Source organism: Hibiscus syriacus, unplaced genomic scaffold, assembly GCF_006381635.1.
Source record: "Hibiscus syriacus cultivar Baekdansim isolate YM2019G1 unplaced genomic scaffold, ASM638163v2 tig00000218_pilon, whole genome shotgun sequence".
NCBI classification, from domain to species: Eukaryota; Viridiplantae; Streptophyta; class Magnoliopsida; order Malvales; family Malvaceae; genus Hibiscus; species Hibiscus syriacus.
The window spans coordinates 1802319-1873073 of record NW_024061774.1 but is presented as its reverse complement, the minus strand read 5'-3'; the positions used below and the strand labels follow the sequence as shown (position 1 = coordinate 1873073).

Genomic DNA, 70755 nt, shown 5'->3' with positions numbered 1-70755 from the left:
AGGATGTGGTTGGAGTGGGTAATTGTCAATTAACAATTTTACCCCTTTATCACTCCTATTAAAGGGATATGCCTCTCCCTAATTTTACATATATATTAATGAGTTTTATGTTTCCTTATTGGAAAATTTATGTTAGAAGAGAGGAACACAAGTAGTTTCCACTTCTTCACTTCGGGTGTATGAGGTTTGAAAGACTGTGTTAACCTTGGGGTAACGTTTATTTCCAGAATTACACAAACCCGGGTAAAATTGCTTCTAAGGTAGTGACTTCCATATCACGACACAGTAAATCGTTTTGTTTATCTTTACTATTTTATTATTTTATTAGTCAATACTAATAATTTGTTTTGCAGTAATATTATTTTCTAACAATAATAACTCAAAGAATCCTTCAAAGAGAGTTGATATGCCATCATTCTAGTAATATGAGTGTCTATATTTTCGCTGAAAGAATGTTGAGATACCTCTACCCCGAAAACGTCGAGATTTATTCGTATATTTTTGTGGCATTACACCGAGAACGCGAAGTTGCCTCACACTCTAGCTATAACAACTCAAACAATTCTCAAAATTAATAGTGTTGAGATGCCTCTATTGCAGTAATGATGGTCTCTCCATTACTATTATGAGTATCACGATACCTTTATCTTAGAAAGAGGAAATTGAAATTCTCTCATTGCTTCAAACAAGGCAAAGATGCCTCTATCCGTCAATTGGACTCCTCGAGGGCATCAACTTACCTCCTCTACTAGTCGATAGCATTAAGAAATATCCACTCTTCTCTAATCGAAAAAACTTTTCTATTATCTTTTTAACATCGGCCAAAAGAGTTGAGATGCTTTCTTTCTAGAAATATGAGTCCGTCCATTACTGCTCATAGGATGTTGAGATTCATTCACCCCTAAAGCATCGAGATGACTTCATATATTTCCATGATATTACACTGAGAATAATGTGGAGTTATCTTACATCCTTCAAAGAGTGTTTAGATGCATACACTCCAATAATAGAGGTCTCTATATTGGAATTATGAGTGTCGAGATGCCTTTGTCCTAGCAAGGGTAAATTGGAATTATCTTATTACTTCTACTAAAGAGAAGATGCCTTTGCCCACCAATCAAACTCCTTTGAAGGAGTCGAGTTACCTCCTCTCTGGTAGATGGCGTGAAGATGCTTATACTTAACCCGAACTAAAAAAAATAGATTATGATCTCTCTATTGACAAAAATAGAGTCGAGATGTCCCCACCATGACTATAGAAATTTATCGTTGGCCTTTACAAAGTACTAAGGTATTTTCATTTCATAGCTGTTGGAAATGTCTCTAGTGGTTGCAACTTAACCGAGTTTTTAGGAGTTTTTTATGCATTTTACTTAATCAAGTTTAGTTGTTGTTTTTTAGCTAAGTAGTTGTCATGTTTTATGTTAGTGGCAGTAGATGGAAACATGAGTAGAAGTTTCAGCTTATTAGTTATTTGTTATGTATTTATGCAGGTTTTTACTTGAATGAAATTATGATCTTTCATCTCTTTATATTTTTTTTACTACAATTTAGTATCAGAGCGAATCTTCTTGAGGGATATGTGTGAGAATTGAGAGACTACCATCAAACCAGACTTCATAAAATACAATCTGAAATTTCTTTTTCAACTGTAGCACCTCCAGTGTTTGAAGGTGAACTATCAAGTTTGATATGCAATCTGAAATGGTTTTGTTTATCTTTACTATTTTATTATTATTTATTAGTCAATACTAATAATTTGTTTTGCAGTAATATTATTTTCTAACAATAACAACTCAAAGAATCCTTCAAAGAGTGTTGATACGCCATCATTCTAGTAATATGAGTGTCTATATTTTTGCTCAAAGAATGTTGAGACACCTCTACCCCGAAAACGTCGAGATTTATTCGCATATTTTTGTGGCATTACACCGAGAACGCAAAGTTTCCTCACACTCTAGCTAAAACAACTCAAACAATTCTCAAAATTAATAGTGTTGAGATGCCTCTATTGCAACAATGATGGTCTCTCCATTACTATTATGAGTATCACGATACCTTTATCTTAGAAAGAGGAAATTGAAATTCTCTCATTGCTTCAAACAAGGCGAAGATGCCTCTATCCATCAATTGGACTCCTCGAGGGCATCAACTTACCTCATCTACTAGTCGATAGCATTAAGAAATATCCACTCTTCTCTAATCGAAAAAACTTTTATATTATCTTTTTAACATCGGCCAAAAGAGTTGAAATGCGTTCTTTCTAGAAATATGAGTCCATCCATTACTGCTCATAGGATGTTGAGATACCTTCACCCCTAAAGCATCAAGATGACTTTATATATTTCCATGATATTACACCGAGAATAATGTGGAGTTATCTTACATCCTTCAAAGAGTGTTTAGGTGCCTACACTCCAATAATAGAGGTCTCTATATTGGAATTATGAGTGTCGATATGCCTTTGTCCTAGCAAGGGTAAATTGGAATTATCTTATTACTTCTACTAAAGAGAAGATGCCTTTGCCCGCCAATCAAACTCCTTTGAATGAGTCGAGTTACCTCTTCTCTGGTAGATGGCGTGAAGATGCTTATACTTAACCCGAACTAAAAAGAATAGATTATGATCTCTCTATTGAAAAAAATAGAGTCGAGATGTCCCCACCATGATTATAGAAATTTATCCTTGGCCTTTACAAAGTATTAAGATATTTTCATTTCATAGCTGTTGGAAATGTCTCTAGTGATTATAACTTAACCTAGTTTTTAGGAGTTTGTTATGCATTTTACTTAATCAAGTTTAGTTGTTGTTTTTTAGCTAAGTAGTTGCCATATTTTATGTTAGTGGCAGTACATAGAAACATGGGTAGAAGTTTCAGCTTATTAGTTATTTGTGATGTATTTAAGCATGTTTTTACTTGAATGAAATTATGGTCTTTCATCTCTTTCTATTTTTTTACTACAATTTGGTATCAGAGCGAATCTTCTTGAGGTACTTGTGTGAGAATTAAGAGACTACCATCAAACCAAACTTCACAAAATGTAATCTGAAATTTCTTTTTCAGTTGTAGCACCTCCAGTGTTTGAAAGTGAAAACTATCAAGTTTGATATGCAATCTGAAATCGTTTTGTTTATCTTTACTATTTTATTATTATTTATTAGTCAATACTAATAATTTGTTTTGCAGTAATATTATTTTCTAACAATAACAACTCAAAGAATCCTTCAAAAAGTGTTGATATGGCATTATTCTAGTAATATGAGTGTCTATATTTTCGCTCAAAGAATGTTGAGATACCTCTACCCCGAAAATGTCGAGATTTATTCACTTATTTTTATGGCATTACACCGAGAACGTGAAGTTGCCTCACACTCTAACTATAACAACTCAAACAATTCTCAAAATTAATAGTGTTGAGATGTCTCTATTGTAACAATGATGGTCTCTCCATTACTATTATGAGTATCACGATACCTTTATCTTAGAAAGAGGAAATTGAAATTCTCTCATTGCTTCAAACAAGGCAAAGATGCCTCTATCCGTCAATTGGACTCCTCGAGGGCATTAACTTACCTCCTCTACTAGTTGATAGCATTAAGAAATATCCACTCTTCTCTAATCAAAAATAATTTTCTATTATCTTTTTAACATCAGCCAAAAGAGTTGAGATGCGTTCTTTCTAGAAATATGAGTCCGTCCATTGTTGCTCATAGGATGTTGAGATTCCTTCACCCCTAAAGCATATAGATGACTTCATATATTTCCATGATATTACACTGAGAATAATGTAGAGTTATCTTACATCCTTCAAAGAGTGTTTAGATGCCTACACTATAATAATAGAGGTCTCTATATTAGAATTATGAGTGTCGAGATGCCTTTGTCCTAGCAAGGGTAAATTAGAATTATCTTATTACTTTTACTAAAGAGAATATGCCTTTGCCCACCAATCAAACTCCTTTGAAGAAGTCGAGTTACCTCCTCTCTGGTAGATGGCGTGAAGATGCTTATACTTAACCTGAACTAAAAAGAATATATTGTGATCTCTCTATTGACAAAAATAGAGTCGAGATATCCCCACCATGACTATAGAAATTTATCATTGGCCTTTACAAAGTATTAAGATATTTTCATTTCATAACTGTTGGAAATGTCTCTAGTGGTTGCAACTTAACCTAGTTTTTAGGAGTTTGTTATGCATTTTACTTAATCAAGTTTAGTTATTATTTTTTAGCTAAGTAGTTGCCATGTTTTATGTTAGTGGCAGTACATGGAAACATGGGTAGAAGTTTCAACTTATTAGTTATTTGTGATGTATTTAAGTAGGTTTTTACTTGAATGAAATTATGGTCTTTCACCTCTTTCTATTTTTTTACTACAATTTGGTATCAGATCGAATCTTCTTAAGGGACCTGTGTGAGAATTAAGAGACCACCATCAAACCAAACTTCATAAAATATAATCTAAAATTTCTTTTTCAGATGTAGCACCTCTAGTGTTTGAAGATGAAAACTATCAAGTTTGGGCAATTAGAATAGAGTCCTATTTGGAAGCAAACGACCTTTGGGAAGCTGTTGAGGAGGATTATGAAATTACTCCTCTTTCAGCAAATCCAACGGTTGCTCAAATAAAGAACCACAAGGAGAAGAGACAAAGAAAATCAAAGGCTAAGTCCTGCTTGTTCAACGCTATTTCTGCAACAGTTTTTACCAGAATTATGACCTTGAAATCAGCCAAGGAAATCTGGGATTTTCTCAAGAAGGAGTATGAAGGCAATGAGAAGATCAAAGGGATGTGTGTGCTGAATCTGATAAGGGAATATGAATTGCAAAGAATTAAGAAATCAGAGACTATCAAAGAATACTCCGATAGACTTCTGAGCATTGTAAATCAGGTAAGATTGTTTGGTAAAGAGTTTTCTGATTCTAGGATTGTTCAAAAGATTTTGGTTACTATTCCAGAAAGATTTAAATCCACGATTTCTTCGTTGGAAAACTCTAAGGATGTGTCAAGCATTACGTTGGCAGAATTATTAAATGCTTTACAAGCTCAAGAGCAAAGAAGGCTGATGAGACTTGAAGGGACCATTGAAGGAGCTCTTGCTGCAAAGTTACACATTAACCACAATAATAAGGGGAACAAGAGAAATGGAAAGAAGAGTGCATGTAACATCCTCAATACCGGGTTAGTGACCAAATTATAAAGTTTCAGAAATTGGTGATTAAAGTAGGATAATTGAATAGTTCAATGACTTATTGGAAATATGATGAAGGTTATTCAGTAATTATTAAAGGAAATAAAGGGTAAATTGGTCATTTGACCATAAAGATTTTTTATCTTTCTTTTAGGGTTATAAAACACGTGGGAAAGGAGAGAATTATCCAGAGTCTTCTTCTCCAGCTTCTTCTTCTCCCCGTAAGCCTCATTTAAAGGTGAGTTTAATTTCAACTGTTTAATTTTTGGATTTATAAGTTGATTTTGATTCTTGGAGTATTATATAAGCTTAAGGAAAGCTTATATAAGCTTTAAACATCAAGAATAGAGAATTAGAAAGGAAATGATATGAAGGGTGTAGAAATAAAATTTTGTTATAGAAAGGTTTTTGTAGTTCTAAAGATGGATTTGACTTGTCAATGGTATAATTAAAAAGCTAGAAGCAATAGAATTGAATTTGGAACATGTTGAAAATTTAGTGTAATTCTTGAATTACATATGGAGAATAGGATTTTGATGTTAAAGAGGTGATTAATGAATAGGAATGAGTTTGAATATGAGTATGTAAGTTAATAATAAGAAAGGGGATGATATATGAAGTATTAAGCTGAAAAGAGTGGATTTTCGGGCATAAAAGAGGATTCTGGGCAGAGTGCATCGATGCACATTCATAGTGCATCGATGCATCAAGGTTAAAACCCAGAAATTACTTGAAGGTGTATCGATGCATTGGTAATGCATCGATGCACTCTTTTAAAATAGAAACATCGAATGCAAGTAGTGCATCCATGCATAAGGCATGCATCGATGCATCCTAGTAATAATACAACATCAAATGCATTTTATGCACCGATGCATCAGTAATGCATCGATGCATACCTTCATTAAAAGATGAAATTGGCTTTTCTCTGAGCCTAAGGAGCGATAGTTTCGAATATATCAATCAGTATACTGATAAGTATTAATGTATTATTATGTAGATATAGAATGAAAGCTTGTTCCGGAACAAACTAAGGATTAGGATTGATTCAAAACAACGAGGCCCAGGTGAGTGCATCTTATTGTATAAGATTATATGGAAATTGGACTTGTGATAAGTCTATTCTTATAGTAATAGCTCATTAAGTCTTGATTATAAGTATGTTAATGATATGAAGTGTATGTATGTTTGATTATATGAATTTATATGTTTTGTTTGGTATGTGCTATGTGATTTATGAAAAAAATACGGTTAAGTGTTAATGAGAGAATATAAAATAAGTTATGAAATTATATGAATATAGAAGATAAGTCAAGAGATGTAGGGAAATGGAAATAGATGTTTATAAAGAGTCATAGGAGAACAAATATAAGTAATATGATAATGAAATATAAGACTATGTGAATACATGGTTATGAGATAAAGATGTAAGAATAGGAAAATATGATGAGAGTGAGTTCATGAGAAGTGATATGAACTAGGTAAACATGAGTTGGACAAGTACATAGTGATATGATCCATCATGGGAATTAGTATAATAGAGCTTTTGATTTAATGAGAGTTAAGGGAACTAAATAAGATTGAATTATAGAATGAAATGGGAATAATATATCAATTAAGAAACTTGAATATAAAGGGACGATACGAATATGCAAGATAAGTTATATGCTAAATATCTATGGAGCTATATGAAAAGATTATAATGAAATTATGAAATTGAATTAAGTAAATAGATTAAATTATTACCTAAATAAAAATACTATTAAATGATATATATATTTAGAAATACGATATAAACTATGTAAAAGTGTTCTAGGTGTTTCTATATGTTATATGAAGTATATGATCATATGTGAACAAGATATGATAAGTATGTTTACATGAATAAATGTGATTGGGTGAGAAATGATAGAAAGTATATGAAAACATGTATAGGTGAATTAGCTTTGTAATTAGGTAATATATGAAATCATAACTATGAATTATGTGATGTGAAAGTAATCTATGTGATTATATGTTATATGAATACAATAACATGATATATGTGACATATGAATTATATGAAAATGATCTACGTGTAAGTGAACTATGTGACTATTTGATAATATGAAAAGAAGCTATGTGATACGTGATATGTGAAACTGAATTACATGTTTATGTGAATATTTGAAATGAAATAAATGATAATGCCCATGTTATGTGTCATGAGAGCTAGGGGTATAGTTGGCATGCCAAGAGTCGAGGGTTCTACGCGGTCCTTCGGGATATATATATATTCTGTGGAACATGTGTGAAGTCTTGTAAGACACATACTTGATCCCTAGTATATGTATATTAATCTTAAGGAATAATATGTGGTCCTTATGGACATTATTATATGGCACTACGGTGCAATTCTACGCGGTCCTTCGGGATATATATATATTCTGTGGAATATGTGTGAAGTCTTGTAAGACACATACTTGATCCCTAGTATATGTATATGATTCTTAAGGAATAATATGTGGTCCTTATGGACATTATTATATGGCACTACGGTGCAATTCTACGTGGCACTTCGGTGCAATTATACGAGCTGTGGTGACAGCATTAGTGCACAACCTCAATGTACTCACATACCCCTATTCTCAATAATATACATGGGCAATTGAAATACAAACTTTAAAGTGAAAGTGGTACAAGAAGGTAAGTTTCGTATATGCATGATATGATTATATATATTATCATGTAATAGATACATGCATATTGAAATGTCATGATCAAATATTTAGAATACATATTCATCGAATGAAATGGGTATTGATTGGAAAAATGTATGATATTATATGATAGATATGTTAATGATAATGATAGTATTTGTACAGGTATGTGTTTTGTTATATGAAATGTTCTATGGTTTTATTATATGTTTATATGCCTCACTAAGTCAACGACTTAGCGTGTGATTGTTTCACACGTAGGTTTCGAGAAGAGTAAAGAGCAATATGGAGCAAGACCGGTCAGTTCTCCTTACCAAATGTCAGATCAGAAAAGAGGTGAATAATAAGTATTTTAATAAATAAAGTTTTAGTTGGCATGTAATCAAAAGAATATATATTGTATAAGTTTTGAATATTTTTGTAAACGTTTTGAATAAGTTCAATGTTATAAAAGTTTTTAAATTACTCACTATTTTATATGAATAAATGTTTGAAAAGACAATGTGACACTTCAGACTCGTATCCGGGTCGGATACGGGTTGGGGGTGTTACATTTAATGGTATCAGAGCTAAGGTTTAGCCGATTCTAGGCTTAAACCGAAGTCAAAGGAGGTTTAAAAATGTGTACATGCCAACACAGAGTGAAAATTTCTGATCTGATAGGGTAAGGAGTATGTTGCCTTGCCAATAGAACAAGATTTGTATAATATAGTAGAAATTGATTATAAAAATTGTCGAAGTGAATCGATAGCTGACAAATCTGATGGTGATAGCAATTCACTTGCCCTGGCCAGGCAGGATGAAGAGCAGAAACCTCATAAAGTGTCTTATAAGATTAAAGGTTAATTTCAGAAAGTTGAAATCATATTAGAATAGTGATAGAAGATCTTTATTGTTTTGAATCGGAAAAGTTATATGAATTAGTTTTGTTAGTATGTGGATAAGATAGAATATGGTGAACAAGTGTCACCATAAGAGTGTTAAAAGATCAAATGATGCAGTGAGAATTGCAAAAGAGTTCCAGGATAAGTGCATCAGTGACAAGTGTATAAGGTATATGAAGCTAGAGTTTATGAGTTTGATACAGGGGGAAATCGTAATGTGTATGGACAAGAGTACAGTTTGATGAGTAGAGTGAAAGGTAGTGAAGCTAATTTAAATGGAAATGATGCATGCAAGTGATGTGTAGAGGGCTGGTGCCTGGATTAAAAGGAGTGTTGTAGGTGTTGAAATGGGTCCCTTTTCAAAAAGTGGTTATTGTGTTAAGGTTTTGGAGAAAACTCAGAATGATTAAGGGAACTGGTATTTCATAAATTAACACTACCAAAGAGAGATAGAGATTATGATTTTCAACGACAAACTTGATTGGAATTGGTGGTATTTCAAGATAAAAGATCAATTGGAGGAAAGTCAGACTCATTTAAGTAGTAGAGTCTGGTTCTGGATAATTGAATGAAAAGTTAAAGATATATATATATGAAAGTGGAGGAATGAATTCAGAGTTTTGCTAGAAATTATATAAAGTGAAGAATAAGAAGTATTTTAAATGGATCCTGTGATGTAGATATTGTTTTGCATTCTAGAAGGAAAAAGTTAGCGTTGGCTAACAAGAATATGTGATGGGAATGTACGGGAAGTATAAGAATGTAAGATATTGTCGGGATATGATAATCAAATATGGAATGGATCTGGATACAATTGTATATTTGAGTAAAGCTGAGAATTGATAAGAAGAGTTTGAGAATGTGTATATCGATAATTAGTTTGTAAGACAAAGAAAGTCATAATGTTGAGTTTGAGCAACGGAAATTTCGGGATGTATATGATTGGATGATTAGGACTTGTGCCCTAGATTGAACAGATGTTATTGAATAGTTGTCATAGTAAATGTGATAGAGTTATAAGATTGAAAGGAAAGATAAAGTGGAGTTAATCAAATATGATATGAATCAGGATGTGGTTATGTATCTTGATCATACAGATATGATGTAGGCAAAGAGATAAGCATTGGTATGTTTTAAAAAGTGGCTTTAAAGAAGAAAATACAAATACAAGAGATGATAAAGAATGAAGTTATGTATAAGAAATGGGTTATCAGAGTAATGAGGATGCAATGAAGATTGGTACATAAAGATGAGTATAAGTGATAAGATAAGAGTATGTGAATATGAAAAGAAAGATATGATTTGTGTATAAGGAATAAATAAAGGAGAAATGGAATAAAGAAAAGAAATGGATTGAGGTTATGAGTTACTGTGTTTATGATAAGTAACAGAAAATAAATGTATAAAGGAAAAAGACAATTGAAGAAATATAGGAAGGAAAAAGTAAGTAAATGAGGTAACATGAGAACAATAGAAGATATGTTCTTATTGATTTGTTCAGTGAAAATTCGAGGACGAATTTTCTTTAAAGGAGGGGAGATTTGTAACATCCTCAATACCGGGTTAGTGACCAAATTATAAAGTTTCAGAAATTGGTGATTAAAGTAGGATAATTGAATAGTTCAATGACTTATTGGAAATATGATGAAGGTTATTCAGTAATTATTAAAGGAAATAAAGGGTAAATTGGTCATTTGACCAGAAAGATTTTTTATCTTTCTTTTATGGTTATAAAACACGTGGGAAAGGAGATAATTATCCAGAGTCTTCTTCTCCAGCTTCTTCTTCTCCCCGTAAGCCTCATTTAAAGGTGAGTTTAATTTCAACTGTTTAATTCTTGGATTTATAAGTTGATTTTGATTCTTGGAGTATTATATAAGCTTAAGGAAAGCTTATATAAGCTTTAAACATCAAGAATAGAGAATTAGAAAGGAAATGATATGAAGGGTGTAGAAATAAAAATTTGTTATAGAAAGGTTTTTGTAGTTCTAAAGATGGATTTGACTTGTCAAGGGTATAATTAAAAAGCTAGAAGCAATAGAATTGAATTTGGAACATGTTGAAAATTTAGTGTAATTCTTGAATTACATATGGAGAATAGGATTTTGATGTTAAAGAGGTGATTAATGAATAGGAATGAGTTTGAATATGAGTATGTAAGTTAATAATAAGAAAAGGGATGATATATGAAGTATTAAGCTGAAAAGAGTGGATTTTCGGGCATAAAAGAGGATTCTGGGCAGAGTGCATCGATGCACATTCATAGTGCATCGATGCATCAAGGTTAAAACCCAGAAATTACTTGAAGGTGTATCGATGCATTGGTAATGCATCGATGCACTCTTTTAAAATAGAAACATCGAATGCAATTAGTGCATCGATGCATAAGGCATGCATCGATGCATCCTAGTAATAATACAACATCGAATGCATTTTATGCACCGATGCATCAGTAGTGCATCGATGCATACCTTCATTAAAAGATGAAATTGGCTTTTCTCTGAGCCTAAGGAGTGATAGTTTCGAATATATCAATCAGTATACTGATAAGTATTAATGTATTATTATGTAGATATAGAATGAAAGCTTGTTCCGGAACAAACTAAGGATTAGGATTGATTCAAAACAACGAGGCCCAGGTGAGTGCATCTTATTGTATAAGATTATATGGAAATTGGACTTGTGATAAGTCTATTCTTATAGTAATAGCTCATTAAGTCTTGATTATAAGTATGTTAACGATATGAAGTGTATGTATGTTTGATTATATGAATTTATATGTTTTGTTTGGTATGTGCTATGTGATTTATGAAAAAAATACGGTTAAGTGTTAATGAGAGAATATAAAATAAGTTATGAAATTATATGAATATAGAAGATAAGTCAAGAGATGTAGGGAAATGGAAATAGATGTTTATAAAGAGTCATAGGAGAACAAATATAAGTAATATGATAATGAAATATAAGACTATGTGAATACATGGTTATGAGATAAAAGATGTAAGAATAAGAAAATATGATGAGAGTGAGTTCATGAGAAGTGATATGAACTAGGTAAACATGAGTTGGACAAGTACATAGTGATATGATCCATCATGGGAATTAGTATATAGAGCTTTTGATTTAATGAGAGTTAAGGGAACTAAATAAGATTGAATTATAGAGAAATGGGAATAATATATCAATTAAGAAACTTGAATATAAAGGGACGATACGAATATGCAAGATAAGTTATATGCTAAATATCTATGGAGCTATATGAAAATATTATAATGAAATTATGAAATTGAATTAAGTAAATAGATTAAATTATTACCTAAATAAAAATACTATTAAATGATATATATATTTAGAAATACGATATAAGCTATGTAAAAGTGTTCTAGGTGTTTCTATATGTTATATGAAGTATATGATCATATGTGAACAAGATATGATAAGTATGTTTACATGAATAAATGTGATTGGGTGAGAAATGATAGAAAGTATATGAAAACATGTATAGGTGAATTAGCTTTGTAATTAGGTAATATATGAAATCATAACTATGAATTATGTGATGTGAAAGTAATCTATGTGATTATATGTTATATGAATACAAGAACTTGAGATATGTGACATGTGAATTATATGGAAATGATCTACGTGTAAGTGAACTATGTGACTATGTGATAATATGAAAAGAAGCTATGTGATACGTGATATGTGAAAGTGAATTACATGTTTATGTGAATATTTGAAATGAAATAAATGATAATGCCCATGTTATGTGTCATGAGAGCTAGGGGTATAGTTGGCATGCCAAGAGTCGAGGGTTCTACGCGGTCCTTCGGGATATATATATATTCTATGGAACATGTGTGAAGTCTTGTAAGACACATACTTGATCCCTAGTATATGTATATTATTCTTAAGGAATAATATGTGGTCCTTATGGACATTATTATATGGCACTACGGTACAATTCTACGCGGTCCTTCGGGATATATATATATATTCTGTGGAACATGTGTGAAGTCTTGTAAGACACATACTTGATCCCTAGTATATGTATATGATTCTTAAGGAATAATATGTGGTCCTTATGGACATTATTATATGGCACTACGGTGCAATTCTACGTGGCACTTCGGTGCAATTATACGAGCTGTGGTGACAGCATTAGTGCACAACCTCAATGTACTCACATACCTCTATTCTCAATAATATACATGGGCAATTGAAATACAAACTTTAAAGTGAAAGTGGTACAAGAAGGTAAGTTTCGTATGTGCATGATATGATTATATATATTATCATGTAATAGATACATGCATATTGAAATGTCATGATCAAATATTTAGAATACATATTCATCGAATGAAATGGGTATTGATTGGAAAAATGTATGATATTATATGATAGATATGTTAATGATAATGATAGTATTTGTACAGGTATGTGTTTTGTTATATGAAATGTTCTATGGTTTTATTATATGTTTATATGCCTCACTAAGTCAACGACTTAGCGTGTGATTGTTTCACACGTAGGTTTCGAGAAGAGTAAAGAGCAATATGGAGCAAGACCGGCCAGTTCTCCTTACCAAATGTCAGATCAGAAAAGAGGTGAATAATAAGTATTTTAATAAATAAAGTTTTAGTTGGCATGTAATCAAAAGAATATATATTGTATAAGCTCTGAATAGTTTTGTAAACGTTTTGAATAAGTTTAATGTTATAAAAGTTTTTAAATTACTCACTATTTTATATGAATAAATGTTTAAAAAGACAATGTGACACTTTGGACTCGTATCCGGGTCGGATACGGGTTGGGGGTGTTACAGTGCAGACGATCAAGGTTACAGCAAGGGAGAAGGAAGTGATAAGCCAGACTATCCATCATGTCAACACTGTAGAAAGAAGGGTCACCCACCTCACAAATGTTAGAGGAGGCCAGATGTTAGATGCAACAAGTGCAAACTCTTGGGACATATTGCAAAGATATGCAAGTCCAAAGAGCAACACCAGCAAAGTGAGACTCATGTTGTCGAGTAAAAGGAGTATCAATTATTTGTTGCTTCTTGTTTTGCAACTAGCATTGCAAATGAGAGTTGGTTGATTGATAGCGGATACACCAATCATATGACACGTGATATTGAGCTTTTCAAAGAGCTTAATAAGGCGGTTGTGTCACAAGTCAGGATTGGAAATGGAGATTTCATTGTCGTCAAAGGTAAATGTACTATTGCCATTGAAAGTAGTCTTGGTACTAAGTTAATTCAAGATGTTCTTTATGTTCTTGAAATTAATCAGAACCTGTTAAGTGTGGGTTAGCTTATTGAAAAAGGCTACAAAGTTGTGTTTGAAGACAGAATGTGTTCGATAAAAGATTCAAGTGGGTCTGACATGTTCAAGGTCAATATAAAGGGAAAAACTTCTCTTTAAATATGATGGAGACAGAGCGGGATGCTATGATGAGTTTGTTTACTACAACTGAGCTTTGGCACAAGATGATGAGACATTTCAACCATGCCGCTCTATTGTATATGAGGAGAAAGAATCTTACAAGAGGAATTCATTCTCTGGATTATCACTTAATAAGTTGTAAAACATGCATATTTGGAAAGCGAACTAGGCTCCCGTTTTCTAATGCAACAAACAGGGTTAGAACAAAGCTACAACTAATACATGCGGATATTGGAGGGGCTCTACCTGAATTATCTTTAAAGGGAAGTAAATGTTATTTTCTCTTTATTGATGATTTTAGTAGAATGTGTTGGATTTATTTCTTGAAATTTAAGTCAGAAGTGGTAGGAGTTTTTTGGAAATTTAAAGCTTGGGTTGCGAATCAAAGTGGCTGCAAAATTCAGGTCATAAGATCTGATAATGACAAAGAATATACCTTAGAACAATTTAATATGTTTTGCGAAGATGCTAGAATTGAGCATCAACTCAGTGCTCCGTATACTCCGCAACAAAATGGAGTGAGTGAGAGGAAAAACAAAATTGTAATGGAGATGCTACGGTGTATGCTACATGAGAAAGGGTTGTCGAAGAAGTTTTGGGCAAAAGCTACGAATACAGTTGTGTTCCTGTTGAATAGGCTTCTTACGAAGGCAGTGCAAGGGAAAACTCCATTTGAAGATGGTATGGTTATAAACCTTTTATCCAGAATCTTAAAGTTTTTGGTTGTGTTTGTTTCACTTATGTACCTAGTGTGAAACGAGATAAATTGGATAAAAAGGAAAACTCTGGAATTTTTATTGGTTATAGCACAACTTCAAAGGCTTATAGAGTCTTCTAGCCCGAAACTGGTAATATTTGTAACATCCTCCATGTCGGGTGAGTGATTAAATTGCAAAGTTTCAACATTTGGTGATTAAAGTAGAATAATTATATAGTTTAAAAAGTATGGTTAGTAAATATGAGATGGAGGTGAGGACCAAATGGTCATTTGTAAGGAAATTTTAATTAAAAAAATAAAATGTTATGGGGTTATATGAGAACCCACGTGTGACATTAGGTTTCCAGAACCCTCCCATTTCTTCTTCATTCTTCCTTATTTTCTTCTCTTCCTTCTCTCAACGTGGAGCTTGCAAGTAAAGGTAAGAATCTGAACCTTGGTAGTTTCTTTGATTTTTAAGATTGGAAATGAAAGTTTGGATGTTATATAAGCTAAAGGAAAGCTTATAGGACATTAAAACAACAAGATAAGTGTTTTAGAGATAGATTTGGAAAATGAATTTTTAAATGAAATTTTGATAGGAATGAGTTTTTGAAGTTTGAATAAGATTTTTGACTTGTCAAGAAGCTAACTAAGAAGTATGAGGTGTTAGAATTCAAATTAGAACATATTGGAATTTGGGTTGGATTCTTAATTCTACATGGAGAATTAGATTTATAGGTTTTAGAGGTATTTAATGGATAATAATTAGTTAAAGTAAGTGTATGAAAGCTAAGAGTAGTAAAGAGAGTGAATATGTATGTTGGAGCTGAAATGGGATGATTTCCGAGCTCAAAATAGGATTTCTGAGTTAGGGGAATCGGTACCCATTCAAGGGGAACCGATACCCCCTCAACGGATATGAATTTCCAGAATACTAGAGGGGAATCGATACCCCCAGGGGGGAACCGATACCCCCTCATCGTATATGAAATTCCAGAATGCTTGTGGGAATCGATACCCCAGGGGGAACCGATTCCCCCATGAGAAAAAAAAAGAAGAAAGAAAAGAAAGAAAGACTAAGCTATAAATTTCTTCAATTAGTAAGCTATTAAAGCTTAATTTCAAGACATAGACATCTGATGATCATCTTAAAAAAATTATGTTTATGTAGATACCGAGCCTACTCGAGTTCGGGAACAATCTACAAGTAGGATCGATCGAGGAAAAAAGCAAAGAGGTATAGGTGAGTGCATATGCATAGCATGATTATAGAAATATCCTGCATTCTAGACTTGTGATAAGTCTAGATTTATATCTGGATACATGAGCATATTCTGTATTATGATACATGACATGAATTCATATTATATGTATTACATGACATGAATATGCAGAAAAAGTTATATGAACTATGTGATAAAGGTATGTAAATGATATGCCTATGTGATAAAGGTATGAAAATACTATGTCTACGCGATATGAACTACGGGAAATGTATAAGCCCATGTTATGTAGATGAGAACTATATGTATAGTTGGCATGCCAAGGGTAGAGGGTCTACGCGGTTCTTTAGGACATATGTATATCCTTTGGAACCTGTGTGAAGTCTTGAAAGACACATACTTGATCCATAGTATATGTATATGATTCTTAAGGAATTCTATGTGGTCCTTATGGACATTATTATATGGCACTACGGTGCAATTCTACGCGGTTCTTTAGGACATATGTATATCCTTTGGAACCTGTGTGAAGTCTTGAAAGACACATATTTGATCCATAGTATATGTATATGATTCTTAAGGAATTCTATGTGGTCCTTATGGACATTATTATATGGCACTACGATGCAATTCTACGCGGTTCTTTAGGACATATGTATATCCTTTGGAACCTGTGTGAAGTCTTGAAAGACACATACTTGATCCATAGTATATGTATATGATTCTTAAGGAATTCTATGTGGTCCTTATGGACATTATTATATGGCACTACGGTGCAATTCTACGGGGCACTTCGGTGCATTTATACGAGTTGTGGTGACAGCATAGTGCACAACCTCACATTACTCCGATACCTTAGGTTCTCAATACGATACCATGGGCCATAAACTTATTAAATACAGATTCAGAATGTACAGTCATACGCTTACAGGTATGGATATTGATGAAGTATACTACATTGATTAAGTACATGTTTGCATCTCATCTCATATGATCCTGATATTTTCATTACATTACATTGCCTTGTTATTATTATTGCCTCCCTAAGTCGATGACTTAGCGTGTGAGTGTTTCACACGTAGGATCCGAGGAATTAGACGAGACAGGTGAAGCAGCTTGACAGTATTACCCCTGCAACCATCAGATCAGAAGCAACTTAATCAGTAGGTCATTTTGTTATGTAAATAGCAGTTGGCATGGAATTAAAGGGTTAAGTTGTGTATGCTCTGAATATTTTGGTAAACTTATATTACAGTATGTATATTATTGTATTTTCTTAATATAAGATCATATATTTTACTATTATTTATTAAGAGTTGTGTTTTAAAGTCAATATAATATCTCTGACTCATATCTGGGTCGAGTATGGGTTAGGGGGGTGTTACATTTAATGGTATCAGAGCCATGGTTTAGCCGATTCTAGGCATAAACCAGAGTCTATAGAGTCTTTAAATGGAATACATGCCAACAAATAGCGAGAACTTCTGATCTGGTATAGTATGAGTATGCTGTTTTGCTAATAGAATAATGTGGTTATTCTTATTAGATGTCCGGACATAATAGCTCCCGAAGTGAAGCGGGAGAAGATAGGCATGCTGAAAGCAGTAATTCACCTGCCCTGGCCAGGCAAGGTGAAGAACAGGCATCTCAAGGAGTGCCTGTGCAAGATCAAGATACGTTCTTTAGAACGTTAGACGCTATTCTGACGCGTCTTCAACCTCCTGCTCCACTAACTCCAAGAATGAATGTAGCAAAAGAGTTAAGAAGTTTAGGAGCTCCCGAATTTAAGGGAGAAGCTGAGGAAGGTCCGGTGTCAGCGGATCTTTGGTTGAATGATTTGAAAATCATGTTAGATGGTCTCCACTGTTCCGAAGTGGAGAAATTAGATGGAGCTGTGTCTTTATTAAGGGGTCAGGCGAGGATATGGTGGACGAATGTCACCATGAGGATGTCAACTGACCAGTTGACTTGGTCTTTGTTTTTAGAAGAATTTAAAAGCAAGTATATTGGAGATCAGTTTATCCGACAAATGAAGCAAGAGTTTATGAGTTTGAAGCAGATGAGCCGCTCTGTATATGAGTACGAATGTGAGTTTAATAAGCTGAGCAGGTTTGCAGCTGAGCTTGTGCCTACTGAGAAAGATGCTTGTGAATGGTTCGTGGAGGGCTTGCGCCCTAGACTTAAAGAAATGTTGATAGTATTAAACTTGTCCTCGTTCCAGGAGGTGATCAATCGTGCAAAAGCTCTTGAAAGGGCTCAGAATGAACGATTTGGGGACTCAAGAGTTCAGACATCAAAGAGGACGACTACTTCTTCTGGCTCAGTACCAACAAAAAGGGGAAGAGACTCAGGATTTCGATCACAAACTAGATCAGAATCAGTTGCATCGTCTGCTAGGGGAGCAAGTCAGGCAAGACCTAGACAGACGCAGTCAGTGGAATCTGGTGCTGGGAGATCTACTCCGGGTCAAGGGAGACAGTGTCAGCATTGTGGGAAAAACCATTATGGAGCTTGTCGTATGGCAGCTGGGACTTGTTTTCGATGTGGAGATGCCGGACATTTTGTCCGGGATTGTCCAGTGATTGTTGGTGAGCCGGCACCATCTGGAAGAGCTGGTTCTTCCTCACAAAGAGGACGAGGAAGAGGCAGAGGAAGGAACCCGTCTAAATTCTCTGCTCAACCTGAAGTTCGATCCACTGCTCGAGTATACAACCTAAAGACAAGTGAAGACCGTGATGACCCTGATATTATAGCAGGTACTTTTCAGTTGTATGATAAATTAGTATTGGTACTGATTGATCCGGGTTCTAATTATTCTTATATTACAAGTAAGTTAGTAAAAGAGTTGGGGATTCCCTTAGAAGCTACGAGTAATGAGATTATACTAACAACTCCGTTAGGCCATAGTGCCCGGGTGAATAAAGTTTGTAAGGGGTGTCCCATAAAGATTCAGGGAATTGAATTCCCTGCTAATCTGATGGAATTACCCTTTGACGAGTTTGAAGTGATTCTGGGAATGGATTGGTTGTTCCGGTATTATGGAGATGTTAGTTGCAGATTGAAAAAGGTAACTCTGAAAAGTCCAGAAGGAACAGAGATAAGTGTGAGCAGTGAAAAGTTTAATCCGTTAGCGAATGTAATATCAGTGATGTCTGCCAAGAAATTATTGCTACAAGGATGTCAGGGTTTTCTTGCAAATGTGATTGATTCAAGAGCTCAAGAGAAAAAGTTAGAGGAAATTCCAATAGTTCGAGAGTTCCCTGATGTTTTTCCTGCTGAATTGCCAGGATTACCTCCGGATAGAGAGGTAGAATTCTAAATTGAAATAATGCCGGGAATAGCTCCGATTGCAATGGCACCTTATCGAATGGCTCCGAAAGAATTGCAAGAGTTAAAGAATCAATTACAAGAGTTGCTAGAGAAGGGATTTATCCGACCAAGTGTATCGCCTTGGGGAGCTCCGGTGTTATTTGTTAAAAAGAAGGATGGATCAATACGTCTTTGCATTGACTATCGACAGCTCAATAAGATGACCATCAAGAACAAGTATTCCCTTCCGCGCATTGATGACTTGTTTGATCAACTAAAAGGAGCTTCGGTATTTTCAAAGATTGATCTACGTTCGGGTTATCATCAATTGAAGATCCAGGAGAAAGATATTCCGAAGACAGCTTTCAGAACGAGATATGGTCATTATGAATTCATAGTAATGCCATTCGGAGTAACGAATGCACCTGCTGCTTTCATGGATCTTATGAACAGGATTTTTCAGCCCTATCTGGACCAGTTTGTTGTTGTCTTTATTGATGACATACTGGTGTACTCGAAATCCCATGAAGAGCATAGCACACATCTGAGGATCGTATTGCAAATTTTAAGAGATAAAAAGTTGTATGCCAAATTGTCCAAATGTGAGTTCTGGTTAAAGGAAGTAATTTTCCTAGGGCATGTGATCTCGGCAGTTGGGATTAGAGTAGACCCTCAGAAAGTTAAAGCTATAATGGATTGGGAAGTTCCTAAGAATGTGTTTGAAGTTCGGAGTTTTCTTGGACTTGCCGGTTACTATCGAAGATTCGTTAAGAATTTTCTATGATTGTGCTGCCTCTAACAAAGCTAATGAGAAAGAATGTACCATTGTTTGGATCTCTGAATGTCAAGAAAGCTTCGAAGCTTTAAAGAGATTCTGACGGAAACTCCGATATTGGTTCAACCGGAATCTGGCAAGAATTTTGTAGTATACAGTGACGCATCCCATAACGGGTTGGGGTGTGTATTAATGCAAGAAGGAAAAGTGGTAGCGTACGCATCGAGACAGTTGAAACCACATGAAAGGAATTACCCCACTCATGATTTAGAAATGGCTGCTGTAGTATTCGCTCTCAGGATTTGGCGTCATTATCTTTATGGGGAGCGTTGTTACTTATATACGGATCATAAGAGCCTGAAGTACCTGATGACTCAAAAAGAATTGAATTTGAGGCAACGTAGATGGGTAGAGTTCTTAAAGGATTATGATGTGATAATTGACTATCATCCCGGAAAGGCTAATGTGGTAGCAGATGCTGAGTAGAAAGACGTTTGCAGCTTTACGAGCTATGGATGCAAGATTATCTTTAACGGGAGACGGTGGTCTTTGTGCGGAATTAACCCTTAAACCAGCATGGTTGGAACGAATAGGAGAATTGCAAGGTAAAGAAATGTGTTTGAAAAGAATTGAACAAGTAAAGAACAAAGAGATTAAAGACTTTGAGATTAAGTCAGATGGAAATCTATATTGTAAAGAAAGAATTGTAATACCGACAATGACGACTTGAAGAAAGAAATTTAACAGAGGCTCATTGCAGTCCGTTAACGATGCACCGGGTGGAACCAAGATGTATATGGATTTGAAGAATCGATTTTGGTGGTCAGGGATGAAGCGAAGCATCACCGAATTTGTGTCTAAGTGTTTTATATGTCAACAAGTCAAAGCCGAGCATCAAGTTCCATCAGGATTATTGCAACCGCTTTTCATTCCTCAATGGAAATGGGAAAATGTTACGATGGATTTTGTTTCGGGGTTACCCTTGACTCCGAACAAAAGAGAATCAATCTGGGTAATTGTTGATCGATTAACTAAGTCAGCGCATTTCCTCCCTGTTAGAACGGATTTCTCTATGGAAAAGTATGCAGAGCTGTATATTAGAGAAGTTATTAGATTGCATGGAGTACATGTTTCCATAGTCTCTGATCGAGACCCTCGATTCACTTCTAGATTCTAGAAAACTTTGCATGGAGCGTTGGGGACTCGTTTAAACTTTAGTACGGCTTTTCATCCTCAGACTGATGGGCAACCAGAGAGAACTATTCAGATATTGGAAGATATGCTGAGAGCATGCGTAATGGAATTTAAGGGTCATGGGAAAAGTATTTACCGCTGGCAGAGTTCGCTTACAACAATAGTTATCAGTCTAGTATAAAGATGGCCCCATATGAAGCATTATATGGAAGAAAATGTCGTACTCCATTAAATTGGTATGAACTCAAAGACCGAAGTGTTCTTGGTCCGGATTTAATTCAAGATGTAGAACAGAAAGTTCGAGAAATTCAGCATAACCTCAAAGTGGCCTCTGATCGGCAAAAGTCCTATTCTGATCTTAAAAGGAAAGAAATTGAATTTCAAGTTGGAGATAAAGTGTTTTTAAAAGTGTCCACATGGAAGAAGGTGTTGAGATTTGGTCGAAAAGGAAAATTGAGTCCTCGGTTTATTGGACCTTATGAGATTGTAAAGAGAGTAGGACCGGTAGCATATCAGCTAGCTTTACCACCTGAGATGGAAAAGATACATGATGTCTTTCACGTTTCAATGCTTCGAAGATATCGATCGGATCCCTCCCATATCATAAATCCAGAAGAGATTGAGGTTCGTCCTGACTTGACTTATGAGGAAGAACCGATTCAAATTTTAGCACATGAAGTTAAGCAATTGAGGAACAAGATTATTCCTTTGGTCAAAGTGTTGTGGAGAAATCACAAAGCAGAAGAAGCAACATGGGAGCGTGAAGAGGATATGCGACATCAATACCCTCATTTGTTCGTGCAATGAAAATTCGAGGACAAATTTTCTTAAGGGGAGAGATTTGTAACATCCTCCATGTCGGGTGAGTGATTAAATTGCAAAGTTTCAACATTTGGTGATTAAAGTAGAATAATTATATAGTTTAAAAAGTATGGTTAGTAAATATGAGATGGAGGTGAGGACCAAATGGTCATTTGTAAGGAAATTTTAATTAAAATAAAATGTTATGGGGTTATATGAGAACCCACGTGTGACATTAGGTTTCCAGAACCCTCCCATTTCTTCTTCCTTCTTCCTTATTTTCTTCTCTTCCTTCTCTCAATGTGGAGCTTGCAAGTAAAGGTAAGAATCTGAACCTTGGTAGTTTCTTTGATTTTTAAGATTGGAAATGAAAGTTTGGATGTTATATAAGCTAAAGGAAAGCTTATAGGACATTAAAACAACAAGATAAGTGTTTTAGAGATAGATTTGGAAAATGAATTTTTAGATGAAATTTTGATAGGAATGAGTTTTTGAAGTTTGAATAAGATTTTTGACTTGTCAAGAAGCTAACTAAGAAGTATGAGGTGTTAGAATTCAAATTAGAACATATTGGAATTTGGGTTGGATTCTTAAATTCTACATGGAGAATTAGATTTATAGGTTTTAGAGGTATTTAATGGATAATAATTAGTTAAAGTAAGTGTATGAAAGCTAAGAGTAGTAAAGAGAGTGAAATATGTATGTTGGAGCTGAAATGGGATGATTTCCGAGCTCAAAATAGGATTTCTGAGTTAGGGGAATCGGTACCCATTCAAGGGGAACCGATACCCCCTCAACGGATATGAATTTCCAGAATACTAGAGGGGAATCGATACCCCCAGGGGGGAACCGATACCCCCTCATCGTATATGAAATTCCAGAATGCTTGTGGGGAATCGATACCCCAGGGGGGGAACCGATTCCCCCATGAGAAAAAAAAAAGAAGAAAGAAAAGAAAGAAAGACTAAGCTATAAATTTCTTCAATTAGTAAGCTATTAAAGCTTAATTTCAAGACATAGACATCTGATGATCATCTTAAAAAAATTATGTTTATGTAGATACCGAGCCTACTCGAGTTCGGGAACAATCTACAAGTAGGATCGATCGAGGAAAAAGCAAAGAAGTATAGGTGAGTGCATATGCATAGCATGATTATAGAAATATCCTGCATTCTAGACTTGTGATAAGTCTAGATTTATATCTGGATACATGAGCATATTCTGTATTATGATACATGACATGAATTCATATTATATGTATTACATGACATGAATATGCAGAAAAAGTTATATGAACTATGTGATAAAGGTATGTAAATGATATGCCTATGTGATAAAGGTATGAAAATACTATGTCTACGCGATATGAACTACGGGAAATGTATAAGCCCATGTTATGTAGATGAGAACTATATGTATAGTTGGCATGCCAAGGGTAGAGGGTCTACGCGGTTCTTTAGGACATATGTATATCCTTTGGAACCTGTGTGAAGTCTTGAAAGACACATACTTGATCCATAGTATATGTATATGATTCTTAAGGAATTCTATGTGGTCCTTATGGACATTATATGGCACTACGGTGCAATTCTACGCGGTTCTTTAGGACATATGTATATCCTTTGGAACCTGTGTGAAGTCTTGAAAGACACATATTTGATCCATAGTATATGTATATGATTCTTAAGGAATTCTATGTGGTCCTTATGGACATTATTATATGGCACTACGATGCAATTCTACGCGGTTCTTTAGGACATATGTATATCCTTTGGAACCTGTGTGAAGTCTTGAAAGACACATACTTGATCCATAGTATATGTATATGATTCTTAAGGAATTCTATGTGGTCCTTATGGACATTATTATATGGCACTACGGTGCAATTCTACGGGGCACTTCGGTGCATTTATACGAGCTGTGGTGACAGCATAGTGCACAACCTCACATTACTCCGATACCTTAGGTTCTCAATACGATACCATGGGCCAATAAACTTATTAAATACAGATTCATGAATGTTACAGTCATACGCTTACATGTATGGATATTGATGAAGTATACTACATTGATTAAGTACATGTTTGCATCTCATCTCATATGATCCTAATATTTTCATTACATTACATTGCCTTGTTATTATTATTGCCTCCCTAAGTCGATGACTTAGCGTGTGAGTGTTTCACACGTAGGATCCGAGGAATTAGACGAGACAGGTGAAGCAGCTTGACAGTATTACTCCTGCAACCATCAGATCAGAAGCAACTTAATCAGTAGGTCATTTTGTTATGTAAATAGCAGTTGGCATGGAATTAAAGGGTTAAGTTGTGTATGCTCTGAATATTTTGGTAAACTTATATTACAATATGTATATTATTGTATTTTCTTAATATAAGATCAAATATTTTACTATTATTTATTAAGAGTTGTGTTTTAAAGTCAATGTAATATCTCTGACTCATATCTGGGTCGGGTATGGGTTAGGGGGTGTTACAATATTTTAATAAGTCGAGATGTTCATTTTGTTGAAGATCAATAATGGAATTAGGAAGATGAAGAAGTGAATCTAGTTCCTAATACTGAATCATTTGAGGATAAGAATATTGTTGATCCTCCAGTTAGGGGAACTAGATTGCTTTCTGACATCTATGAAAGGTGTAATGTTGGTGTTTTAGAACCATCAGATTTTTATATAGCTAAGGATGATCCAAGATGGATATCAGCAATGCAAGAGGAACTCCGTATGATTGAAGGGAATCAAACATTGGAGTTGGTTCCTAGACCTTGTCACAACAAGGTCATTAGAGTAAAGATGGTGTTTAGAACCAAGTTAAATGCACATGGTTCTATTAACAAGCACAAAGCCAGACTTGTGGTGAAAGGATTTACTCAAGTGTTTGGAGTAGAGTTTTCAAAGACTTTTGCTTCTGTTGCTCGACTTGATACAGTCAGATTGCTTTTTACATTGGCCGCACAAAAGGGATGGAAGATATTTCAATTAGATGTGAAATATGCCTTTCTTCATGGCTATTTGTAGGAGGAAATTTATATTGAACAACCTGAAGGTTTTGTGGTGGATGGAGAGGAAAATAAGGTGCACTTGCTTAAAAAGGTCTTGTACGGCTTAAAGCAAGCTCCACGGGCATGGTATGCTAGAATCGATTTGAAATGACAGACTTGGGGACCATGGCATACTTTCTTGGGATGGAGGTAAGACAAGATCATCAAGGAGTCTTTATTTGTCAAAGAAAGTATGCTAAAGAGATCTTGAAGAAGTTTCACATGGAGAATTGCAAGTCAGTAAGTACTTCAATGAATCAAAAAAAGTATTTGAATGACAGACTGGGGACCATGGCATACTTTCTTGGGATGAGGTAAGACAAGATCATCAAGGAGTCTTTATTTGTCAAAGAAAGTATGCTAAAGAGATCTTGAAGAAGTTTCACATGGAGAATTGCAAGTCAGTAAGTACTTCAATGAATCAAAAAGAGAGACTTTGCAAAGAAGATGGTGCAAAAAAGGTTGAAGAGGCTGTCTATCGGAGTCTTATAGGTTGTCTAATGTATCTCACAACAACAAGACCTGACATTTTGTAAGCTGTAAGTGTCCTCGCCAGATTCTCCCAAGCTACTAATGAAGAACATTTTATTATTGCTAAACGACTGCTGAGATATGTCAAAGGAACTATTGACTATGGTGCCCTGTTAAAACATGGTAAAGAATTCAATTTTCATGGATTCTCTGATAGTGATTGGGGAGGATCCTTAGATGACATGAAAAGCACTTCAGGATATTGTTTCATGATTGGTTCAGGAATGTTCTCTTGGAGTTCAAAGAAACAAGATATAGTGGCCCAATCCACGGCTGAAGCGGAGTTTATAGCTGCTACATCAGCTGTAAATCAAGCCTTATGGTTGAGGAAGATTTTGAATGATTTATGCTTAGAGCAAAGGAGGAGCACAAAAGTTTTTGTGGATAACCAAGCTGCCATTGCAATCTCCAATAATCCAGTCTTTCATGGAAAGACCAAACACTTCAACATTAAACTTTATTTTCTTAGAGAAGTCCAGAAGAATGGTGAAGTTTCTTTGCTCTACTACAGCACAAATGACCAGCTGACTGATATATTTACTAAGGCTCTTCCAAGGAGAAGGTTTGAATCATTGAGAAAAGTTTTAGGAGTTTACAGCTACTGATTCAAGGAGGAGTGTTGGAAATGTCTCTAGTGGCTGCAACTTATCCTAGTTTTTAGGTGTTTGTTATGCATTTTACTTAATCAAGTTTAGTTGATTTTTTTTAGCTAAGTAGTTGTCATGTTTTATGTTAATGACAGTACATGGAAACATGGGTAGAAGTTTAAGCTTATTAGTTATTTGTGATGTATTTAAGCATGTTTTTACTTGAATGAAATTATGATCTTTCATCTCTTTCTATTTTTTACTACAATAGCCATCATGTTAAAAGCATCGAAAATTCTTCATTAGATGTACAGACATTGAAACAACTCTACTACACTAGCAAATTACATGCATAATGTTAAAAAAAACTATGATGGCGACATTCCTAACAATTGAGATATTTGGACTTATATAAAATTATAAATACATGTCATGCTCCATAACCAACTCCCCAGCAGAGAAGTACCTCTAGTACTCCTTCGATTAGAAATAACGGCCACACAACGTATGTTCAACTCTTTCAGGATGAGAAAATATAAAACTTATTCAGCCAATAAAACATTCAAGAAAAAAAATCTACCAAGCATATTACTGAAGGCTAAACAGGAAAATCATTAACTCATAATAAAAGGGAATGATTCCTCACAAAAAGACTAATACCTATTACAAAACCAAATTAAATCAGAGAATTATCACTAAAAGCCTTCAAATCAGTAACTATATCATTTGAGGAAGCCTTTACAGCAATAGTATAATTATCTTGCAGAACAACCTCTGCTTCAAGGCTTGAAAAAGAGCCCGCCATCTTGTTCAAAACATAAAGTTTTAGATGTTGGAAATCTTCCCAACCTTTCTTGAAAGGGTTATAATGATTGAAAGACAACTCCCATTGAGAAACGCCCCAATAGCATTGTAGGTCTCACTTTGGTATATCTGAGGGACCAAACACAACTTGAAGTGTTCAAACCAAGCGACGCTCACGCTCGTCCCCAAAATCTTCAAAACCTTAAAGTTTCTCAAAGCCTTCATAAGCTAGCTTCTCATACCACCCTTTGCAAAGAGCGGATGATCAATCTTTGCATCTGAAGTTTCCTTCTGATGCCCTTTCTTTGCATTGCGTAAGTCATCTCATTCCCCTTAATGACACTTTTCTTCGTATCAAGAAAAATTTTTGAAAGAAAATAAGAAAATTCTGCATAGATTTCACTTAAAATGTTACGACATATCAAAAGTCAATATTGATGAAAATAAAATTAGGGAGTTTTGTCCAAATTTTCCCTTGAATAAAGAGAGGGTGTAATAATATATTTTCAATGATTGTAATTCGTGCATCTTGATTATGTGAATCGTAGAATGACACATATGTAAATCTTATGTCTTTAAAAATCATTCATCATGACAATTCCTAACACATATTCGTTCAACTAAAGTTATTGTGACTAATTCTCTAATCAAATAAATTTATTTGAATTACTATATATAAATTTTAATTATTTTTTTACTTTTAAGCACCTTATGTAATAAATATAAAATTTTTACACACTTGTATGATTTTTAATAATTATATATAGATGATAATCAAACAATTCACATATAATGATAAATGATATAGACGCACAAAAATATTATATTTATCATAAAATAATTTTTTTCAAAAATTTACTCTGGTTTATACATAAAAAATTCATTTTAGAAATCTTATATTAAAAAAATCTAGCAATCTAAAATTTATACATAAAAATAACTTTAAATAAAAGATGTTATCAATAGTTTTCAACAAGATTTTATAAAAAAAAAATTAAAACGAAATAATTTCAAGAGATGTTCTAAAAATAATTCAAAAAAAATATATGGTATCATAATTTTAAGAAATTTGTAATTGGGTAAAATATATCATTCTTCAGTGAACTTTATTCTCTCTCATATTTTATTCATTTTACTTTTTTAATTTACTCACTGAACTTTCGAATTATTCCTATTTTGAAAACTTTGAATTATTTTATTATCATTTTCGTATAAAGTGGAATTTTTGTTATTTAATATAAAAATAATTTCAAAGGTCGACGGTGATAGACAAAGAGTGATGATTATTTTAAGTCTTTTGAAATTTAATAATAAAAATATTATTTTATTATTTATTTCAAATTATTTTTATATTTAATTATAATAATAAATACCATGTCATACAAAAATAGTAATATAATAATTCAGAATGACCAAAACATGAACATATCAAAATTTCAGTTAGAAAATTAAAAAAAATTAAAAATATAATAAATAAAATATGAGAAAATAAAATTCAGTGAGGAATAATGTGATTTACTTTTATAATTTTTTTAAAACGAATACGTCAAAAATAATGAGTTTGCTTTGCTACTCGTGTAAGTATAGATAAATGATTCATAACAACGAAAAGATTGAAAGTAAAAAAAATATCATTATATTAAATGAAAACCAAAATTAAGATGTCATAATCATATTGTCGAGCATGTCAAATTTCACTATGTACAAAAAAAATTTAGGAAAAAAAAACTAAAGTCTTTAAACACTCCTACACCTCAATTGATGGTATAATTTTTTAAATAAGATTGTTTGTTCTTATATTAAGAGATATCATTGGTTACACATATTTCTAAATAATTAAATAATAAAAACATTTGATATTTTAAATGATTACATATAAATACATCATAGAAATATAATTGTTCGAGTCAATTTTTTTTTATAGAAAAAACCACATTTTTTTAACAACTGAAATCACGTAATAGTTTCAAATCAACTGTTTTAATCATTATCATGTTTTAGGAGATAATGAATTTTAGGGTACATTTTTTCACGAAAAACAGATTCCATAAAATGAATTCTGTAAAATAAATTATATTTCATGGAAAACATTTTCTGGAAATCATTTTACAATATTTGAAAGATGTTGTGTAATTATTTTCGACTAATTGATAAAATTTTTTAAAAATTCTTTATTATAAACATCAAATACGTTGAATAATATTATTTATTAACAAAATAATAATAATATTTTTAAAATATTAGAATAATTTATTTAATATTATTTATGTCATATTATTATTAAAATATTATATATATAATTTTATAAATAAAAATATTACGATTATTATATTTTATTAAAATAAAAGTATTATAATTTATATTAATTATTTTATTAAAATGATAATAAAATATTATTAATTATATTAATTATTTACTAAAATATTAAAATTATAATATTAAAACAAGAATATTATATTATATTTAAAGAGTATATATTAAATATTCAACAATTTTATTTTTATGAAATTAATAAATAATATTAATCTTATTAATAATTTATTATTTATTATTAAATTAAAATTATAATATTATAATAATATAATTATAAAAATAAAATATAATACTATATTATTAAAAATATCAACAAATATTTAATAATTAATATTTTTATTAAAATTATATTAAAATAATATATTAATATTACATATATAAAATAATAATGTTTTGAGTGTTTATGCTTTGAAGTGAAAAGTTCGTAAAATAACTTACGGAAAATCTGATGGTAAGTCATTTTCCAGAAAATGCAAAGGAAATTGAGTTGATCAGGAAAATGAATTATATTGATCATCTGTTTTTCGCCAACCAAACACTAGAAAATGAGTAAAATATTTTCCGAAAAACCAATTATAGGGAAACAAACAAACCCTTTTTTTGCTCAAGAAGATGGATAAAACTAGGGATGAACATGAGTCGCGTCGAGTCAGGTTTTTGGTTAAATCGACTTGACCCAGAAAATATATACCTCTACGTGGAACCTAAGTTGACTCAGGTTCAGGGTGACTTACTCGAATCCAACATGCCTTTTTGAGATAAAATTTTATTTTGACTCCACTTGATCATAAACAAATATATTTATAAAAAGATATTAATTTTTCGATAAAAATAGAGATCTAATGGGAAAAAATAACATAGAGAGAGACATTAGAACAATTATCTTTAAATATATAAAGTAGAATTACATTATTTTTTGAGCCGGGTCAAATTGAGTATTTTTCATCTAAGATCCTGGCACAGCCCCATCTAAACCTATTTTTTAAAAACAAAATTCAATCTAATAAAATTAAAATGGGTTAGAATCCATCAAATTCAAATCTTGTGCCCAGATATAAAATGTTTTTTGGCCCAATACTCCATACAAGTTAATTATTTTGGGTTTTAGGCCATCCCAATTTTTATTTTGGGAAATATGACAAAAGTTACGGTGGGCATGGAACTTGTTGGATATTGTTTTTTAATGGTCCCTGATGAGTAGGCCCCATGTAGGCTATTATTTTAATTTCTTTAATGTGACTCGTCACCTCAATGTGACGAGCCTATTAAATAATTAATTTTAAAAAAAAAATTAAAAAAATTAGAGGAACTCGTCTACGAGTTCTTTCAAATTAAAAAAAAAACTAGTTGTTGGTCAACGGGAAGATTGCCAACAGTCACTTGAAACTCGTCACCTCGATATGATGAGTTTGGCCGGATAAAATTAAAAAAAAAATTAAAATTAAAGAAAAAATAAATTTATTTATATTTTAAAAATATAAAGTAAATAAATAATCAAAAAATTAAATTGTTTACAGAAAAATTACAAAGAAAATTTATCTATATTTTCTATGTTCTTGACAATGCCGAGGAGTTGTCGAATGATAATGGTGTGAGGCTTGTCGAGTACATCGGGATCGTAGGCCTTGATTGTCATCTCCTTCATCTTGCTGAGGAGGTGTACTTCAAACACTTTGAGATCCACATTCAAAATACATTAATGGGTTTATAGTATTTCACGTCATCATTGTCGTAACTAATTCCACTTGGTTGTTACTTTGTTGACCATTTAGGATATAATCCCACTCACCCGCAACCGCATGTATTTTCGAAGATGCTTGAGTATATTGTGGTGCATCCCATGAACATTCAAACGTCGGTTAAATTTCAGTTGAAGTATAAAATAGAGGATAAAAATCGAAACTAGCCTGAGATGCATAACAGTAATCATCAGTTGCAGATGCTGAAACGGAAGAAGAAGACGATGATGTTTTCTTCTTGGACTTGGACTTGGCGCATGGGCCTGATGATGTTCCCATTCTCCCCTCTCTTGTGATGTCGTAAGACATGGTTTCCCATTTGCTTCGTAATTTCAGAGATAGAGAGAATGGTTGAAATCTAGGTCCAACATTGTAATGTCATAACACAAGGGGACCGATAGTTGACGCTGATTCCATAGCTCAATGTAGTAAACGTGCTTCACCGGCCAATGTTCGATATGTTTCCCAAGCGTATCAATGATATAGAGCGCGTCCATATCAACAATTTGCGTAGTGTTGAAAACATTTTGATATTTCGATATAACAAATTAAGATAAATGAATTTTAAGATTTTCCAATAAGGTTTTCTAAGTATATTCGATATAATTATTCGAATATCAAAATATTACTCCAAATCTTTTAAAAGTCATTTTTAATCCTTACTCATGTGTAAAATTAAGTTTTAGTCTTAAAATAATTTCAAAACAATTTTACAAAATATTTCGAACCATTTCAAAGCCAAAAATTCCAGATTGCTCAGAGGGAACTGATTCCCCCAAGGGGGTACCGATTCCCCCGGAATGGTTTGGCTCCGAGAATTCCAGTATGCTCGGAGGGAACCGATTCCCCCCAGGGGGTATCGATTCCCCCCTGTTTAACGGTCGAAATATTTGAATTTTACACTTAGGGAACCGATTCCCCATAAGGGGGTACCGATTCCCCCCACGCTCCAAGCTGTTGTGTTAATGGTTTTCACAATTAAACGGCTCCATTGACTCCACTAATCATCCCCAACGTTCAGAATCAATTGAGGGAGTATTTAAATAAGTTCTGAAGCCTTTGATCAACAAGAAATCATAGAGAAACAAGAAAGAAAGCATCAAACACCAAGTTTGTGCAAATCAAGCCAATTTTCCTTTCAATATTCATTTTGCTTTCAAGAACACCATTTGTGCTCATTTGTAATTATTTTTTAGTGTTTTTTTCTTGTTCTAGAATTGTGCAAACATCTTACCTTGTGAGGTTTTCCTTGTAAGTTTGCAAATTTGTGTATTTCTCTTTGAAAAAGAGTGTGCTCAAGAATTTGGGGTATAATTCTTGAGGGAGTTGTAAGGTTACTCTTTGTCCTCAAAAGAAAGAACAAATTAGTGAATTTGTTGGAAAATCCTTAGTGTGGATAGCTAAGGTAGTGGATGTAGACTTTGGTTGAGAAAGTTGAACCACTCTAAATCGTTGTGCAAATATTTTCAATTTTCTGCAAAAGCTTCCACCAAAATTTTAATTGCCAATTCACCCCCCTCTTGGCCATTTCCATCAATCGATTAACTCAACACGTAGGAATCAGATAATGCGACGCAAACTGTCGCATTACTCTATCAATGACGTGCCACTCAATAATTGCAAAATGTAATAACGGTGTCACGACACAACATAACTCAAACCCCTAAAAAATCGCATTGGCAATAACTGGTTGATCTTGTCGTCAACACATGGAAGCCAAGAAAACTGTAAATATTAAATATCAAAGTTATTATATATAAAGTTAAAAAATTTCAAAAAAAATATTAAAAACAAATATATACCGCATATCGACTGGCGATGTCAATCCTCATTCTTATATCTCGTGTAGTGGCACCCGACAACTTCGTCTCGATTATTTTATGACATCATCTAAAATATTTAAAAATTTTAAAAAATATTATAAAGATTAAAAAATAATTAAATTAATCAAACTAAAAAAAAGTTAAAAAATTACCTTGCATCTATAGGAAACTCAACCGGGCTGTGGTAATTGGCGTTAAAAATGGGAACCGGTACTAAGTCTAGGACTGTAGCATTATTAGATGGCCTACTAAATTGACTTTTCGACCCCGTTGAACAATTGCAGCCTTGCAAAACTCCTGGTACAAAAAAACCTAAAATCGCCAAGCCTCAATTGGTATTACGACACTCAACGAAGTCATTTAATATTCGCAGATATTGAGTTTGTGCCAAATTACCAGATTTATCTAGTAATAATACCCCTCCGATCAATCGGAGAAGATAAGCTTGGACGTAAAAATAACCTCGTCCTCGGTAAAGTCATCCATCACTTGGAATTCGGACTCCAACAACGTCATCCATACCCGATAGCTCTTGATGACCTCGGATGGTGGCATCTTTCTGAAAATATGATATACTAATATCGCAGGGTCCTAATTGTTTTTCCTCACCACAGGGGCTCCATTCACAGGAACACCAAGTTGGTAAGTGATGTCTTCCACAGTAATCATCGCTTCACTACTCGAGAAATGGAATGTGTGCGTCTTGGGCCACCAACGTTTGACCAAAACCTCAATCAACGTCGGATACAACTTACATATATGGCTGGGAGTAGAACGAATTACTGTAAATATATCAACATCCTCTGATGCAGCTCTCATTATGTCATTCCGCGCTTACAAATACTCCGTTCTTCTTTTGGCCGAAGTTCGATAAACAAAATATGGACGTTATCCAGGCACAACATTTCTTCTCGGGTAGCCATTTTTCTGGATTTTCACAGAAGTTAGGATTTCTTTGCAATTTTTTAAGATTTTAGGTTTAGTGAAAACTAAAACCCTAAACCCCTATTTATAACCTTAACCTCAACGACTATAAACGACTAGTTGATTTAAATATCCAGATGAACTTGTCAGGTGACGAGTTCATCTATTTTTTTAATTTAAAAATTAATTTTTTAGGTAACGAATCGCATTAAAGACATTAAAATAATGACCCACCATAGTTTTTGCTGTATTTCCCAAAATAAAAATTGGGCTGGCCTAAAACCCAATATAATTAACCCGCAAGGGATATTGGGTAAAAAAAACCTTAAAACTAGTCTTGGGCCCGTTGTGCTCCGGCATATAATGCAATACATTATAAGACCCTAAACACAAAAACCCTACATAGACCAAACCCTCCTCCAACAAGATGAGACCCTTGGACGAGAAGGAAACCACCGTGGTGTTCGAAAAGCTGTTCAAATTCACCGGCAACAACCTGAAGAACATAGTCGAGAACCCATCTCCTGAGGGTCCCGACAAAGACCCCGGCCGCTACTGCTTCAGGCTCCACAAGAACAAAGTCTACTACGTCAGCGACTCGCTGGTCAAACGAGCCACCAACGTTGCCAGGCCCAAGCTAGCTTCCATCGGAACCTGCATAGGCCGATTCACACACGCAGGCAACTTCCATTTGACCATCGAATGCCTAAACCTGTTGGCTGTCAATGCCAAGCACAAGGTCTGGCTGAAACCCACATCGGAAATGTCGTTTCTTTACGCGAATCATGTTTTGAAAGGTGGGTTGGGGAGAATAACGGAGAACATTGCGCCTGGTGATGGGGTTGTCGTTTTTTCCATGTCGGATTTGCCTTTGGGGTTTGGGATTGCAGCTAAGAGTACTCAAGATTGTAGGAAATTGGATCCTAACGCCATTGTTGTGCTTCATCAGGCTGATATTGGGGGGTATTTGAGGATGGAGAATCAAAGCGAGCAGCTAATTGAAGAATGAATTGGGTATTCTTATCTGTGCACTTGTCAATTTTTGATTTTGAGGTTGTATTTTATTATGATTTTGGGGAGTTTTGTTCAACTCGTACCCTGTTTTTCTTGCTATAAACTCGTACTCCTAGGGATGGCAATGGGTCGGTCGGGTTTTTGGGTCACCCGACCCGAGAAGAAAGGGTTTTTCACCCGTGACTTGACTTGATCCGACGAAATTAAGGTTTCACCCGACCCGAATATATGACTTAGAAACCCGACCCGACCTGAAATAATAATAAAAAAAAAATTATTCAATGAAAACAGTGACTTAATTAAAAAAAATTATATATGGAGGGATATTATTGTAATTATCCCTAAATATATAGGATAAAATTATATATATTTTCGGGTCGGGTCGGATTTTTTTCACCCTAAACTCGACCCGACCCGAACTCGAATTTTTTTTAAAAAAATCCGACCCGATCGGGTCCGGTCGGAACCCGTCGGATTCGAGTTGAGTTGCTATCCCTACGTACTCCCTGCTTATCAGGGATTTAAATTATGACCGCTGTCGTGAATTTAGTTATGCTACTTCTATTGCTATTGTGGTTATTGCGGGTATGGTAATCATGCAATAATGATCTCGGTTAGCACTGATACTGGACCGACCACTATGATAAAACCGGTACTGGACCGACCACTATGATAATAGACCGCTATTTAAATCCGTACTTACTATGTTACCATTAAATTGACAAACCTTTGTATTAGTGTTCTTTTGTGAATGATATAAAGGAAATTTTTTATCATTACCACAACAATTTCTCTGTTGAATTACCTTCTGCGAAAATACGAAAGATGTGAATTTGGATTTTCATAACATTTTTTAACATTGTACTTGGTTTTGATGGTTTCATCTTTCCTGAAACAATGAAAAACGTTATTCAAATTTAATAGATTTGTTTGTGGGAATAATTATTTGACATTCAAGTCAAATTCATTGTTTTGGCATCAGGAATCTCACACAAATGTCAAATGTTATTTTGTTTTTTCAATTCAGTCTATATAAATCTGGTTTGTTTTCCATGATCTTATTTGCTTGCATTATTTAACATTTTCGTGTTAAGATTACATTTGTCTGGTTCATATTTTCCTAGAGTTAAATCTGTGTAGCAGTTTTCCAATGGGTTGTTTGTCCATAGATTTCTTTGACGATATACTTCGTAATTCATATATTCTCTCTCGTGTTATAATCATGTTTAAGGTGTTTCCATATAGATGTTGCAGTGTTTGTATATTCGAGTCTTGTCCGATATCATGGGGGGTTCTATTTTACACGTTCTTGCTGATGCTACTCACTGCTGGTAATACGATGGTGTTTTGATTATTGTTTTTCATTTAGTCCATATGCAGCTATATCTACAACCTTATGCAATATCCATGTTAATGTAGGTTCAGGTGTTGAATGTGTGTGTATAAGTTTCATTCTGGTGCCATGTCTACGTCTCGATATGTTCATATATCCCTTATGGTCAATCTGTGACTGATACTGTGTCACAATGGATTGGTTGCAAATTGACCCCCTTGATGGCGGACCCGAGAATTCGTGTGTTCCTATATTTCTCATGTTGTAATCGGAATTATGCATTTTAACTTTGCTCTGTTCATGTATTCGTCTCATGTTTAATATTACTGGAGGTGTGGTGAGGTTGATAGAATGATGGGGTTCTTGATAGTTGTTAGGCTGCAATGTACTGAGAATGGTTTGTTTTACATGCCTTTTCAAGTTCAAAATTATATGATTTTGTACACATACGTTATTCAGAGTTGAGGTTTAATCTTTTTTTTATTTAAAAAAAGAGTCGTACGTTTATTCTCAATTTTTACTATGTGTAACAATTATCAAATGTTAGTTGTTTATGAAGAAAATAAAGAATCCCATTAGAATAAACTTAAATTTCATTCATCCATATTAGAAATGAAACTCTTTACATCAAAATTTTAAAAACTAATCCGCTAAGAAGTTCGAAAAAGGGAAAGAAATCAACAGCCTTTTGTAAAAGAAAAGCCAAAACAGAAGCTTGTGCTGCGCATCCGGGGAATCAAACCCGGTCAGTACCGTGACAGGGTACTATGATACCACTACACTAGATGCGCTTAATGTTGGAAAATAGTTATCGTAAACACTTTTATAATTTAACTGAAAGATAGTAAATGGAAATGAAAATTTAAGTCTCTAAATAGAAAGTTTTATCTGATAAAGAAACCCAAATGGCTGAATTTCAGACTTGTAAAAGAGACAAACACAGTGACTGACTTCAAACAATTACAGAACATTATTTTTTTTTTACATAATGATAAAAATATGACTAATGTTTGTATAAATAGTTACTTTGTATCTTATGTTTTGGAATATTTTATCCCCAACATTTTAATTTTTTGTTAAAGTAAATTATATTGGATGAAAATTATTAGTTGACTAATGGTCAACTTATGTTACTAACGTGACATTTTTATATATATCTAATTATTGATATGATATATACTACATCATTACTTTAGGTGATGTGACATATGTTACATCATCATTTTAAATGATCTGACATATGAACATCATCACTTTGAGTGACATGACAAATATCATATCATCACTTTGAGTGATGTGATACATATCATTTCGTCAGTTGAACATATGTGAAAATATCACGTAAACATTATAGATTGATTATTAATCAACTAATGGTTTTTATCTAATAAGGTCTATTTTGATCAAAAAATAAATTTTAAAGGTATAATACTAGAAAGAAAAAAAGAATAGAAGAACAAAATAATCATTTACATAAACGCTCAAATTATTATTTTTATTATGTTTTTTCTAACTTGAAGTATCTAATATAGATACATATTAGTGCAAATCTCATTTTGATTTTTTTTATTTTATAATAAAAGGAGACGTATATGATTATGGATTGATCTGATTTCTCTTATCACACACTACAAGCATAAAATATACATACATTGTCAAAATTAAGATATGATATCGAAAGAGAGAAAATATTTAAATAAAAATAAGAGAAATTTATTAAATATTTAATCTAAAATTTTTATAGATGAGCATGAATCTTTCACTTTCTACATATTTTCGTCTCTTTATGTATATATGTTATATGTTTTATTTAAAGTTATAGGTCTAGAATTTATATTTATTAGAATTTTTAAAATTTTAAAAAATAAAACGAGTTAAATATATTAAATAATATTAAAATAGACATGTTTGCATATATTTTTCCACTGTATATGTAACATAAACATATTATATAAATATATTCACAATATATCACAGTTAAAAGATGCAAAAGAAACGGTATATTGCTTCATACGCATGCAAATTAATGTAGTTTGTCATTTCTATAGATTCTTTTTTTTCTTTTTTTTAAATGATTGTGTCATTTCATGGAATGATTTGCACACAACGTAGCTTTTACAATTTCATTTCCTTTCTTAATAATTAACAGATGATGCATTTAATTCATTCATTCTCTATAATTTATGGAATATATATTATGCATTTAAAAATGCCTATATGTTTTTCGAACGGGGCAGTTGAGTTGTTTGTCTGGATTGGTGGATAATCTAGTGGCGAGTGTTTTGGTCGCTGTTCCCTGCAGCAGTCAAGCGTTACAGGATGTTAGTAATATGGGCTCTAGGCAGGTGGAGGTCGACTTTGTTCAAAATATCTCGATTTCTATTCGAAGGAAATTATCTAGGGTGATACCTAGAAAGAAATCCAGGTCAATGTTGGATATTCATAATAAATTTTTATCGATAGCTAGGAAGAAAAGGGGCAAAGGTTTGAAGATAAAATCCTGCTAAGAATCGGGATACAAAGTAAGCGTGGACATTTGAGATGAAGCTGGGTTTTCAAATTGAGGGTGATGAACGAGAAGTTATTGCAGAGCTTGATAGGCCGGATAGTTTTTAGTTTTTTCTTGATTTCGTTTGCGAGGAGACCGATTGTGTCTAAGTTGTGTGGTTACGGAAATTCTAATGATGTTGGTTTCCACTTTTCTACTTCTTATAGTGCTTCGCAGCGGTTTGATAATCTGCAGTGGTTTTGAAGGTTGTTGCTTTGGATGTCTTTCTTGTTTACTGCTTGTTTTTGGTGCGGCGTTAAGCTTGTAATTACGTGTTGAAATTGTTTGAGTTAGTTGTTGGCTTGGTGTTGCTTGAGTTATATGTTTTCTCAGCGGTGGTGCAATATCTTTTGTCGAGTAGTTAATTTGATCCGGTCAATTGCACGAGTGTTATTCGATGTTGTGGTTTGGCTGGAAGTTTTATCGGACTGGCGGATCATCTAGTTAAAGAAGAGATGGGTTTGTGTGAGCTACTTAAAGCATGTTGGTGAGGGATATTTGTCAGCGCAGGCCGGTCTTTTGTTGGTGATTGTCCGTGTATTGAGTTGTCAAGTTGTATCTTTTATCTGATTTGTGTTATACTTTTTCCCTCCAATTAAGTTTAAGAAGGTGTTTAGCTAAGCATGTAACTTTGACGTTGAGTTTGTTTTTTTTTTCAAATCCTTAATAAAATTGTATTTTGCCGAGAAAAAAATGACAATATTTGTATTAACTTTGTTCTTTAATAAATATAAGAATTAAGATTTGATCCTAAATTCCAAATGTCTTTTATTACTTTATTCTCAAAATCAATGTGAATGACCTAATTGTATATAAGAAAATCGTTTATTTATCAAATATTTCGTGAAATGGTAAGATATATTATACTCTTAAAGAAAGAATCTAAACTTAATATTTGAGATGATATTATCAAAAGGATCAGCTACGAAACTCCTAAAAAATTAATCTTTCGTAAACTATAAAATAAACATGAATGATACATCTATTCATTATATGTATTTATATATATTTTTATTTATCTGAGGTAAGTACAATGTAATATTTGTTCAAAAATAATTCTCAATCATTTTGATATTGAATGCTCACACTTCTAGCATTCCTAATGCTCAAACCTGAGACCTTAAGTAACAATAATAATTTTTTTATCACTAAAGTTATTTCACCCGTGCATATATTTGTATTCAGAATGTTAAAAATGATATCATCATAAGAATCTAAAACTCTTCATTGCGGCTGTAAGACATTCACAGCAACAATATATGGTATCTAATTTATGTAAATATCAAGCTATATATATATATATATATATATATTGAGGTCATGTATCGAATTTATGTAAATACCAAACTAAAATAATATTATATATATATTATAAATTGAGGTCATGTATCTTTCTATTAATAGAAAAAATTATAAGATTTTGAACTTGTAATAATATTTAAAAAGTTAGGTTGCTGTTAGAAAAAAAGGTAAAGGTTCGGACAATAACGTTGGATATAAATTACAAGGAAAAGGAACACCTGAAGACTTTGCTGATTGGTAGGAATTTTCAAAGCAAAAGGAACAGCAAAAGCCCCTTTAAGCTTCCAAAATAACCTCAAAACTTACCATAACCACCAAGCTTTGGACCATTCAAAACTTTTTAAGACTCCCTTTGCGAAAGACCGACAAATGCAACTACCGTACCGAGCAAACCAAACAATTTATCACTTCAAAGCTGTTCCACCACCTCCAAAGTCTAAGAAGGATGGAAGCAACCCAGAACATACAACTTGGGATTTAAAATCAATTGCCAACACTCAAAAGACCTTAAGTGTACTCCCTTTCCAAAGCAATAAATATATCAAGCTCCGCAAAACTCACCAATGGTAGCCCAAATAATATCTTTTGCAAACACTTTGCACATCAAGGACACGCATTCCATGGACAACAGATGTTGTCATGCTACTCACTCCAAAAAAATCATCATCGCGCGGACATGAAGTCTCCAACACAAGATACCACCTTCAACTTACACATATCCTCCATCCAAAAGCATATTTTGGATTCAATATGTGATATTTGTTGTTAAACATGTGTAATGTTAAAGCTAAATGACCTTATGTTACCCATAAGCCTTAGGAATTGAATGGGCCTTGTCTAAGGTGTTTGATAGACTTTTTGGAGTGATTTTGAGGTTCAAATTGATCATTTTTGGGTTTTGATATTGGTCTTGTTCTTTAGGTGCCTATATCATATGAATAGGTGAAGAAATTTGGGCAAAAATGACTAAGAGTATCAATATTGTTCAAGAAGTATCGATATTGTTCATCAAGTATCCATATCAAAGGTAGAGCATTAATACCGTCAACAAATATGAGATTTCAATGTGTCATTTAGATATCGATATCATCATTGAGTATTAATACCCTATGATTGAATGTCGATACCTTTTACATGATATTGATACTCCCTACTTAAAAAGTCAAACTTTCACTTCTAAAATGTTTGTGGATTAAGGGATGTCTAATAATAAAAGATTTAGGATAAGTTACTAAAATACTTCTAATTGGGTAAAATTAAAAATACCCTTAAGTATAACGAAAGTGGATTAAGGGATGTCTAATAATAAAAGATTTAGGATAAGTTACTAAAATACTTCTAATTGGCTAAAATGAAAAAATACCCTTAAGTATAACGAAAATAAAAGTGAACGAAATGATAAATTATAAGGTGTCCCAAGACTAATAATGTATTATGTGAAATACAGAAATGCTTAAACTTACAAGTTAGCGAAAAGACTAATATGCCCTTGCATAATATTGTAAGAGGAGTGTGTCAATCGGTGTTGTGAGAAAGAATGTCCTCACTTAACTGATTGTAAAACGATATTTGTGTAGTAAATCTACCTTAGTTAACCTTACGTGATAAGTCTGATACGTTTGGCATATGAGCACTATTGTGCTTTATATTCATGTATGCTGATCAATTATGTGTTATCAAAGAACCTCCTCGGTTATCTTAAGAATTATTTGTAGGAATTATTATCAATGCTATGTGAGACTGGGTTCTCTTCCATAATTTATGTCATATTTCTATGTGAGCTCGAATAACCATAGAATACTGTGTGGTAAGAACCATTACCCATATTATCTGAAACTGAGATTTCGTATTTTGACTACCTTATTGCTATGTGATACTATATGTCAACGTTGATTATTTATATGTGCTTATTATGTGAGTTGTATGATAACCGAGGCTAGGTGAAACCGGCATGTGAATGAAATCTCTATCATGTAGATCATATGTTGATGATGATCAACATGATACTAATTAATGTAATTGTATGTGTAGACTTATTCATCTCTACTTATATTGCCTAATATCCTTACATTTATGAATTGCAAGTAGTATATTATAGTGAAAGTGTATCACGGATCTTTATAAAGCTCAACGTTCATATGATTTCATTTGCAGATTAGTAGCTTAAGCTAGTTCAAAGAGCATCATCGCGATAAGATTTTCAACATCATCGCATCAAAGAACAATACTATTTACTTGAAAGGATATGTGTATTCGTATGACCCGTATGTATTTTTCTATAAACTCTATTAGTATTGTATTATTTTGATACAAAACTATCGCTTTTACAAATATCTTCATAATTGTTTTTTTTTTCTCAGCAAAAGACAATTTATTAACATAAATAAAGAGTCGAAGTTTAACTTATGAGCCTCATTAAAAACTTCACTAATCTAATTGGAGGAAAAGAGTACTACATAAGAGAACAATACAAACACATCGAACCAAAAACAGAAACCAGATACTCAAGAAACCCACCCCCTACAAAATCAACACTTGACCATCTAAAAGAAACAAAACATTACAGCCATCAAAGCACTCAAAGGTAAAAAACAGCACATCAATTCCAGTCGACAGTTCAACACCAGACACCAGCAACTCATACCGAGGCTCAAAAACATTTCCACACACTCCAGAGCGAGCCACCAGGATTAATTCTCGAAGAAGATTACGCTACCACAAAAATAATATGGAATCCAGTACAAGGTCCATCCTAATGTCACCAAACTTGGAGTCATAAAACTCTCAACAAACCATACGATCACCAACCAAGCAACCAGACCACAATCTTCTTTCAACCAGCAGTGCAATTACAACACCAATGATAATGGCTCTTCCTTAATTATTCCTGCTAAATAACCTCCACTTAATATTCATCAGAACAGGACCTAATTGACACCAAAATCCAGCCCTTGAATCTTCTTCACATACATTACATTGAACAAACACTGCTCTGTTATATTACGATAATTGTTATGAATGTCATTTTTTTGGTCTATAATATTACGATAACTTTAGCGGCGGCTCAATATGTCCTTTTAAATCCATCATTTAGTGGATCGAGTTTAGAGACTTGAACAGGAGAAGCGAAACCAGCCTTGACTCCTTTACAATAGAATAAGATAAAAGTCACATAAAAATTACATGATTTGCTTAAAGAAAATATATATTTTAATCTGTTATTCATTGCGCATATGGGGAAGGTCAGTACCGTGGGAGGGTACTATGATGCCACTACACTAGATGCGCCGATTTGCAAAGAGGTATGTGTAAATGCACACCACAATTAGCAAACAGTTCTACTAAATCCCTTTTCTAGATTAAACTAAGGTGATTATAAAGTATTATATGTTTTAAATACTCTCAACCATTTGACAATGAATACTTAATCACCCTGTTATAGTCGATTCGTGCTACTAAATCCCTTATTTGCATCACGTAGATATTGAATCATTTGGGCTAAAGTTTGAAACTCGTGCTGAAATTTTAATCTTTTTTCTTATAATTGAAGAAAATATATAGAAATGATTAAGGATCGAAACGTATCTCCCTTACCACTATATATATATCACAAAAGTGATACGTAAACATATCCACTGTATTCCATGCTTAAAAGATGCAAAAGAAACGCTATATTGCTTCATATGCATGCACATTAATGCAGGATGTCGTTTCTATGGATTCTAATTACTTTTTCTTTTTTAATCTGAATGTGTCATTTTGCATGTAATGTAACTTTTACGAATTCGTTGGCTATCTTAATCATTAACATATAATGCAATTACTTTTATAAATTCATAATAATACACGAGACATGATTCGTTAAACCGTATGAAATTCATTAGTTTTACAGCTTTCAGGATTGTTGAATGAGTGAAAATAAACGATTAACATCATCTCTTTATTTTTTATGTAAATATTTTCTCATAGTCGCATTAGTCTATTTTAATTCATTCAACAATCTTAAAAATATATGAAACTAAAAAATTGTACATGATGTAAACGAACATACCTTATATATATATATATATAATATATTAAGATTTTATATATAATATATCAAGATTTTAATAAGCTTTGTTCTTTTATAAATATATGAAATAGGAATTGATCCCAAATTCCAAATGCCTTTGCTACTTTATTCTCAAAACCAATGTGGATGGCCTAATTGTATCTTATTCTAATCAAAATTAGGCACCACCCTAACAATAGATTATATATAAGTAATAAGATAAGCAAAGCATTCTTGATTCAACCTTTTATTATTATTTTTATTCCTTTCGATTAATTATAATTATTATACAAAAAAATCCTCTCTCTAAACCCTAAAAAGGGTTCCTATTTATCTCCAACAATCCCAATTGAAATATACTCCAAAACTTTTATGCTCCCAATGAGTTTATATATCTTCATTCCTTTTAGTTATATAAGTTTGTGGAGAACAAGTTCATCTATATTGGAGACGGTCCATAACCATATATAGAGAGAGAGAGCATGTGTTTATGATATATTTAATGCAATAGTAAAATATATTGTAATTTTAAGAAAAAATTAACTTTGATTTTTTTTCTCTCGAAATAACAATAATTACGAACGCTTGAATGACAAATTGTATAAATAATAAAACGAACATGAAATATGTATTTATTGCATCGTGAAAAGAAATATATACTTAAGACTAAAATTATGTGTATGTTATTAGTGAATCAGATGATAACCTCATCAAAAAATACGATTTCATTTGTAAGTGACATAACCTAATATGTTGTTATTAATCTATGATTATACAAATACTAGCTGATAAGCATGAACCAAGTGGCCTCTGTGGTAAAGGAATTGTTGTTATTCCTTGAGGACTCGGGTTCAAGCACCAGAGATGCTAGGGGTGTTACCTCATCTTCCAAGCAACTAAACCTTTTTTAGCTTAACCTAGAACCAAATTCTCTTTCTCGTGCTCTTTTAGGGTCCCACGCAACTCTCTACTTATCCAAAGCTAGCAAAAAGATTTTAACATCAAAACAATGGTTACAACTTGTTTAATAAAACTTACTCTGCATAAAATCATGTAGAAATCATGGGAGGAAGCTCTTAAAGCTTAAACCCTCTCAAACCCACAAAAAAGCTCATAGATATTATTGAAGAAGATGATGAGCTCATCTTGGAGCAAGATCATAAATTTTACCTTGAAAATCTCATATTGATGGAGAAGATGAAGAAATGTGAAGCTTTTCTCTAGCTTCTTTCCTTATATGAAAAGAGAAGATGAAGAAAATGCAGATAAAAAGAATAAGTTTTGGGGAAAGAAGCATAATTTTCTTCAATAGGTAAATTACATTCTAGGTCCTCCTTTCATCTTAAGCTCAAATATCTTGTTTCTCTCTAATTAGACCAATTTTGTTTTTCTAATTAAACTCAATTTTAACTCATGAGACCTCTATATGACGATTAATCTATTTAATTAACTCTGGATCAACAATTAAAAAAATGACTTGAAAATTTGGGTTGTTATCATCAAATTTGAAAAAAGAAAAAGATAATATGTTAAATATTAAAATTCCTTTCTAGAAATATCAATCTAGCTAATGTAATTACAACGACCGAAATTAGATCGACTAGTTTTATTGATTGGATGGAAAATTTTAGAAAATATTAGATTCGACTCTTTGTTTATATAACGTTTGAGCTACCTTTAATATTTGAACTTCAAATTAGAAATGCAATTACACGTTTAAATAAATCCGAACCTGTAATCTTTTAAATTCTATAACAATATAGTGCAAGTCAAACAAACACTCAATAAAAAATTTAAGCCTAACCTTTAATTTTACTTAAACATATTTTATGGAATGGGATTCGAATCTATTGATATTTAACATTTGTTTAGTATTATTTTTTTAATTAAACCATTCGATTCAACGTATACAACTTTAATCCCAAAAATTCTCCGATTTAGCTTCTTAGTTGGTCTTTTTTAAACATTAGTTTTTTACATTCGATTTTTTTAAGGAAGAAATGCTTCTATTGTTGAAGTAACTGGAAAAAAATAATTGATAAAAAAGTTATTTAGGAGGCAATAGTCAAAAACAGTTAGGCCGAAGTTAGGAAAACCCCACAATGGTGAAGTTTCATTGTTCCAATGCAAAATAACTTCTATCATTTCCCAACCAATCATACAATTTAGAATCTCTCTATTTTGGTCCCACTTCCAGTTTACACATATAAAATCCCATTCTCAAATGCTCACTCACTTTCCCCTTTAGAAATTCTCGATATTTCATGCATACAACAATATAACTGAGGTTTCACGAAGCATCTCGGTGTTAAAGGAATTGTTGTTATTTCTTAAGGTCCCAGGTTCGAACACCATGAATGTCAAGAATGGAAGTGTTCAATGTCAAATGATAAAAATAATATAACAAAGGGTATTTTTTTTTTGTATATTATCAATAAATCAGATTATATTTTATCATTAAAACTATCATATGATTCGTTGATCATATATTGATTTTTTTAAATATGATGATCACAATTTATATTTTCTTGGATATTGATTCAAATTTCAATTACAAATTAAGTTGGGTTTTTTTTATAATTCTATTGGTTGAAAATCACTTAGTAATTAAGTTTATTTAGTTAAGAATTCTTATGGAAAAGTATTTTTGATGATCGAGCTTTTGACTCTTTAAATATTAAATAGAGAGTATGCTTTAACCTTTAGATTTAATGATAGCAAATTATTTTGGAAATATGTAATTTTTTTTTGTATCTTCGTAAATTTTGAGGGTTTATGTTATAGAGATGATTTTGTGGAGATGTTGGAAGAGTGTTTTGGGATATATTGTGTTGTAATATATATTAAATTTTGAAATACATGAGTTATCATGTATCTGTATTCTTCGTAATCTCTACGTTTATAGTGAATTATTGTTCTTTCTCATCTGTGGAGATAGGCAAAACTAAGCCACGTTAAATCTCATCTTTTTCATATGCATTATTTTACATTGATATCGCTTTAGCTATTTTCCATATTACGAATTCTTAACCTTCTTCAATATTCTTAAAAAAATTATACGATATAATGAAACTATACATTCATATTTTGCATGTTCTTATGCAAAAGATTAAAATTTGTATGTATTGTACATTAATAGATAAAAATGGATATTCGTTTGAGATTAAACACATATTGTTGTTTAAGGAGAACAAATATATAAATATATTCCCAAAATTCACTTTAAACGTGAGACGGCATTTATTCATGTGCCATACTTTAACCAATGGATATTTGATTCCAAATCGAATATCGACAGCATTAACTCCGTAGTCATGTATAATTTTTTCCAGTCATATACTATTACACATTTTCTTAATGTAATAATATAATACAATATATAAAGTCATTTTCGTTTAGGTTTCTCTAGAACAAGTCTCACACAATTCCAATTACTTTTTTTCTACAAAAACAAAGACAAAGATTCCCATGGTGGGGCTTATTTAAAAGACTTGTCAAAAAGAAACATGATTCCCTTCGGTCTTTTTATGCCCGCATTGATGGTACAACTTTTGTCTCTAATTACCTTGATTTAAATTTATTCGATTGTAATATGATATTATGATCATTCTATATATATTAATAATTATAAAATATTTTCGAAATAGAAATTCAAATTCATACACTACTTGTTCTCCTTCCACTTTGGGCCTCCCAACCTATGCCTAAACATCCCCGTTCAATCCCTCAAGTCACCCTACATATACCCTACAATCCCATCAACTCATGTACCCCCATCTTCAAGAGCTTTGCTATAGGGTAAAATAGTCTTCTCCTTCGATCCATCCATTAGCTTAAAGTTCTCTTCTTAGACGACAAGAATGTCCGGCGTTTGGGTTTTCAAGAACGGTGTGGTTCGCTTGATAGAGAACCCGGGGGCTGAGTCATTGGAAGGAGGCCGACAAGGTTCTAACACCCGCCGAAAAGTGCTTGTACACACTCCTTCCGACGAAGTGATCACTTCCTACGCTGTACTTGAACGTAAGCTATGGTCTCTGGGGTGGGAAAGATATTATGACAACCTTGATCTTCTCCAGTTTCACAAACGATCCACCGTCCATTTGATTTCTCTCCCTAAGGATTTCAACAAGTTCAAGCCGATTCACATGTACGATATTATCGTAAAAAACCGTAACGTGTTCGAAGTTAGGGATATGTAGTACATATGGTTTTAACAGCACAAATTTGCATGGTTGTGGCCGTCTTGATTTCTTCTTCCTTGTTTTCTCTTTTTAAGATGATGGATTTATTTCTGGATTTTGGTATTTGGGTATTGTTTATAATATATATATGGGAATGATTTTATCATCCTTTCTGTAAATAACTGTTGTGATTTTCAATGAAGATTGATGTTCCTCTGTGTGCTAAGAGATAACTGTTGGATCGATTATATAGATTTTTTATAGCTTTATATTTGTTTTATAATCTATATTTAAAAAAACATGATAAATGTATAATTTATGACAGTTCCGATTTTAATGGGTTCACACACAGTGAAGTTAATCTGGTGCCAGTGTCCGACATGGAAGGTGTCATGCAGGTAATAATATTCATGATTGGTATTTTGAGGAAATGTGTTTGAAAAAAGTGTGCCAATACAAAGAAGCGTTAGAGAAACAGAACAGGACAGGACAGAAAGGAAAGGAAAAAGGTTGACTTTGGGTTTAATTGCTTACCAACAACGTGGTAATGCCACGTGTTTGAAAACACAAACCCTAAAATAAATGTGTTTATCTAACGATACCACACCGTCTGGGATTAAAAGACAGTAGAGAAAATGTGCTTTAATTTAACTTCACTTCCTGATATTATTACAGAGTAACAAGAAGTTGAATGTCCTAGTGATATTAAAAGCAGCGGTAGAGAATCAAAAGGTTGGTTCAAGTGGTAAACAGTTTAATATTACTTAAGTAAATTTCGAGTTCGAGTTTTTGTGTATACGAAAATTTCATGTTGGGGACTCACCTATCAAAACTAAATGTGTGACGCAATTCGATTCAAATTAATCAAGACAAAATATTAAAACCGAGCAGAAAAAAGCAGTAGTGGATAATTTTAAGGACATAAAAGACACTACTAGAGAAACAGTAAAGATATTATTTTAGTGAAGCGGTGCATGCATGAAAATCTCGAACATTTTAGCTTTATCCACACACACTTGGGGTTGCCAGAGAAATTCCAACAGTAAAAGATGTTTTTTAATTTATTATTTTGTAGGTATTGCTCCTCAGTTTCTGTTATGGGAGAGCGGGAAGCCCATTCCTTCAATGAATGGGGTCGCATTTAAACCTACATTCACTAGTCTCGTATACATTACTTAGGGTTTTAGCTGCATAGAATTTTTGCCTGTTTTGTTAATATAAATATATAAATTTGAAAATGTTTTGTATGTATTATATTAATCATATTCATCACATTCACTACAGCAAAATAGAGTTTTAGAGGCGGTTTTTTAGTTTTATAGCGGCATTTTTAAGCGCCGCTAAAAGTATTTGCGGCGATAGGAAAAACGCCGCAAAAGGTCGATATCTATAACGGCATTTTTGGAATAAACGCCGTAAAAAGTTATGATATATAGCGGCGTGTCTAGAAAAAACGCCGCAAAAGATCAGATCTATAGCGGCGTTTTTGGATACAAATGCCGCAAAAGAGAAGACCTATACTGGCATTTTTATAACAAACGCCGCAAAAGGTCAGACCTATAGCGGCGTTTTTGGACACAAATGCCGCAAAAGGTCAGACCTATAATAGCGTTTTTTAACACAAACGCCGCAAAAAGTCAGACCTATAGCGGCGTTTATTGATACAAACGTCGCTAATTACCTTTCTTTAGCTAATATTAATTGATTTTGCATATTTCATTTCTGCTATACATCACCTAAATTTATATCTAGCTTTATCTAATTAACAACAACCATACATTTTAATTAAGACAAAAAACATAAAGAAAAATACTTAACAACAAAATAAATTAATTTTTTTATGGAGAGAGAACCTTAAAAGACATTAAAGTACAAATGAGTTACAACTGAACCTCAAAGTGTAGATATACATGGATTTATTGTTCGATACATCCTCAATTTCACTAGCGTCATCATCATAACCTCCAGATATGCCTTCTAAAGCTACTTTGTTTCCCACTTCATTGGAATTTGTCATATTCATCGTCTTGACATCTTATTTAAAAGTATCATTTGACAGTGAATGATCTCTCCTCAATAGATTAAAAACAAATGGGAAACGATGTGCCAGTCTATTGAAGAAGCCGCTTTTTGTTGAAGTTTGTTCTTCAAGATTACTGCAATTACAATAATTTAGATGAGACTAAGAAGAGAAGGAAACAACCAGCAGAACTTGCATTCATAACATACATGTGAGTGATTGAGAACTGAAAAAAGATGTTGCAACAAACAACAAAAACAGGAAGTCAAGAACCATGAAAACTAAAATATATTCTACATAAGAATGTAAAAAATGTCATCATAAAGAAAAAATTTAATAATGTATTGGTTGCCATCTTACTTTTAGAAGTTAGAATTCTTACCCCAAGAATCTGAGCAAGTTTGTATTCTTAGAAAAGTTAAGGAAATAAAAAAGAGGGATAAGCAATGAAATCTTATAATTTTGGATCAAGAAAGCATGCATGTCTAAGTCCCTCAAAGTTCATAGGGAAAACCCTAGTAGGTTTAATCATTTCAAGATTGCTTCATGTGTCTTTTGATCCTATTCATGATCAGTAAAATAAACAAATGAATCAAGGAACATATATTTCCAGTTATAACTTTGTACTATAAGAATTTTAGACGATAAAAAGAACTCAAAAAGTGAACTACTTACTCAAAAAATGATCCCCGAACACTGTGCTAACAAGCATGTTCCCTCATTGCTTGATTCTTCTGAATTCCTTAAAACGAAGAATTATACCATTACTTCAAACCCATAAGGACTGTACATATACAGAAAACAAAGAGATAACAGTTCCATATTAATTAGTTCTACATGAAGATTAAGACCCTTTAGTTAGATGGATCACTTGACAATTATGCGTCCAAACTTGAACCTAAATTGTAGGCAATTTACCTGTGATAAATCTAATTTTGAATAGAATTTCAGGAACTGAGCTTGCAAATGCACTACTTGTACAAAATTAAAGAAATTGAAATATCAATTGCTTTAATGTTAAATTTGTGGACCTTGGATTTCAAAGTAATCATTACTTCAATAAACCCCAATTCTGTAGACATCATAAAATTAAGAATTTCAAGGATCATGTTTTCGAGTAACTGTAGCCTGTAAGCTCTATTGCATTAATTTATCTCCAGAATTAAAATTTCCAGATAGATTTAGATCTCTAGCCCCAAAACTGTAGGGAAAAGCTTTCTCATCACCTTGAAACATAAGGAACATACCTTCCAACATATAATATATCTGAAGTAACAACCTACAGAAAGAAAACATTCACCATCTGCTTTTGCAGATACCATCCTTGAAAGAAATAAAAGGTTAAGCAAATCTAACTTGAGGGCTTCTCCATTAATGAAAGCAACTTAATTGAGATTCCCTAGCAATCAACTTATACAAAAATCAAATTGCCAACACAACTAAAGCACGTTCAGATTGCTTGGAAATTGCTTCGGGAATTTAATAAGACAATTACGTAGAAAAACATTATTATCAAAACACAATTAAAAAGATCACACAAAATGTTGAGCATAAAAATACGGATGCTAGAAAGAGACGAAGCCAAATACCGTATCATCAGTTCATAGTAGATACGCTTCAACTCCAATAGTGAAGGTATATCAGCAGGAGGCTCCTCTACTACATTGTCACCTTCCTTGGGTTTCTTCTTCTCCTTAGAAGGGTCAACATCAAATACTCTAGGACTAATCTTCCTCGACAGAATTTGAGCACGAACATAATCCTGACGATCTAAGCAAAGGCGAACCTGCAAAATTTAATTATTGACAGGGTGACAATAATATTGCAGTCTTAATATAAAAGATAAATTCATATTAAAAACAATTAAGGGTCATGATCAAAATAAGATGCTCATACTGTTCAGAATGAAGGCAATTTTCTCAGTTTTTGCCATGGCACCAAAAGTTTCGACCTGTAGATCAAAACAATCAAACATCAGGAAATGGGGATTAATAGAAAAGAATGTATCATCTTATTACAAAGGAAGCTTACTGCAATTTCCTACATTAAATCTGCAGCTTCCGCAATAAGGCCTTGTTCCTCTTTAATATTTGCAAGTCTACTGATCAATCTTGCTCTCTCAATTTCAACAAAAAGCTCAGACTATATACACATCCACTTGCAAATAAGCGAATTAGGTTCAGCCCAATATGATTCATAAACCCTAAACCTAAATATCCAAACTCGAATCAGTCAAACCAATAATTTAATCCAGTAAAGAGAAAACATCAAAACACTTGTTACCTGCTTAAGCTGACCCCGTTTCTTGGACAAGTTTACGATCTGCTCATTGAGAGCCTTCCAATCCTTAGCTTCAAAGCATAGCTGTAAAATATCAGTGACGGCTTTCTTGGTAGCGGCCACATCGCCGGCCAATCTCATCTGCTTTTCAACATTAAGAAGCTGGTCGATAGCTGCCTCCATATTCACATTTTTACCATCCTGCAAATCCTCCCCCAAAAAAAACAATCAGTGAAAATTTACAGAATTGTAAGGGATGGAGATTTAAGATCTGAAATGAGAAAAGAAAATGTATTACAGATAATAAAAGAAATGAAGCTTTACCATAGCTTTAGCATTCAGATGACAAAACCTAGCAGAGCCTAAAAGAGAAGACCAACTGTGATATTCTTTAGGTGAAACAAGGGAAATAAATAAGAGTTGTGTAAAGTCGTACCGAGGAGCCAAGTTTAAACCGGGTTTTGGTTTTTAAATTCAAGAAAAACTGGTTTATAGGGTCCTCGTTCTGTTCCTTTCTTTTCGCACAAGAAAATAAATCAGGATTTTTTTTGGCCCGATAAGGCTTTTAGATTTAAAATTTAAGGCTTTACTCATCCTAGAATTTAATTAGGGTTCTAAGTTATTTATTACAATATCGGGTGAACTCGTTATCTTGAGGTGACGAGTTTTTTTAAAATATTATTTTTTAATAGACTCGGATGAGTGGATCTTACGTAGGTCATTAATTTATTATTTTTAAGTGGACTCGTCACGTCGGGGTGATGAGTTCCTTCGAATTCAAATTTTTTGCATTATAATCGTTGGAATCAGCGGATTAAACCTGAGTAAACTCATGTAGTATGTCTCTATGTCTTGCAAGTTTCTGGGTTACCGAAGTAGTCGATGCAGAAGATGCAGTACATCTACTCATACGATCAGTCCAACAGTTTCTCAAGCAATGATTGAATTTCAATTTCCATAGACTTCCATGATCTGCTTGACCCGGCCGGTGGCGACCGAGTATCTACATAATCTAAATGTAAGTAAATATTATCACAAAGAAGAAGAAGAAACGAAAGAGCACCAGATTCCTAAGGCTTTGGATTCCTAAAACAGGAAAAAAAATCCCATTAAACAAATCTTATTTATTCAGATTTTAGAATATGTTCAGTTCTTCAACAAATTTGTTCCTAATTTCAATAATCTATTGGGGGGAAAAAGCAACACACATTCCAGAAAATAACAATAAAAAGGAGGAAAACGAGCAACCCTCCTAGATTGAACCTAGCACCGAGCTTAGCATAAGAAGATAGTTTGACATCGAGATCGCCTTCGATCTTTCGAGCTTCTTTCCTCAATTCCTCCTAACCCGATTCTAGTTGATTCAGGTTTAGATCCATCATTTGGATCTCGGTAGTTCAACTTCAGATTCCTTGCTCTTCAATTCCAGCGATGACTTCTTTTAAAAATGTGGATAAGGGAATCTAAACCAGAGATAGCATAAAAATGGTAGTGAAACATATGGGTTTAGGGTTTGGTAGTGAAGAAGATGGGTTTGGGTAAACGGCGGGATTGAAAAATGCTTGAAAGGGAAAAAAATGAAAAAAGGTTAAAGGGCGCAACACTTAAAATTTGTAAACTTGCGGCGTTTGTAAACACAAACGCCACTATAGTACAAATGTATAGCGGCGTTTGAATAAAAACGCCACTAAAGTACGAGTCTTTAGCGGCGTTTGTATAAAAATGCCACTAAATTACTAGTCTTTAGCGGCGTTTGTAAACACAAACGCCACTATAGTACAAGTGTATAACGGCGTTTGAATAAAAATGCCACTAAAGTACGCGTCTTTAGCGGCGTTTGTATAAAAATGCCACTAAAGTATGAGTCTTTAGCGGCGTTTGTATAAAAATGCCACTAAATTATGAGTCTTTAGCGGCGTTTGTAAACACAAACGCCACTATAGTATATGTGTATAACGGCGTTTGTATAAAAACGCCACTAAAGTACAATTCTATAGCGGCGTTTGTATAAAAATGCCATTAAATTACGAGTCTTTAGCGGCGTTTGTATAAAAACGCCACTAAAGTACTACTCTTTTGCGGCGTTTGTTGAAAAAACGCCACTATAGATGAACCTATTGCGGCGTTTTATAAAAACGCTGCTAAAGTTACCATTTGTGGCGTTTGCCATGTAAACGCCGCTATATGTTTAAAATTAGTGGCGTTTACTCCTAAAACGCAGCTAACAACGCCGCTGTAGAACAATTTTGCTATAGTGATTGTTTTCATATTTTGTTAATATAAGTATAGTCTTAAATTGAATTTAATTACTAATAATCAATAAAAATATTAAAAATTTATAACTATTTGAAAAAAGCCTTGCATTGTACTCGTATAGAATTTTATGATTGTGTTATTTTCACTAAAACAAGTATATCTTGAATTCTTGACATTCAATTAAGATATTATAAGATGTCTTAGAAAGATGATTGAAAGTCGATCAAATTGTAAGAAGAATCTCAACATAGAACTCTCATGCATGTATCATTCCCCACTCAAAAGGAAATCATCGTCGAATCTAAAATATCAAAAAGGAGAACGATCATCAATATCAATCGAAAATGAATCCTTATCAGATTAGTCACAAATTCTATAATGCTCTCTTTTCGTTTCTTATCTTTTCACATACTTATTTGATTTCATATTTTGTGTCTTTTCACACTCAAAATCAAGACTATTAATTTGACTTTTATTGTTTTTGGCCTCGTCTCTCAATTTTTTTAATTAACTCACTTCTTATATCCCTTGCAAAATTATGAATATCATCAAATGATAAAATTTTGAAGGACTAACTCTTTCAAATTCCTCTACAACGTTTTAAAAAGGCACCCAAGGTCCCCAGACTTTCAAAAAAAAATCAATATGGTCCTCATCTTTTTTTGGATCAATGTGACCCTCCAACTCCTAAAAAAAGCTCAATGTGGCCTTTGACTAACGAAACATTTAATTCCTACTGTTATAAATTGGGCAAATTACACTATTCATTACTCAACAATTTTCTTCTCTTCTATTTTGGTCACTAAAATCTAAAAGTTTTCAATTTTGAAAACCCTAAAGACTTTAGGGACTACGATTGCAGTCATCACAGCACCAGATTGCTTCTTTGGAGTCATTTATAGAACTTCATGTTGAATCCATCGGTCCGGGGGCTTTGGAGTCATCACAACACCAGATTGCTTCTTTGATCTCCTCCAAGGTAAATGGCTCCTCAAACTTAGATGCTTCAGCCACTGAAATCCTTTTAAATTTTAACTCATATTCTACCCTCCATATCCGTTTACCATTGCTGAAATGTTCAGTAAAATGCTCGAACAATAATTTTTTTAGGACCTCAGACTCCGGCCAGTAATTTTACAAAAAGAACAATTTGGTTGTGCTCCATCTTTAATCACTCATAAACTCTCACGAAAAGAAAAATGAAATAAGAATATGAATATTTATTAGTTTTTTTAAGTAGCAGAGTTAATCTTAAATGAACAACGCTGTTCGTATATGAGTTGATTACAAACCCTCGAAGAAGCCAATAAAGATACGAAACAATCGTAATAGAAAGTGTGTACACAAACCATTTGTTGCGCTAACACAAGAAAAGAAAATAAATTAGTAGATGTAATACAAGTAAAGAAAGCTCATATCAACAAAGACGTAACCATGGAGTCAAAGAAAAGTTTTAAACAAAGAAACGTAGATAACTTGAATTAAAAAGAACATGAAAAAGTAAATATGGATATGATGATATCCTCTTCTATGATGTTGTCTTAGATATACGTACAACTAGACTGAAAATGTCTCAACTCTTTAAGGATCATGTCATTAGCAACCTAGACGGTGGTCAATAGCCTCAAATACTCGTCATAACACAATTGGACTCTCGCACTCCAAATAAAAGAAAACTGGGTTTTTTGGGCCCATTACTGCAGGCTGCAACATTATTAGCCCAATAGGACACCTAGATATTATTTTGGGATCTACGGCATTTTCTTCAGTGCGAACTCGTCACTTCGATGTGACGAATTCTATTAAAAAATTATTTTTTAAAGATTATTAGGTGTATTTTTTTCCAAAAAATACGAGGAACTCGTGCTCCTTGCTTTTTTTTTTGCTCTCCAAAATGTCGTAGACTATGCTGAAAAGGAAAAAAAACTACAAACTTAGTACGTTAACATGAGGACGTAAATAGGAATAATTTTACGAACACCATAAATATTAAGTAAAATCATTAACATAGCAATATTAATTAAGAAGTTTTAATCTTCGTATCAGTAGACTCGTCAGAAGAAGATTAAGTTCTTCAATTCCTCATTCTTTTGTTGTTGTCATTCACGTACGAATTTGAATCATGTTTCTGGGTCTCCATCATCTCTGTTTTTTTCTTGGTCATTTGTTTGAGTTAGTGGGATATTCAAACTGAAATCAACATCCTCAATGGTACGAGCAAGGTCGAGATCATCGGACTCTACAAACAAATCGACATTAGACAAAGAGTGATAGAAATATGTCTCAACCATGCCAACAAGGTCTACATCATCGCTTAGATGAAACATCGTGCATGATACTAGAAATTTATAATATGTGGAAGATACTCTTCTACTACTTCCAAGTAGAACTCTTGTTTCTATACTAAACTTCAACTCGTATAGTTGGATATTTTTTGGGAAACACATGGTTTTATATTTGCAATCGTAAAAAATAGTTGCACAAAAGAGTTGACATGTTTGAGAAAAAAAACTCAATCTTTGAAAGTGAAAGATTGAAGGTGTTATAGTTTTTTTTTTTTTTGCTTCAATATCATAGTTGAATGGCTTTCAACTAACACGTATTAATAGTTGTTGAAGATGATTAAATGGGCACTGAAAATTTGGTGAAATGTTGCTTGAATTTTGCATTGAATGAGCTCTAAAAGTAGCTAAAACGGTGCATTGATGAGCACCGAAAAGTAGGTAAAATAGTGATAATTTGGCCTTGGTAAAATACACATTTTTTATTATTCGAAGTGATAATTCAACTCTGAAAAGCTTTCTAATTTGAGTTGATATATCACTGAACGTTGTAGAAGATGACAATGCACCACTATTTTCACCCGCTTCCGAAAAAGTTGCTTGAATTCTGCATTGAATGGCCTCTGAAAAGTAGTTGAACCAGTGCATTATTATTGCAATAAATGACCTCTGAAAAGTAGTTTAAACGGTGAATTATTTATTGCAATAAATGGCCTCGGGAAAAATGTGCACAGTCATATGTCGATCAAGGTCGACGTTACGGTCATATGACAACCAATCTTGTCGAGTGTATCAATTCTGTGCTAAAAGGGACTAGAAACCTTCCGATGGTAAGTATTGTTCGGGAGACATACTTCAGGTTGGGTGAAGTTTGGCAGACAAAATTTCCCAAGTAGAGGCAATGCCCAACGAAGGTAGAAATTGAGCTCCATATCTAGAGAAAGCAATGAACAAAAATCAACGTCAGGCAACATCAATGCATGTTCGTAATTTCGCTAGACTGGAATCTGATTATATTGTCCAAGAACTTATTTGACCACAGGAGAATGGGACTTCTAACACCTATATAGGTAATCTGAATAGAAGATGGTGTTATTGTAGTTGATTTCAAGCCTTCAGATACCCATGCGCTCATGCAGTTGCTGCATGTATGCATGTGAATATAGACCCATACATTTACGCTGATGATTGTTATAGCTTGCATATTATACATAACATATATAGTTGCGAGTTCAAGAACCTCCCGAACAATGCATATTGGCCACCTACTGTCTCTAAAGAAAAGTAGCCCAATCTGCAATTACGCAGGAAGTTGAGGGGTCGTCCTGAATCTACTCGAATTCATACTGATATGGAAGACCCTCAAAGAGAGCAAGGTTTGTCTAAGCTATATGGTCACTGTAGAGGTGAAGGCCACAATAGGAAGCATTGTCCATATCTCCCAAGATATCGAGCAGACCGATAAATCCTTTGTAATCGTATTTGTATCGATTTTACAAATATCAATGATAATTTTTTAGTTTTTTACGTTTCATATATAATTGCAAACAATAACGCTTACTAGGGTCAGATTCATACATTTATTTAAAACATCTTCTCAACAAAATAAATATATTTTCCTTTCGATTTTTACATTATTTTTCTTATTCACATTCCTTTTGATGAGTCGTTTGCTGCATCGGCTTACTAACTCGTCATTCTTCTTCTTCTTCTTCTCTTTTTTTTCTTCTTCTTCTTCTTCTCTTCTTTCTTCTTCTTCTTCTCTTCTTCTTCTTCTTTTCTTCTTTCTTTCTTCTTCTTTCCTCTTCCTCTTCTCTTCTTCTTCTACTTCTCCTTCTTATTCTTTCTTCCTCCTTCCTCTTCAACTTCTTATGTTGATAGACTTTATTGATTCTTTCACCCACTCATCATCTGAAAACAAACTTGAATCTAAATCATTTGAAGAGTAATCTGACCAAAGATTATCTTCCGAAAATTGCTTGAAATATTCTTCCCACAAGTCCATATTTTCTTCTCTTATAACTCTATAATAACCCAACTCCTATTTATATTTTAAAATTTAGAAAATGAAAGTTGAAACTCGTCACCTCGAGGTGACGAGTTCTAACGGTTATTTTTCAAATCAACAAAGGCTATAAAAAATTAAATCTAAGGAACGTGTATTTTTTTTTTTTTGAAAAATACACTTAATAATCTTTAAAAAATAATTTTAATAGAACTCATCACGTCGAGGTGACGAGTTCCAAAGTAAATATTAAAATATTTGCCCCAAAATTAAAAAATATCATAAATCTTAAAATAATTTATGGGGTGCCCTATTGAGCCAAATAATGTTGCCGCCTGCCCTAATGGGCAAAAAAAACCCAGAAAACTGGAGATATGATTTGATGGGCCAGAAGAAGAAATTATCTGGGAAATAGCTTCAGTAGAAGAGTCGAAGATCAATCTTTGATTTTTTAGCATCCGTAGTGAGGGAGGAGGATCGGATATGAAAACATTTTCTTGGAATATTCCAAGTATGGGTTCTGATATTAAAATCTCAACATTACGTAACTTTATAAGTGACCATAGGGTAGAAGTGGTTTTTATTCAAGAAATGAAAAACGAGGCATTATCTGAATTAGAAATTAGGAGGTTACGGTTCGATGATGTTTTTTTTTATTTTTAAGGTAGCTGAAGCAGTGGGGAGAACCAGGGGGCGGCTCCTAACAATTTGGGATAAAAATAAATTTCAGCTGGAAGACAATTTCATTAGTGGTAGTATTATTCTGATCAAAGGAAAATATGTGTTTGACTGAAATGAAATAGGGTGCCTACAAAGGATTTCCTAAGGAGTCGAGGATTAATGTTGATGGAAAATCAATGCCTTTGCGTGTCGTGTGAGGTTTATATCAAAAGCTTCGATCATGTTTTCGTTAGGACGCTTTCTTTTGAAAATTATTCTGCAGATGGTGGAACGTGAGTTTGCCGAATCCCCGCAACACCGATGAACTATTTGAATTTTGCTTCCACGCACAATGGTCGAGCGAAAGAAGATTGTGTTGCAGCAGCCGTTTCGAGCCTGTGGCTAGCGAGGAATGAAAAGGTCTTTTTACCAATTTTAAGGATCTAACTTTTTACGTGAAAATGCGAGCTTTGATTTGGTGCAAGGATTTCAAAGAATTTACTTCTCTTGATGAGAAATCTTGGCGGTTTGCCGGATGGTGTCAGCAGACGATTGTGTTTTTGGGAATAGGAAAGTTGCCGTTTGGCTGCCTCCAATCTCGGGTCAGTTTGATGAGAAATCTTTTGGGGTTTGCCCGTTGGTGTCAACAAGCGAGTCTAACTCCAAGTTATCAATATGTCGGAGACATGATCACAAGCTATTCGAGTTCGAATTCAAAACCTTATATTTAGCTTAGCTTGGTCAGTGTCAAACTATCAAATAAGGGGTTCGAATATCGTTTCCACACAAGATAAACAAAAAAAAAACAGATGGTCAAAAACTTCTCTTCGCTTTCATAGATTCAATTGGTGCCGGCGTTAATGTCACTACCTCCCCAGAACAACAAACGTTGGATCTGCGAACGGACAGAGTGCAAAATGCCCGGAGAAACAGGTTCGCTGTTCATCACACCATTGTTTGCATCCACCTCCAAGTCAATATCCCTCCAGAACTTTATGATATGTAAACTCTCTTCCTCTGTCGATCGTTGGACAACAATTCTCGAAGCATAACCCTTCTTCATCATCTGCCGGCATATCTGTGACGGGTTATTTGCTGTAAGAGTAACCATGTACAACCAACCCCGTTCCGACAGAAGCTTGTCCGCAACAGGCAAAATCTTATCGATCACACTTCGACCATTCTCTCCTCCTGCCCATGCTGAGGCAATCCCTTCACGACCAACTTCATCTTCGGGCGTTGGCACATAAGGTGGATTAACAACAAGAAGATCGACCGAACCAGCCAAACGACTCTCTAGCCCTGACATGATATTGGTATTTATCAATTCTGCATGAACTCCATGCGCTTCCATTGTTTCCCGAGTTACTGTAATGGCATGAGGATTGATATCAGTTGCAATAAACTGAGCTCCATTAGCATCATCCCCAAGCAAAGTATCAAAGAAGTAATAACATAACCACTTCCACAACCCTTCCATGCACAATACCGGTTTATGCTCCAACAAGTGTTTTCGATCCGACAAAAGTGCATCGACTAATGCAAACGAATCATCGCAGGGCTCGTAAACCTCGGGATGTGAACTCACAAGACGAATCTGGGCAGTTTTATAAGACATCTCCAAGGAATTCCCTGGCAAAACAATAAGCAACAATATTATAGTTAAATCATCAAAACAACCAATATCAAACTTTTGATCTTCGAAAGCTCGAAAACAAATCAACACAGACAATCAAGGGAAGCTTAATGGGAATGAATGGTGGTGGCAATCAAACTCAAAAATGAACGAGGAAAAAAACCCAAAGAGAAATAGAGATCAACTGATGTACTACATGGTTCCAAAATTCACATCAAATCTCCAATAAAAATTTTGATGTTCAACGAGCAGGCCGGAAGCCGCCAGGCATACTGACCGGAAGTGTTTGACGGTGGTTAACAGTCTTTCTGCTTAATCTTATCACGTGAAACAGAAATCTGAGAAATGGGGGATAGCATAAGCTGCTCCCTCCTGAAAAATTTTCTCACTTGTTCTTGTTCAACCATTTTTTTTCTTTCAATTAAACTGGAAAATAAAAGCTATTGCAAATTTGCAGTACTTTCCTTAACTTTCCCTTAATTAGATTTATCATCAAACTATTTTCCTTTCAACCAAACATAAAAGAAAATAAATTCCATGAAATTCATTTACTTTTCCTTTTAAACTTTGATGGCCAAAACATACCCTAAAAACGATCGTCTTTGTTTGATTACGGGGATTTCCCTAACAATCCAATTGAATTGAATGAAACAATTACAATACGACGTGCAAAACAAGCAATCCAATTCAAGAAAGGAACAAATTTGATAAGAAAAACAAGAAAACTTCTGATCTAACAAATAAGTCTTAACGAAATAAACTAAAGAACAGTTTCACAGAGTTGTAAGAAGCTAGAATGGAGTGAAGAAATCAAACCTGAGATTCACTGTCCCAATCCGAAGAGATCAAATACCCACAAATTTGGTCCGGAAAATAAAGAACCAACTGAAGAAGAAGAAAGAAATAGAGAAAAGATAGTGTGACAATGGTCGGCCAAATCAAAATCGAAACCCATTTTTTAAAGATCAGTAAACTATACCACAGACCACCCAACTATAGTCTCTTTTCATTTCGACCATTATGTTTGAATTTTTATCAATAAGACAACCTAACTATTTAAATGCATTCAATTAAGCCACTAGCCGTTAACAGTTAACATAAATGTTGACGTGTTAGTTAATAAAATTAATATAATTTACATTTAGTCCTTTTTACTTACATAATCTATCAAAGTGGTCATAATTTAAATTAATTTAATATATTAATCTCTAATTATATGATGACATGTGTCACGATATCATTAGAGAGATTTTATTAATTTAATTTATATTTAATTTAAATATTTTTTCTCCAATCAAATGGTGACACGTGACACCATCTGATTGGATGGAAAACAAATCACAAAGAGAAGCAAATCATGAGGGCTGCGAGGAATCAACTCAGGACTTCTAGTGATGAAACATGCAATCTTACCAATTAGCCTAGGCCATCAAATAGGTTGTAAGTTACACAATAATGTATATATATTATACTTAAAATAATACTAGCAAAAAAGAGAGGAAAATGGGTGTTGTAAGATTGGAACCTAGACCAAATATAAAACTTGACAGCACAAAACTACTAAAGCAAATATTTTATTTGATTAAAATAAAGATAGATATTTTATATATTTCAAATAATAGTTTATACGAGATTAAAAGAGAAATTATCTAAAATTTGATACTCTTTTTAATTTGATTAATAATTTTAACTTTTATTAAAAATTTACAAATCATTTCTATTTTAATTAATTTTTATTCGATTATAATTAAAATGTGTAATTAGAAATCGATTTTAATCATGTGCAAAACTTAAATTTAATTTCTATTTTAATCTCGCATAAAATAGTATTTAAAATATATAAAATTTCTATCTGAATTTTAACCAAATATAATATTAATTTAGTAGTTTTGTGCTGTCAAGTTTTATATTTGGTATAGGTTCGAATCTTACAACACCCATTTTCCTTTCCTTTTTGCTAGTACGGATAAAAATAATTAAATTAATATATTAAATTATAAAAATAACTCTTAATTATAGTGACACGTGTCACTATTTGATTGGAGGATTAAATTTAATAAGTTAAATTAAAATAATGACTAAATGATAGAATGTATAAGTATTGAGGATCAAATATATAATTATACTAAATTATTTAACTGCCACGTCACCTCCTCCGTTAAATGTTAACGACTAGTGACTTGATCGAATGCATTTAAATAGGTGGATGACATGATTGACAAAAATTTAAAAACGATGGTTAAAATAAAAGGAGATTGTAGTTGAGTGGTCTCTGATTTAGTTTCTCTTTAAAGATTTGAAATTTTAAGGGTCAATTCCACTAAACGCCTTCAAACTATTTCTTTATTCCAAAATCTTTAAATTTCAAAATACTTTAATCCAATCCTAAAAGTATCAATTTTATATCAATTAGATTCTTTCGTTAGCATGATCATATGGAACATATTAAAAAGTGTATACCTATCGTATGGATAAATTGAATTTAACTCGTTATAAAATATTTTGGAGACTCAATTACAATGTTTTGAATTTTGTGAATAGTTTATAATTTAATCATCATTTGAGGAATATTGTGAAATTAACCCCATTGATTGGGAAAGTTTTAAGAAATAAGGATTAAGATTTCAAAAAATCTCAAAACTTAAAAAAAAATTAAACCCCTAAATTCGTTTTGAGTCTAATTAAGCCTTTGTATTGTAGAAAAATAATTATTGTATCTCTCTGAGAGATAAAAATAATTATTAATTGTTATTGTATTAATTTAATAGTTTACAGTTTGATGTAGCAATTCATGGTATTGTTGACGTGACTATCTACATATTGATATGGAAGTTTATACGTGAATAATGACGTGATAGAGATGTATAATTTTTTTAAAAATAATGATTTAGTTTTTTTTTTTAAATTTTGAAGAATTATTTAATTTTTAGGTAAAAATTAATATTTAAATATAAAATATCAAAGATATTTAAATATTTAAAAATTAAAAAAAAATTATATTAAAAATATAATTAAAAGTTTTAAAAGAATAAATAAAATCAAAATATTAGAATTTATAAAATAAAAAATTATAATTTATTGAAAAATTAAAAAAATAATTTTTAATTAAATATAAATAAATTATTAAATTTTAAAAAATCAATTAAGCCTTTGAATATTTTTAAAAAATCAATTAAACTCATTTTTCTATTATTATTATTCAATGTGAGTTACTATAACATCAATATTACAATAATCAATGATGATTTTTATTCCTAAAAGAATCATATTAATTATTAAATTTAAAGATTTAATTAGATAAAAAATCAAAGAATTAGTTAATTTTTTCCCAAAAAGTTAACATCTTTAAACCAAAAATAAAATAATGTATTTTATTATGATATTGGATTTACCTAGCTAGTATAAAAACTACAAAATTTTATATTAAAATGGTTGAGCATTCGATTGTATCGAGTTAAGTAAAAAAAATTGAGTTATTAGAGTTGATGAGTAGTATTTTACAACTCAAACGTAACTTAAAATTTCGAGTCGAGTTTGAGAAATTTGAGTTGAGTTATTTGGATTTCTATGCTAATTTTATTAATTATTTATAGTATTATGGTAAGGATTGATTCCAATTTTTCGACTTTATCTAATCATATGAGATATATATATATTTCTTTTTTTTACACTATAATGTTATTTAATATATCAAATATAATCTGAAATTATAAAATGTATTCACAATATTATATTTTTCTTTATTTTGAGGGTAAAATATTGATGAGAGTATAAAAAAGTTAAGGAATTGATTAGAAGAAAGAATTTGCAAACAACTGCAATCAAAAAGATCAAATTGAGTAAAATGTAATGTTAAAGGTCTAAAAAAGAGAGTAAAGGTCTAAAAAAAGAGAGTATATTTTTAGTAAAAAATAAGAATTGAAGTTACATAGTATTTATAGTGGTATATGAGAATGTGGTTCAAATTTGATAGAGAAAAAAATGATAAATAAGGAAATTAAAAAATTGAGGGACCAAATTGTAAAATAGAAAATTTGTTATCAAAAATATGAATGAAAGTACATATATATTCTACAATAGTTAAGAGCATAGGTTCAAATTTAGTAAAATACACTTGATGAAGGAGAAATTAAGGAATAATGAAATCAATGACTAAATAGTAAAACTGTCAAATATAGAGTTAATTTTTTTTTTTTAAGTAATTCAAAATTTCTAAATTTCAACTCGACTCAAACTCGAAACCGAATTGATAATTTGAGTTGACTCGAATAACTCGAAATTGAAAGAAAAACAATTTTTTTGAATCGAGTCGAGTTTACTCGCCTTGTAATATTATCATCGAATGAATAAATTGATTATTAAATTATCTATTTTTTATAAAAATATTTATTTTAATTTTTAATCTTAACCGATTCATTTATACTTATTATAATGATTGATAGTATAAAATTAGAAAGTTTTATTATTATTATTATTATTATTATTATTTGAGGTTCAAAGAATTTAAATCTTAAATGAAGGGACACAACTTCAGTTCAGGGTATCAAATAGCGTTCCGAAAATGTGACAGCGACTGTGATATTACGGTCGCGTCACCGTCCAAAATCGGTGTTCATATTTTTGCGGTAGGTCACGGATTCACACCAATCTCGGTCGATTACGTCCGCAATTTAACGAGAAACGGAAGATTGCATCGATAACGGGATGCAACAACCGTGATTCAACCGTGATTCCAAGACAAAAACAAAAACCAACATCTGCTGCAATATATTCCTTGGTTTGGAGAATACGGGTGTCGGACTCCCGGAGGCTTTTTGAAGGAAAAAAGGACACTATTCGAACCAAAAAGAGAGAATAAAATAGAAAAGAAGAAAAGAGGGAAATGAAAGGTGGAGAACGTTACCTTTTCCTTCAAAGGGATTCGATTTCTTCATCACTGGAACAAGAAGATTGTCGTTCGTCCAAGGTAACCTCTTTGTTTTCTCTAGATCTAGGATGAGATGAGGGGTTAGAGGTCAAATAGTGGATATTTTTGGGTTTAGGAGAGGAAAAAGGGTTGTTTTTAGGGTTGTATCAAGAGTTCTGGCAGGAGGGAAGTTTGGGTGTCTCGACCAAGGGAGGAAGAGAGAGTTTAGAGAATTTTTTTTTCCTTTTTTGGTGAAAACAAAGAGAAATAAACAAATGAGGGCTATGGGCCATTTTTTGCCATGATTTTAGGCTTATATAAAACCCATAAAACAACGTCGTTTAAGGTTGGGAAGGCATACGTTTTGGGTGTTTAGGTTAACTACTTTATCGATCATTCGTAGTTTGTAACCTTTTAATTTAATCACTAAATACAAGGTTTCCATTTTATGCGCGGAGCTCTAAATTTCCCGATATTTACATTTTAGTCACCCTGTATACTATTATGTTATGGTTAAATGTTCGATTGGCCTTATCAATTTTTGTTGTTACATTTAGTCCTCAATTTGTTATGCATTAAGAATTGTAATATTCATGTTTCATGTCCTCCTAAATTTACTGAATATTTATTCTGGTCACTGATTAATATGATTATCACATAAAACAAAATGAAATTATTGCCAATAGGTTCTTGTAATTCTTGTCTAGTTCTAATTTAGTTAAAGTATATATATATCAATTTCGATTAGAAAACATTTTAAAAATCATTAAAAATGATTCCTTATAATTATAATTATAATTATTTTTATTATGTTTTAAGATAAGTTGTGCAAAATTTAAAAAAATTCATGACCGCGACACCAGCAGTGAACGCGATGGCATCCGTTATGTTCGTAACTGCGATAAATGCGACGCGACCGAAAACGTGACCGTGAATGCTATTTGATACCCTGCTTCAGTTCATCAAAATCCAATTCTTGTTTCCTGAGAAAAATCTGGCTTCAAACACCCAAGCACCCTGGTTTAAAACCTTCTTCCTTTGTATTATTGTAGGAAACTGCAATTGAATTAAGAAATGTTGAGTTTACTTATATTATTTTTGTCTTTCACAGCTCATTGAATTCTTGGATAGTTACCAACATGTTAGCAGTGAGCTTACTTCAGAGAAATATAGGCCATTTAGGATATAATAACAATATATAAATTTAGATTTCCTGATAAATCTTTCTGATTTGATGTTTTTCCTCTTGCTGCTTCTGAATGGTTGAGACCAGTGTTGGTTGAATTCTGCAAATTCTTCATTTCCATTGGAGTGCATCTCGACATATATTCGGATATAAATTTGGAGTTACAAATGTATGATCCTCTAATTATATGAAAACTTTTTAAAGAATGAGCACACCTTGTTGTTGGTCTCTTATCCGGTGCCCGGCTCTTATTCTCTTGTCTCAGTAGCATCAGTTGAGACCAAGGATCTAAAGATTTGTGCCATTGTTTGAAAAATTTTGATGGAAGAACTGATTCTTGACTAAGAACACCTATAATCAAGCAATTGATTGTCATATTGCAGTTTTAGTTAGGTATTTCAATTAATAATACCTTTTAATGGCTTCATTTGTTAGGCTAATTTGCATGTATTCTTGCAGGAGCTGAGTGAACTGAAGAAAACACTTATTAACGTTGAAGTGGAGCAACTCCGTACAGTAAGTTCTTCTCTTCAAAGAAAGATTTTTCATTCTGAAACGAGGGGACTTTTAAGTTATCTTAAATTTTTCATTCATCAAATAAGGAATTTCAAGAACTGAGGAACACTCTACATCAGCAACATGAAGATGTTACTGCTAGCTTAAGAAACTTAGGGGTAAGCTTAATTTGAACTTTCGTTACATTCCTTACACCTATGTTAGCTTCAGATTCATTTTCCATGAAGTACTCAAATCTGACACTTGTGTTCAGCACATATTCGGACATGTGGTATTAGGATATGACCCTCCAAAATACATAGAAGAAGTTGAACGTGTGCTTGTATCCAGCACACTGATGTCCGAGTAACATAGGCTTATGCTACTTGTGTTTGCACCATTGTCTATGCCTTTAGAAACTGGAATCTGCGCATCGGTTGAAACGTTTGGAACTGTTGCAGCTGCAGGATGTGTAAGAGGGTTTGAAAGAGGCCGAAGATCCTAAGGTTGAAGGAAAGGATGAGGAAATGCATACTTCATCCATAAAGGAAAATGGCAAGGAAGGAACAATAGATGGGTTTTATCATGGAGTATGCACTCTTGCACTTGTACTTTTCACTGTGTTGTGAACTAATATCATGTTTCTTAGGTTAAAATTCCAAGTCTATCCTGTTTTCTAGCTGAAGAAACACCTTTCATATGAATCCACTGTCACCTTTTATTGCTCATAGAGGTCAAAATGCCATTCAAAGAAGCCTGTAATTATGAGGATGAGTCTCTAAAATACAATTGATTAATGTAAGGTTAAAAAGATAAAAATCAGTGGTAACCAAAAAATTATCAAGAGCGTAATTCTTTAGAGTAATTTAAGTAACATTTTAGGCTGAAACCAAAAATATTACGTTCTCCATAATAAATCATGTAAATTGTATATTTATTTTGGTTGTAACCTAAAAAGTTGTCAAGACATTCTAAGTTGTAACCGAAATTATTACCAATTGTATAATTTTTAAAATAATCATGTAACATTTTAAGTAAAAATTTGTGACAATGTAAAATTCTCAATTGTAACTGAAATTATTACTAATTATATAACTTTTTAGGTTGGACATGATAACATTTTATGTCAAAACTCACCGAAACTTTGCCTTAGGTTAGGTCGTTGTACAACAGAACTATCCAATTATTGGGTTGTTCGGATAGAAAATTCTGACGTTATAAATGGAGTAAACTTGGTTGGGACTTGAGAGAGACCTCCCGTAATGAATCTCTACAGTACCTAATCTGGATTAGTCGATCAATTAGTTAAATATCATTCGTTATATTTAAAAAATTCCTTTTAAATTGTGTTTAAACATGAAATGTAACTGTGTGTGTGTGTATGGTTACCCTCCCAGTTCTTAGGGCTTTGTCCTAATTAATTAGACCGACCCGTGTTGCACACTTAGTTTTGGTGGGTGAGCCTCCTAGCGGAAATTTTCTAAATATACAAGGCTTCGAATTCGAGATCTACTTAAGTTATATCGAGTTTCTTACCTAAACTATCAATTTAGGCTCGTTTTATTACCTAAACTTTTAAATTTTTAAAATCATACCTAAAGTTCAGTTTTTATTTCATTTTAATATCCATGTTTAAAATTTAACGTTAATTTTTTTAAAAAAATTAAAATTTAGGTACTAAAACAAATCAAAACAAATAGATTAGGTAGGGATGGCAAAAAAACCCGAACCCGACGGGGAAAATCGAAAACCGAATTAAACGGTTCGGGTTCTAGGATGATAAACGGGGACGGGGAAAACCGTTTATGCTAAACGGGGACGGGTTTGGTAATCCCCGCCCCGATTATCCGTCCCGATAAATATTAAAAATAATATATATATATATATATATATATATATATATATATATATATATATATATAATATTAATTTAAAATTAAAAATATATATACCCGGCCCGATACCAATTTAAATAACTGTTTATGCTAAACGGGGATACTCGTTTCCCTGCGGGTTTCCTCGATTACCCGATGGGGATCTCCGTTTAAATCCCCGCAGTTTTTTAAGCGGGACGGGTACGGGTTTTTAAACAGGGACGGGGGACCAATACCCGGCCCGTTGCCATCCCTAAGATTAGGTACTAATTTGCCCTATTTTTTATATCCTTCCTTCTATTATAATAAAAATCTCTATAATTAATAAAAATGTATTATTTTCATCCCATATATGATTAATTCATAATTTTGTGTATTGCCAATGGATTGTTGGATTTTCCCCTTTTCAGATTTCTATCAACCAAAGAATTTAGTGGATGGATTATATTTATGTTGTCTAATAATGTAATTGTACTCTCTAATTATATTTTAATTTACTACACGTGATTGTTTGTGGTTGTGGACAACACATTTTTATCATTTTTTAAAATATATAATATATTTACTTTTCTAAAATATTATCATATATTTTACAAATTTCGGATATTTAAATCTGAGACGAAAATGTGCCAATTACGAGTGTAAATGAATTAAATTTGAATGGATGAGGTCGCGTTTATGTTTTTTTATTTACTTTTTAAAGTTTTCATGTTCAGC

At 32.8% G+C, this 70755-nt stretch overlaps 3 protein-coding genes and 2 long non-coding RNA genes across 5 annotated transcripts; 4 read left to right on the top strand and 1 right to left on the bottom strand.

Moving 5' to 3' along the window:
- The first annotated feature begins 34400 nt into the window (after nt 1-34400).
- On the top strand, nt 34401-35112 carry LOC120150929 (60S ribosome subunit biogenesis protein NIP7 homolog). The gene has a single exon (XM_039163534.1). The coding sequence runs from the start codon at nt 34437-34439 to the stop codon at nt 35016-35018; it is 582 nt and encodes a 193-aa protein (XP_039019465.1). The 5' UTR covers nt 34401-34436; the 3' UTR covers nt 35019-35112.
- Nucleotides 35113-43289: 8177 nt separating this feature from the next.
- LOC120156809 lies at nt 43290-53749 on the top strand. Its single transcript, XR_005519091.1, has 3 exons — nt 43290-43299; nt 49182-49183; nt 53657-53749. It is a non-coding gene; the product is annotated as an uncharacterized LOC120156809 (long non-coding RNA).
- Nucleotides 47959-48488, top strand: LOC120156712 (flowering-promoting factor 1-like protein 3). The gene has a single exon (XM_039168008.1). The coding sequence runs from the start codon at nt 48118-48120 to the stop codon at nt 48454-48456; it is 339 nt and encodes a 112-aa protein (XP_039023939.1). The 5' UTR covers nt 47959-48117; the 3' UTR covers nt 48457-48488.
- A 6895-nt stretch (nt 53750-60644) lies between the features above and the next one.
- Nucleotides 60645-62495, bottom strand: LOC120156612 (methyltransferase N6AMT1-like). Its single transcript, XM_039167944.1, has 3 exons — nt 62394-62495; nt 61416-61573; nt 60645-61309 (listed from the first exon to the last, which is right to left on the bottom strand). The coding sequence occupies exon 3, from the start codon at nt 61293-61295 to the stop codon at nt 60783-60785; it is 513 nt and encodes a 170-aa protein (XP_039023875.1). The 5' UTR covers nt 61296-61309; nt 61416-61573; nt 62394-62495; the 3' UTR covers nt 60645-60782.
- Nucleotides 62496-68128: 5633 nt separating this feature from the next.
- On the top strand, nt 68129-68872 carry LOC120150861. Its single transcript, XR_005518566.1, has 3 exons — nt 68129-68185; nt 68272-68343; nt 68626-68872. It is a non-coding gene; the product is annotated as an uncharacterized LOC120150861 (long non-coding RNA).
- The last annotated feature ends 1883 nt before the right edge of the window (nt 68873-70755 follow it).

Bases quoted from the DNA above. Each gene is read 5' to 3' on its own strand.
- LOC120156612 (XM_039167944.1), bottom strand. From the start codon at position 61,295: ATGGAAGCGCATGGAGTTCATGCAGAATTGATAAATACCAATATCATG.
- LOC120156712 (XM_039168008.1), top strand. From the start codon at position 48,118: ATGTCCGGCGTTTGGGTTTTCAAGAACGGTGTGGTTCGCTTGATAGAG.
- LOC120150929 (XM_039163534.1), top strand. From the start codon at position 34,437: ATGAGACCCTTGGACGAGAAGGAAACCACCGTGGTGTTCGAAAAGCTG.